Source organism: Nicotiana tabacum, chromosome 3, assembly GCF_000715075.1.
Source record: "Nicotiana tabacum cultivar K326 chromosome 3, ASM71507v2, whole genome shotgun sequence".
Lineage (NCBI taxonomy): Eukaryota > Viridiplantae > Streptophyta > Magnoliopsida > Solanales > Solanaceae > Nicotiana > Nicotiana tabacum.
The window spans coordinates 204,280,917-204,353,005 of NC_134082.1; the positions used below are offsets into that span (position 1 = coordinate 204,280,917).

Genomic DNA, 72,089 nt, shown 5'->3' on the forward strand with positions numbered 1-72,089 from the left:
TAACCTCATAAGATGTGAACTTCTTGCTGAGATAGTAGATAGCCTGCTCCTTTCTGCCCGTAACATCGTGATGCCCCAATACACAGCCGAATGAACTATCTACAACTGTCAGATATAGAATCAAAGGCCTCCCTGGTTCTGGCGGGACCAACACGGGTGGGTTCGACAAATACCCCTTTATTTTATCAAAAGCCTCCTGACATTCATCAGTCCATTTGACCGCGGCGTCTTTCTTTAACAATTGGAAAATTGGCTCACAAGTTGTCGTGAGCTGAGCAATGAACCTGCTGATATAGTTCAATCTTCCCAACAAACTCATCACCTCGGTTTTGTTTCTTGGAGGTGGCAATTCCTGAATAGCTTTGATCTTCGATGGGTCTAATTCAATACCCCGCCGGCTGACTATAAACCCCAAGAACTGACTACAATACCTGCGAAGCCTTTGAAAGAACTTTCTCAAATCTTTGACATGGTCGGATTGCTGTCTAGACTACACGATCACATCATCCACGTACACCTCGATTTCCTTATGTATCATATCATGGAATATGGTTGTCATGGCCCTCATATAAGTTGCCCCAGCATTTTTCAAACCAAATAGCATGACCCGATAACAATACGTTCCCCACGGCGTGATGAATGCCGTCTTTTCTGCATCTTCCTCGTCCATTAAAATCTGATGATAACCCGCATAACAATCCACAAAAGAGCCAATATCATGTTTGGCACAATTGTCGATCAATATATGGATGTTGGGCAATGGGAAATTATCTTTTGGACTTGCCTTGTTAAGGTCTCGATAATCGACGCACACCCTGGTCTTGCCATCTTTCTTCGGCACAGGCACGACATTAGCTAACCAAGTTGGGTACCGTGTAACCTGAATTGCCTCAAACTGCTTGGTAATCTCTTCTTTGATCTTCACACTTATGTCCGTTTTGAACTTTTTCAGCTTCTGCTTGACAGGGGAAGTGCCGGATCAGTGGGTAATTTATGAACCACCAAATCGGTGCTTAGACCTGGCATATCATCATATGACCATGCAAAAACATCTTTGTACTCATGCAATACTTTAATTATCTCTTCCTTGAGTTGTGGCTCCAGATGAACACTTACTTTAGTTTCCCGCACATTGTCTTGGTCCCCTAGATTAACTGCTTCTGTGTCATTTAGGTTAGGTTTGGGTTTTTCTTCAAAATGACTTAACTCTTTACTAATTTCCTCATAAGTTTCATCGTTGTTACAATCCGCCTCATCATCACACTCGATTTCTTGTATTATTACTTCCGAGCTAGATTGGCTTTTAAAACTGGGCCGAAGATTCCTCATGCATGTCATATCATTGATATCAGCATAAAAAGAACTGTACAAAAGAAAACAAAACAAATGGAAACAAAATTAGGAACGAAAAAAATTGCATTTCATTGAATGTAAAGATAACAAGGTTTTAACTCATCCAAACGGACGGAACATAGCAACTGGATTACAAACCCTGGAATAATCCAGGTGACAAAAGGAAAACAAAACCCACTACCACGACTCCCTCCGAATTGGAAGAGGAGTAGCTTCCCAATTGTTGATGTTAGCATGTGGTCCGATGTACTGTATATCTGCTCCGCTTGACCCTTCCCCGGCCTCAACCATGTTTACTTCAGCAAATACTCTCTCGAACACCTTATCCAAATTCCCCTCTGCCCCAATCAATGAACCTGACACCTTTGCCAATGACTGTTTCTTGCTACCCGGTCTGACGAAGGACCTGGACAAACGTGGAATAGGTTTAGGAAGAACCCAAGCTTTCTTTTTCAATTTACGGGCCCTTCTAACATCTGTCGTTGTTGGTTTGAACCCTAATCCGAAGGTGTCCATATTTTTGGGCAGGGAAACAGGATGAATAATGCCCTGAAGTTCAGCCCCCATACCTTTCCCTGGCACGAACCCATTATTCAGCATTTCTGATACTACCATAACGGTCGTAACTGCCACCCTGGAAAACGTCATGTTTTTACCCTCGGGCACTCTGCTCACCGGGACCGTGTCGAAGATTTGATAAACCCATGGTCCCTTATCATCTTCAGTTTCTATAAAGGGCACAATGGCATCACTTATGGCGCATGTGGGATCTTCCCCATATAACACAATTTCTTGCCTGTCCCACTCGAATTTGACCATTTGGTGCAGCATGGAAGGCATGGCTTTGGCCGCGTGAATCCATGGTCGACCCAACAGAAGATTGTAGGATACTGCAGCATCCGACACCTGAAATTCCATAGTGAACTCGACTGGGCCAATAGTCAATTCGAGTACAATATCCCCTACTGTGTTTGTTCCCCCTCCGTCGAACCCTCGAACACAAATGCTATTTTTGCGAATTCTATCCTCATCAATCTTCAACTTGTTCAATATGGACAACGTGCAAATATTAGCACTCGACTTGTTATCGATCAGTGCCCGAGTAACCATTGCACTTTCACATTTGACCGTCAAATAGAGAACTTTGTTGTGTTCTGTGCCTTCCACAGGCAATTCATCATCAGAAAATGCTACCCTGTTCACTTCAAAGATCTTGTTGGCAATTGTCTCCAAATGGTTCACTAAAATTTTGTCAGGCACATGAGCTTCATTCAATATCTTCATCAAAGCTCGGCAATGCTCGTCAGAGTGAATCAATAACGACAACAACGAGATTTGGGCCGGTGTTTTTCTCAGTTGTTCAACAATGGAATAATCTTGCACTTTTATCTTTTTCAGAAATTCTTCTGCCTCTTCTTCCGTTACAGCCTTTTTAACTAGCACTGGATTGTCTTTAGCGCCCTTAGCCTTTCTCAACTCTTCGGGAGCAAAACAACGTCCCGACCGAGTTAGTCCTTGTGCTTCAAAACTCTCTTTTTCAATTTCCTTTCCTTTGTATGTCACTACTACCTTGTCGTATCTCCACGGTACGGCTTTGCTATCAACCATGGGTAACTGGACTACCGGTTTTATGACAACCGGTTCTACGTAGGCCCCTTTCACAACCACCGCGGGTGCAGATGATGACCCTGGTACCACTAACTTGACTGGCTCCAGCTTTTTTGCGCCACAAATAGTCCCTTTCCCATTACCAACACTGACTTGTCTTTTATTGCTTTTAACTAAACCACTGGCCTTGCACTCACTATCTTTTCTTTGGCTTCCGTAGAACGAATCACCATAACTACCTGCGAAGGTTTTTTAGGCTCTGCCCCCTTATGTATCAGTTCGATCATATTGGCCTCATAATGTGCTGGCAACGGATTTTGGTTGATGTTTGGGGCCTCTGGAGCCTGTACTTCAATACGGCGATTATCAATGAGCTCTTGTATCGCATTTTTCAACTTCCAACATTTTTCAGTATCATGTCTCGGCATCCCTGAGCAAGACTTGCAGCTAACAGAATGGTCCAGGTTTCTGGGAAGGGGGTTTGGTGCTTTGGATTCAATCGGGGTCAACATTCCCAACTGTTTCAATCTATGGAAGAGAGCAGTGTAAGATTCTCCCAGCGGAGTAAATGTTTTTCTGTTTGGGGCTTTCTCACTTCTAAAAGCTTGGTTTGGGCGGAAGTTGGTTCCTGGTCTGTTTGCCCTGGGAGGGGGATAGGTGTTTTGTAGGGGTGGTTGTGTGTTTTGGGGATTCGGTGCACGCCATTGCGAGTGCACCGGGGGCTGAGTGTATGTCTGTGCGTGGTGGATAGAAAAGTGTGGTTCCAGTGGTGGATAGTAGTGTTGTGGTGGGCCATATAGGGTATATTGGTAGTTTGAGTGGTGGTGTTTGGGTTGATTGTAGTAAAGTGGAGGGTTATTGGGCCTGGACCAAGCACTAGCTTCAACCACAGTAACTTCTTCCTTCTTCTTCTTTCCAAGCACACCACCAGTACCGCTTTGGATGGCCTGGGTGGTTGCTTTCAATGCCGAGTAGCTCAAGATCTTTTTAGATTTCAATCTTTCTTCAATCATGGCTCCCATCTTTACCACCTCATTAAACGATTTTCCGATGGATGTCACCAGATGACCAAAATAGGTAGGCTCCAATATTTGCAAGAAGTAATCCACCATCTCACTCTCCCTCATCGGAGGATCAACCTCGCTGCTTGTTCCCTCCAGCGGAAACCAAACTCTCTAAAACTTTCCCCAGACTTCTTTTCCAGCTTCAACAATGACAGACGATCGGGGACTATCTCAAGGTTATATTGAAAATGACCAATGAATGCTTGTGCCAAATCATCCCATGTATACCATCGGCCGGGGTCTTGTCTCGTGTACCATTCTAGGACTGACCCGCTCAGGCTTTGACCGAAATATGCTATTAACAATTCATCCTTTCCCCCAGCACCTCTCATTTTGCTACAAAAGCCACGCAAATGGGCTACTGGGTCACCGTGCCCCTCATACAAGTCAAACTTCGGCATTTTAAACCCCGCAGGCAACTGAACATCAGGGAAAGGGCACAAATCTTTGTATGCGACGCTGACTTGGTTACCTAAACCATGCATGTTCCTGAAGGATTGCTCCAGGCTTTTGACTTTACGAATCACTTCCTCCTGTTCTGTATTCTTAACCGGTTTCTCAACCTCTCCAGGGATTTCAAAATAGGGAGAATAGGTATATGGCTCAGGCGCTTTGAAAGTGGGTTCGGGAGGGTAATATTGGGTGTCATGAGCTTGGAATAGCGGCTCACTGGACGATCTATGTAGTGGGGCTGGGGGAGGTGCCACAAAGACGGGAACCATGGGTGGTGGAGGGTTCTATTTAGGGGGTGGAGTTGGGGGAGCGTATGAAGTGGTACCATAACCCTGGGCATGATAGGGGAAATCTAAAGATGCATGGGGAGTGGTGGGCTCCTGAGCTTGGGCCAAGGGTGGGATGTAAGATGGATTAGCGGGATATAGTGATGCCGGATGTCCCTGAGACCATGCTCGATGCATTTCAGCTATTTGTGCTTTTAACTTCCTCATTTCTTCTTTCATAGCACCCACATCTATTACCTCAACCTCATTTGAAGGGTCTACAATGCTGATTTCCGAATCCTGCCCTGTCATTTTTACTTGATGCTTTGATCGGGTGTTGTACGGGTGAGTTGCCAGAATTGCCAATCAACTAACCACCTGCCTGGACTCACACATTTGGACAACCACTTTGTTAGCGATTAAGTTTTAACAGATTTAGCAACTGCACGTTGGCATGAATGCACTTATACAATTAATCATTTTTATTATGCATTTGCTCGATCGCATGCATCATCCCGGCACTTCGTTCCTCGTTTCTTTTTACCCTTCTTTCAAATATCCTCACCTCATCCCTTTCTTGTGCTCTTCTCTTTCTTTTGTTTCTTTCTCTTTTGTTTTCCCGCTCATTTCTCTTTTATTTTTCCGCTCTTTTCTCTTTTTCTCTCTTTTCCTTGTTTTTTCTTTTTTTCTTACGATTATGGTCAAATCCTATAGGGATTGCCTACGTATTGTGACCCCACACGAATCAGACCAAGAGTAGTTCATGAAAATAAATGCAAAAATAAAGGGTGGAAATAAAAATTTCAACTTTCATTACCAAAACAAACTCTTACAAACTCAACACTTTTTGGAAAGAAACTAACAGACGCAACTTAAAAGCAAACCACAGACTCTAAGACTGCAAACATACTTGACCCGGAAATATAACGGACATACGAAAGACTGACTCAAAATGGTAGAAAATTACAGACACGGACTATGCATATTCTAGCGCTTCAAACTTAGGTGTCCGCGGGGCGTCGTTCGGCCTCGCCGCGGGCCTAGGATCCAAATCCCTTTCAAGCTGCTCTAACTCATTCATGATTCGTTTCACATAGATCATCACTGCTGAGACAAAAGTAGTATGGGTCATGTCTTCACAAACCCGGCATCTCCTGAAAATGCCATGAGAAATGGCTCTAATCCTGTCTTTTGTTTGCTTCTTTTCTATGAGCAAGCGTCTTATCTGATCGCTGCACGTCTTTAAAGCTCGAGAGTCCTGCAGGTGTTGGTCTTGCAGCCGCTGCACTTCTACCTCCATTTGGGCCAACAAGTCGTAACAATGTCCACTTTCAACTTCAAAATCTCTAGCCTGCCTAACCGCTTTACCCTCAAGGGTAACCACTTTTCTCTTTAAATTGGCAACAATTTTCTCATGGTCCCTTTTCAACTTATTCAAGTACTGGCGACGCTCCTCTGTTCTTGTAGCCCAATGTGCTTTAAGTTCTGCCATGACATTCTTAGATTTTTCTAATTCATCCCGCCATTCCCTGACTTCCTTTTCCAATCTTTTTATCAATTGCTCATCGTATCGGCTCCTCGGTTGCTAATCGACGGTTATCTTCCATTGTTGGATTTGGGCCCTAAGTGCTTCATTTTCTCGAACCAGTCTATTCTTTTCCCCTTGATCCGCGGCAACCTGTACATTGTTTTCGAATTTTAAACTCTCAACTTGCTGCTTTAGTTTACCAATCTCGACTCGATAGCCTTCTTCCTTTGCTAACCAATCCCACTGCTCTTGGGACGACTTGGCAAAATCTTCGAGATGAGGTCTTTTAGCCGGTCTCCCACATGCCACGTCACCTCTGAACCAATCGTGATACCCTGGGGCAACTTCCCCTTTGACCCTATCTGACACACAAGTGTTTGCCATCAGATGTTGACACTCACTCCAGATTTGGCGAACCTCTTCCTTGGGGAACCGACCGTCAGGACTAATTTCGACTACCTGGGTACTCAAATCTTCATCTCTCGGTACTACTTGATACCTCCCGAGTTGCCTCAGAACCCGATATGGTGCATAGGGCTGGATGCTTTTGAGTCCCATCAACAGAAAATGCGGCCGGGCTGCTGGCATATATATGACTTCTTCGACAGGCAACCATCCAAGCACCCACTGTATATGGCTGGTAGTGAGGGTTCCGAAATAATGATGTCCAGGCCGTGACTCCTTCAGGTAGACTAGCCCCTTTGATTCTTGTGTAAAATTCAGCTATACAAGTTTTCTCAACCGAACCATAACTCAATAACTGAGAGCGAGGGCACAAATGCTCAGTCATCCACATTTGTAACAGCAAGTTACATCCCTCAAAAAATTTGCCCCCAGCTTTGCACACAGTGAGAGCTCGGAAGATATCAGCCACGATCATAGATGCTAAAGTGCTTTTCCCCATGGTTTGCAAGGTACTGACGATCCCTGCTATTTTCAAATCAATATTACCATCTTTCTTTGGGAATATTATGAGGCCCAAGAAGGCTATCATAAAAGCCACCCGTCTGTGTTCCTCCCATTTTTGTCGGTTATTTCTACTGCATAGCTTAAAGTCTGGATTGTTAAACCCGCCCACGTGGCCATACCTATCATATATGAAGCGGAAACTGCAGAAACCCTTTGCAAAATCTGGATGATGAACTGTTCGGAGTATTTTCAAGGAATCCGAGAATCGATGTATGGTAATGGCCCTAGGAGCAATCAAGTATTTAAACCTCAATGGAGCTTGATCACTTCCAATATACCCCGCTATTTCTTCCAATGTCGGGGTGAGCTCAAAGTCTGAGAAATGAAATATATTATGTGTCGAATCCCAATGGGCGACCAATGCCCTGATAATATCCCCCCGAGGCTGAATGTTTCATAAATTCGGAAGGTCTTTCAAATATTTTTTCACTTCGTCTTGCACTTCTTTGCCTAAATCATTCCACCATAATTGCAGCTCAAAAGGGATGTTGGACATTATTGAAAAGGGCTCATTAATCATCGTGCTCATCCTGCACATTTATTAAAGCGTTTAAGCAAAAAGAAAACTTTTATTTGACTCAAAAAAAAACTATCTATATTTTGACTCAAAATTACCGATATATTTTCAAGCGAAGCACTTCTCTCAAACATGGCCCTCCAGCATTTTGGGAACAAAGATTTTAAGGCTATTTATGACAAGACGGATCTGCTTAGCTTATTCACAATTCTTACTTTTTTTTTTAATTTAAGACAAAAATACCCAGTATTGCAACACGGCCTTTCGACGCCTCGAGGACGAAAACTTAAGGCTGTGTGGATCGAGAGAAAAAAAAAGCATGACCACAGGTGGCTATTTATGCAAGGTCAGCCTTCCGGCGTTCCGTTTGGGAACATTTGGCTATTTTTGACAAAATGACATCACTTGGTTTATTTATAACAAAATTAAAATTTTGATATTTTTTGGGCTATTTTTTTTTTTTGCAAAGGGGAGGTTGGACCCGATGAGGGTTGCCTACGTATCTCACGCCCTGTGAGAATCAAACCTGCGTAGTTCGGGCAAATTAACCGAACTGTTTTAAAACATGACTCTTTTCCATTTTTATTTTTAGCATAAGCGAATAAAAACTATTTTTAGAAACAAGACTCTTTTTTCTTTTTTTTTTTCAATAAATAAAACAGCCTATTTTTCCAAGCTAAAAATAACAGACTCTTTTTCTTTTTCATTTTCCACAGACAATAAAACAACCTATTTTTCCAAACTAAAAATAAAAAACTCTTTTTTCCTTTCTTTTTTCAACAAATAATGAAACAACTTATGTTTTTCAAACTAAAACAAAGACTCTTTTTATCCTTTTCTTTTTCAACAACCAACTTTCCAAAAACAAAAGACTCTTTTTCTATTTTTTCTTTGCTTTTTTTTTTTAGTGAAATAAAATAAAACATTTCCCTGTTTTTTTTTTCTCAAAATTTCGGCAGAGTTTCGCTAGTAATTGGTCATTGATTTTTATTTTTAACATAATCAATTAACTCCCTAACTGATATTTCTTCTCTTTTTTTTCTTCCTCTTTTCTCTTTTTTTTCCTCAATTTTCCAGCATTCCCGAGATGCAGAAACCGGTCAACATACAGGTTCGAAACAAATATATGTACAGCACAAGAGAATGCATCAGGATGGTCTTTTCATTTCAGGTTGCTAGTCCTAGACGGACCCAACCCCTGTGTTGAGTCCCCTAAGTCAAATGCAACGTGATGCGAATAAGCGTTCCTACTAAGGAAACCGGCATGAAGTCACGTTATTTTATGTTCAAAACCTGAGTCGGTGTTCTAGACTGTGTACCCGAGCGGACAACTCGAGTCGAGGAGGGGGCAACTTATCGGGAACCAAAAGGCCATCCGGCTTCGTAACTTGTTCGGCCTCTTTCTTATTTCAAGGTATGACACTAACAAAATAGGGAGTCTCAACCAGTAAGCACATCCCCAGAGATGAAGGGAGAAGGGTGTCGGCACAATTTATATATAGTTCAGATAATATCAAAGCGGTAACATTTAGCACATTCAGCACAAAACATGTAGGAAAATCAGATACAATTAAATACAACAATTTATCTAAGCTTGAATTCTGAACCCTGAACCAGAGATTCTGGGTTCGGTCCCCAGCAGAGTCGCCAGAGCTGTCACACCTCCTTTTTCTGCCTACACCCGTAAGGGCGTAAAAGAGTTTTTCCAATTAAAGGACAATCGGAACGGGATTTAATTATTAATATTCAGAGTCGCCACTTGAGAGATTAATGGTGTCCTAAGTCACCGGTTGAATCCCGAACCGAGGAAATTTATGACTCTATTAACAGTCCGCGAACCAGAAATCCGAGTAAGGAATTTTGTTAACCCGGGAGAAGGTGTTAGGCATTCCCGAGTTTCGTGGTTCTAGCACGGTCGCTTAACCGTTGTATTTGATTTTATCTGATTTTAATACATGCTAGCTTATGTGCCTTTTATTCGTAAACCGCTTTCTATCATTATTTATTTTAAAAGAATTGTAACGTCGTGAAAACGCGTTTCGAACCACGTTGCAGTCAATGCACCCATGGTTGTCAACACGTTTCGACTTCGTCGAGATTTGGATTTGGGTCGCATCAATGCGCACCCGAGTTTAAGAAAGTAATTTAATTAAATTGTGCCTAAAGATGCTAACGTAGTATTATTTTGGGGAAAAGCCATGAAGTTCGCTGAACGGCCATTCCAAATTCTAATTATTTCGATAATCATTTATTGAGGACCCCACATTTATTAATTTTTGTACGGTGAGGCTAGTAGTAATCCCGAAGTAACTATGATTTCCTACTTATTATGTGTCTCTAAAAGACTAATTAATTTAGAATTGTATCACACCGAAGTAAACTAGAACCAAATTCAAATAAAGAATGGGCCTGTCTCATGACTTTGATACAGTCCAATTGGCCCAACGAATATGAGTACGATTCCAACTGCAACAATTTATACAACATCAACGAGTCACCACAATGACAATGCATACCCTTATTTTAGCTGATAGCCGTGAACTCCAAAATTACTTAAATCGATTTGTCCTACCTACCAAGACCCGCTGCTTTTAATGAACTAAATCAATTGTGAATGAGTTTTGTTTCATGATTTTTAACTGGTTTCAATACCAATCTACCAACAATAAATCAGGTTTGCCTATCAATCGATTTCAGAACCTTTAATCAAAAGTAGACATTCTATCACACTAGCATGATAAATGACAAAAGTATTAGTAACTAGGCTCAATGTCACCAAACCTGCTCCTGAATTCACATGTCATTTACATAGATCCAGTTGCTACTGATGATTATTGAATTCACACAAACCTTCAAATTAGACCAAGCCTATGCTCAATGCTATTTCAAATGCCCAATTCAACAGTTCAACGTTATGCAACATTCAACATGTAATCAACCTTACTGAACAATCTTAATTATACATATAACTGCCAGTTATATAACAGAAAACTACACTATTAATATCAGTTAAAATACATACTGCCTTTAGTTGAACAATAGACCCTTTGAATATTTCATTTCAACTTCAACGAGCAGACATCAGTGAGGTTCAAAGAAATGTACCTGGAAATTGGAATGTAAATAGAGAAAAGGGAAAGGAGTCAGCCACTTTGAACAGCAACAACAACAAACTCAACAATATACACCACAGAACATGCCAAGAACTGCTTTTGAAAACCAGAAATATAAGCAGACTCCACAGATCAATTCAACATATACTTGAAATACACTCCTAGCCCTCACAGCTGAATCGAAATACCTCTGCAATCCTGCCAGACCCCAAACCCAACTGAAATCCAAAACTAGTAATGGAACTGTAAAATTGTTTTTGATTTCTTCATTTTTGATGTTTTATCTTCTGAGTAAACTGGAATTGAAATGCTAGCTGAAATTAAAAGCAGGGAGGAGAGTTTTTGGTGGGGATTTTTGAGCTTAGACTGAAGGCAGAAGAAGAACCCCCTTTCCCAAGGCATTTCATGCCCTTATATAGGCAACAAGAGAGAGTAGATCAGATTTTAGGCCTTCTTTTTTAGTCCCTCCCTTATTTTAATTTAGTCCCTCTATTCTTGACTTGCTAAACAAGTAAGCACTCCTATTGTGCTGAAATGTGCACTAAAATCCTATTCTAGAAGGCCCTAAGGTATTCTTCTACCCATACAATACCTATACTGCCCTTTCATATACTTTGAAATTACTATTCCTATCAGAACTACCCTTTTTCATACCCAAACTACCCCTGAAGGCTTCTCAAAGTTACTGATCCTACCCTCATCCTTAACAGCTATAACCAATCCCCTAAGTTAATCCAAAACTAACTGAAATTGATTAATTAGCACTCAGAAATCAACTAATCAAACTGACCAATCCCAATTGCTCAAATACCAACTCAATCAAACTAAGAGAAACCAAAAATACAGGATCGATCAAAGCAAAGCTTAAGCTAACATGATCAATATTAAATGAAATTAAACTAATTCTTAACCAATAAACTCACAATCGACCATTCAAAACTCAGAACTAACAGCAATTGACAGAATTATACTAATACACAAAAAGATAAACCATAAAATTAACAAAACACTTAATGAAACCAAGACTGTAACTAAAACTTCAACCATGCGAGTAAAAGAAACAGGAAAGACTCACAGAAGCACGAGGAACTCCGGTCAGTCACTGACGCCCGAATCCTTTCAGATTTTTGATATGCAACATCCCTAACCATGTGTTCTTACAAGAGAACACATGGTTAAGGATACTACGGTTCGAAATCACAAAGATTTTGGTTTAGGGTTTTGGCCAGAAATTCTTAGATCTGAAATTCGAGCCGTTTCACAGGGATTTGAAGGAAGATAATCATGGATTAGTGTTGAGGGAAGACCGGGGATTGTGTGGTGTGACTTTGGGCTGGTTTGGGTAAACTTGCGATCTGACCGGAAACTTCAATCGAAGATTCGACGAGCTCCGGCCCTATTCGAGGGGAACCAGTGGGTGCAATGGAAAGAGGAGAGTGAGGAGGACGAGTGGTGTAATTTTGGGCTTTAACGGTGCAGGTGACGTTCACTGTCGGTAAGGGATTTGATGGCGGCGTGGATTAGGGTTCGTGAGGATAGGTGGGGTGAGGAAGATGAGGCAAATGGGGTAGGGGGGAGGTTTTCAGACATTTATATACCAAACATCCTAGTTAGATCCGTACCGTTGGATTGTTGAGATCCAACGGTCGTGATTGAAAGCTGGGGAAACGACGTCGTTTGGACTTACTAGGGACCGGACCGGGTTGGGGATTTAGGCTGGACTGGTTTGCAACGGGTTTAGGGCGTTTGGGCTTGAAAATTTCCAACAAATTGGCCCAAATTTCGGGTCTTTATTAAGACCAAATTTCCTACTCTTATTTTCTTTTTATTTTCTTTTCTTACTTTTACAATTTTTATAATTTTTCTAATTTTTATAAAGATGTAAAACTAACATGAAATCCTAGTTATTTCAAAACAAAGACTAATTAATTTCTAAACTTGTTTGAAATCTATTTCATGACAAATTCACAATAAAAATCATTAAAATGCAAAAGTGAACTAATTTTTTGTGATTTTTCATGCTTTGTTCTAAACAAATTGATACTAAATATACAAATTAAAACCTAAATGCAAATGCATATTCTTTGTATTTTATAAGAATTAACATGCGCAAATAGAATGCAACAATTATCATAAAATGACAGCAAAATGCACAAAAAATTGTAAAATAAAGAAAAATTATTTTGTTTGGGATTTTGGGAATAATCGTATTTAGGGCAAAAATCACGTGCTCACACCTGGGCCGGGCCTAACCGGCCCACTTGCCACCCTTAGCTACAAGTAATAGTCAATTTGAAACAAAAAGGTTTTCACATATTCTGCCTTAAACAATGTTCAACCCTTGTGTAATTGCGTGTGTATCAGTGGCGGAGGCCGGACTTTTGGTAAGGGGGTTCAAAAAAGAAATAAGTTAAAAAATTAATGAGATTGTAGCTAGTGTGAATTGAACCAATGACCTCATAATGATTTTGAACCCCCTTGATCATTAAGTCATGCTTTTGGAATGTGTCAAGGGGATTTAAAATATAATATATAAAGGTAAAAATTAAATTTTATCTTATATATATGGTGTACTTTTTCGGCGAAGGCGGTTCGGGTGAACACCGCCCCTAAATCCGCCACTGGTGCGTGTAGTAAATAACATGCCAAATTGGATTTTGTGTTCACGTTTAAAGGGTTCACATTGCGTCTAACGATTTTCTTCTTTCGGCCTGACACACGATGTAAAGTGTAAGAAGTATTAACTTCTCGCGGACTTTCTTATTACTCACATTATTATTATGGCAGGTGTACTAACTGCAGTATCAAATATCGCTGTGTCTGACAAATATCTAAGTGAATGGTCCGATTTGAAATGCGAAGGTTGTCATTGTTGAGGCAATCTTGCTTTGCCTTAGCTTCTGAAAAAGAAACGAGAGAAAATAATACGATAAGGAAAGATCAAGAAGCTAAGCTTCCACATTAGTAGTTTTTAATCTTGTACTCTAGTTATTCTCCAGGATTTTGTGTATTTTTAATAAAGTAAACAAATTGTTGTGTATACCATAAAAATTACTCCGAAGAAAGAACGAAGAAATAAATATAATTCGTTCAATTTAGTTCTGCTGTTTTTTTCCACGTTAAGTGCTAGATTGATATAAGATAATTTGTTCCAAACATTCCGGAAACACTTAGGGGTCGTTTGGTAGGGTGTATAAGAATAGTGCGGATTAAAGTGTATTAATAATGCATGACTTAGTAATGCAATCATTAGTTATGCAGATATTATTTCTTATCTACTGTTTGGTGTGGTGTATTAAAAATTATAATGCATTACATAGTTTTTAAGAAAAATAATTGTATAAAAAAATGCCCTTAATATTCTCTAGTTTTAAGGGACTTTAAGGATAATTTTGTCTTTAACCATACTAATGTAATTATTTCATGATTTACAGAGTTATCTAGACTTACAGGTTGAGTCATTTACTCTATATTTCTTCCATATCTATTATGTACTTATTTATGTGCCTTACATACTCGGTACATTATTCGTACTAACGTCCCTTTTGCTTGGGGACGCTGCGTTTCATGCCCGCAGGTCCCGATAGACAGGTCGAGAGTCCTCCAAGTAGGCTATCAGCTCGACGAAAGATGTTGGTGTGCTCCATTTGCTCAGGAGTTGCTTGTTTGGTCTGTATGATTTAGATGCGTATTGTTTGGTATGGCGGGGCCCTGCTCCAGCCTTTATGTTAAGCGTGCACTCTTAGAGGCTTATAGACAGATATCATGTATATGAATGCTTGCATGACCTTGCCGGCCTATGTTTTGAGTTTACAAATGATCATGTTGGCCTTATAGGTCCGTATGTCACATGTATAAATTTTTATGCCAGGTTAGGTCATTCTCTACTGAGTATTCCCTTGTGTTTATTCTGGTTAGCTCATGACGACCCGTTTGGCCCATTTGCCAACAAAAGTACAATAAGAAAGAAATGTTATGTTAGTACTCGGTTGAGTAAGGTACCTAGTGCTCGTTGTGGCCCATAGGTTTGGGTCGTGACATAGAGTGTATAAGAATAATGTTGAATTTAGTATTAGTATTGCTGGTATTAGTTATGCTGACATTAGTTATGCTTACATAGTTCTTATCCATTGTTAGATTTGATGTATTACAGCATTGCATAATTTCTAAAAAAAATTATTTGTTTTCAGAAATACCTTCATAACCAGTCCATCACTTTATATTTTTAAAAGATACATATGTTGAAGAATGTTTTATATGAAAAAGGTTTTAAAAAAATATTTAATTTGTCTACCTATATTGTATTATAGAACTTAATCTTTATTATAAAAAAATATGCTAAGTATTTATTTATTTACTAGGGATATAATTTTATTTCTCACGTTCTTGGATTATTTCAAAGTTGCATTAATATAATAGCATATTTTAATCGAGCATAAATTTTAAAGGATAATTTTATCTTTAACTAAGCTAATGCATGCATTAAAACACATTGCATTCTTAATACCATGATTTCTTATGTATTAGTTATGCATATGATAATACCAAATAAGGTGTATAACTAATGCTTGCATAACTAATATACATATTCAAAAAGTGTACCAAATAAAGTATTACTGATACACAAAGCTAATGCATGTATTATTTAACCCAATGAATCCTACCAAACGACCCTTAGGAACTGCGGGAGACTTCTATGGTATAAGAAATTTCATAAAACCCACACTTAAGACACGCAGATGAAAAGCAACAAATAACATAGATTAAAAAAAATGAAGTAATTAAATTATATGGTAGATTTAGGCCCTGTTTATCCATAATTTTTTTCTTTCAAAAATATATTTATCCATAAAATTTTTGTAAGTTTTTGAAATTTTTTCGAAAATGGGGTTTTCAAAAAATTGCAATATCTTTTTAAGTGAAATACATGTCCAAACATAATTTTAAATTTTAAATACTATTTTTCAACTTAACTATTGTTTTTTAAAATATTATATTTTTATGTCCAAACACCTACTTAGATCTATGCATCGGATAAAGTTCATATATATACAGTCAAACCTCCTTATATCAGTTTCGTTTGTTCGGATATTTTTTGGCTGCTATAGTGCGGTGCTGCTAAAAAGAACGTATATTCATAACATAAAATCGATTTCGGAAAAAATTGATTTTTATAGTAAACTATTGTTATATAAAAATACCATCATAGAGAGGTCTGAGAGTATAAAATACCTCTAATTGATGCTGTCAAGAATCAAGGTTACTAATAGCCCGTTTGGCCAAGCTGCAAAAATCAGCTTATTTTGAGAAGTGGTTTTTTTCAAAAGTGTTTTTCTCAAAAGTACTTTCGGTGAGAAGCAGTTTGTGTTTGGCTAATTAATTTGAAAAACACTTCTGAGCAGCAATTAATGTTTGACCAAGCTTTAAAAAACTGCTTCTAAGTGTATTTTTCTCAAAAACACTTCTCAAAAGAGTGCTTTTGGAGAGAAACTACTTTTTTCTGCTTCTCCAAAAATGCTTCTGCTTCTCCTCAAAATCACATTTTTTCCTTCAAAAAGCTTGACCAAATACCTCAATTTTTGGCTAAAAGTGCTTTTCGTAAAAAAAAAAAAAAAAAAACACTTGGCCAAAAAGCTATAAAATCAATATCCATATCTCTTTGCACGTGATGATTGCTTATGACATGACGTATTGGTGTCAACTTTACGCAGTGTCTTTTTGGCGATCTAATCCAAGTAGGGATGTGCACGGATCGAATCGGATCGAATTTAATACATTTCGGATTCGAATTTCGGATACTAAAAAATGCAATCCGAATCCGATCCTGAATTATATCGGATTGGATCGGATTTTAAAGTTTGGATCGGATCAGATCGGATTTTCGGATCGTATTATTATGCCTCAAATTTAAACTAATATGTATATTTTCTTTGTAAAAGAGTCAATACATTAATAAAAATTCATGCTTATGCATTTATAAGAGTACTATGGTGCCAATATAGCTAAATCTAGCAATTGTAAATGTAATAACTTGGAGGTTGATATAAAGGAAGTACTGACTATCCGAAATTAAAGTATAGTATTTATATATGCCCTAATAATTTCGAATTTCGGATCGGATCGAATTAAAATATACCAATCCTAATCCGATCCGAAATCCGAAATTTTAATAAACACAATCCGAAATCCAAAATCCGAAATTGAATGGATCGGTTCGGATTTCGGATATCCGATCCGAATGAACAGCGATTTAGGCAGGAAATTGGTGTTTTGACAAGGATTGCGGACTACAAATATTACAAACAAAATCGACCTTAGTGCTAGCCTATTACGAGTATATATTACTCTCCGACAGCGATAAATGTAGTGCATAATATATGCTACATGCCAGTGGGTTCGCACTTTTTTTTTTCTGTGTATAGCTGAGTAAAACAAAAGGAATAATGCAGACATTTATACAGATTTTGCATGCATTGCTACAAAATGTCGTAATTCAAGTTGTAATGAATTAATTCCTATTAACTCTAAACATCTCATCTGCCTCTATTTCTTTTTGGTAGCAAAAGATAGTTTATTAATAACTAGTTAGGAGAGTAACAGTACATCTCATCTGCCTCTATTTCAATAGTCTAACTGTCTAACAAAGTAAATGCAAGTCTTATAGAACAATCATGAGATCAATAATTCTACACGGAAGTGATTGTTGGTTTTTCAATTCTGAATACATCGAATGAGTGTTAAATATATTAATATGTAGTAATATAACATTAGGCAATACTAGAAATGATCGCATTCAATATTAAGTTCAAATGCACGGCACCTGGAAGATAGAATAAGGATATGCATTTTGATATAATTTGGGGCGAGGTGATCAAACATGATATGACGCAAATTTAGATTTCTGAGGACATGACCTTTGATAGAAAGGTGTGGAGGTCTAGCATTAGGGTTGTAGGTTACAAGTAGTCGAGCGTTTCTCCTCGTTGTGCCGGCTAGTCTGATAGTGTTTTGTCTATGAATGCTAGCGGTTTTTGTTGTGTTTCACGCGATTTCCATTTTCAAAATATTTTAATTTTTTTTTACGAAACTGATCAACTTTGGTTGGTTTTCTTTGGCGCAAAAATGCGGGAAACTATTTTTGAGTCCTGCGTAATTTATTTTTCAAGAAACCGACTAATTTTGGTCGGTTTTGCAATTAAAATAAATAAAAATTAATATTAGAAAAACCGACCAACTTTGGTCGATAAATTCAGCCGGTCATTAAAAAACCGACCAACTTTGGTCGGTCATTTTATTTTTAAATAAAATCAACCAACTTTGGTCGGTTATTTTCGTGCAAAAATACAATTAAAAAATATAAATAAAAAATAAGACAATCTTAAAACAAAATGCACCAATGGTTTAGCGGTAGAATAGTATCCTTGCCAAAGTACACACCCCAGTTTGATTCCCAGATGGTAAATTTTTTGATTACATAATTAAAATAACGACCAACTTTGATCGCTAATTACCGGATTTCTAGCAGTGTAACTCCAAGATTTAGCCACATTAATACCCTTTCGTTATGTCTGATGTTTGTTAGGAATCTTTTTCTTATTGTTCTAGAGATTTGTTAGGGCAAAAAATATGGAAACCTCCATTTGTGTCCTTTTTTCTAAATCTAACTCCATTAGATTTAGATTAATATATTAAGGCATCGTGATTATGTAGCAGCGGTGTAAACTATGAATAATATTATATCACATAAATTTATCATTGGCGAGTGTGGAGTGTAAGAGTGGGAAAAGAAAACGCATGTGTCTTAACCGCACCATTACGTTTGGGACAAACTCTGCATCTCCCTCTTCAGCCCCTTTAGTAGCTTCACTCTCAGTCACTTTGCTTGATCTTGCTACGGGGTAAATAAACATTATTACGAATTTAGAATTGTATTATTAGGGCAACGGATTCGAGAATCGAGACGATTCAACTAACCATTCCAGATCGAGCGGGCGAGCATTGATCGCATCTCGTTGTCTCTCTACCTCGCTTGCCTCAGATCTGTGCTTTCGCCTCTCGAGTTTGTTCTATTGGTAAGGACTTCACTTCCATTTTTCATTCCTCGCACTTGATTCGTCGTTTTCCACCTGATTCAGTTTTTCCTCTTTAGCTCTCACTTAATTTTTGATTTCTCATTTTTTGTCTTATTGTTTTTGTTATACTCTACGTGCTGCAGATGCTTGCATTGTTAGTATTAGTAGTATTGTTTTTATCTTTGTTTTTTTTTTCTTTTCTGAATTATGTTTTGGCGTGATTCACATGCTTCCTCTAGCGATGAGTTATTTATCATTCATTTATAGTTCATTTGCTCTGTTTTAATCTCTTCACAAACTCTTAATTAAATGCCATTGCCTTTATGTTTTTAGAATTTACTTATATGCTTACCTGTGTGGATTATATTCACTATTCAGCATTCGGAAAATGCTGCTGGTTGAAAGCTGGAGACTGCTAATTTCCGGCTTAGTGAGCTGCTTGATATCATTAGTTGTGTGAAATATATGCCGAGTTTCTAAGTTTAGTTACAGAAAGTGGAAAAAAAAAGTTTCAAGTTGAAGTTAAGTTTGCTACCAATTTTGGTTCGTAAATTTCTACATTTCATACTAATGTGCACCATGCTCAAGAATGACTGCAGCTAATATTCATTGAAGTTATAAAAAAAGCTGTATTATGTGTTTACTATTTTGTGCATACTAATAGACTCAATCCTTCTTAACCCTGACTAGCCTGTATGCCATTATCTTGTATTATCTTGTCTCCAAATCTTCTTGAGGTAACTTGTTATATTGCATTTCATGGACCGACAAGTTGACATTGTTCATTTTACATCTGATCTTCATATCTAACTAATATGTATCTCTGGACACACACACACACAGAGGCAGAGTCATATATATTGCATTTGCAGTCTTTTTTTGCAGTTATCATGGTTTTTCTTTTTCATGTCATACATGTGATGCCAGTAAATTTTTGCTCTTCATCACGAAGTTGTCCATTTCTAGTGAAAGTCGATAAAATTTCAACAATATTTGTGTGATTCCATGTTTATCTGATGAGAATGTTTTAATTGCCTTGTTAAAATGAGGTGTTCTTATAATATATTTTTTATTATAAATAGTATTCCTTACTTTATCATTTATTTCCAGATTCTATCAAAACCTTCTACAATAACAGCATATTCGGAAACAGACTTGGCACATCATGTATCATCTTTTAATGAATAAACAGCAGCTGAGCTGATGGTGTACCTCTTATCTGCAAAAGTATCGTGGACTTAAGTTTCTTGATCTTCAGATTGGCATCTGTTAGATTTTTCACCAGATTGGAGGCCTTCTAGCCAAATCGCAAAGTGTCATAGAAGAAAAGATGAAGATCAGCAAACAACTTGTGTTGACGTATATATATCTCTTTGTCTATATAACACTTTCATCAGGAGTTATTTTGTATAACAAGGTATCTCGTTTTCTCTAGTGTCGTGTGACTTTCTTTCACTTCATTTGTTGTATGGATCACTGTTCGTTGGCAACCTATGAGAAGGACAACCAAAAGTAACAAGCTGTTATAATATTGTGCCTCTGGGCTCTGGCTTCCAGAAGTAATTAAATTAAGTTTTCATGTTGTTGGCTTCTTCATTGAGGAAGAAAAGTATGGGAAGTTTTGATCAAGCCGGTGGCAATCCATAATCAATTTGTAAAATTAGTCTGAACTGAACGAAAATTGGAAAATAGTTTCTTGCGTTGCATCCAAGCACACCAAACAACATGAAGGGAAGAGAAAATATTTTGGTGGGGAACCAACCATTGTGTGAGTAATAATCTAAGTGGCTGTTGATTTGAAAACCAACGATGTTGTCAGATGCTTGTACACACACACACTTCTATATTGTACATCTTTGGTCTATGATCATTAAAAGATACTAGTAATTTACTTAAAATCATGGTTATTGAAGGTATTAAAAGAGCATGAAATAGATTCAAATCACATGGAACGAAAATGTCTAAAAAGCTGACAATCTCTTGGTGTTTCATGTATATTTGACTAAAAAGAAAACACAATAGAAGCAGAAGATCCATTAGACAATAACAACTACTTAGCTTGTTTCAAGCTTAATCATATTGTACACTTACATCTGAACAATGTTTGCTCGGAGTCTTTTTAGTTTGTTTAGAAATTTGTATGTGAGAAAATGCAGATAACTTTTAGTACTAAAGAGCTCCAAATTATTGAGTATTGGAATGAGACGTCCAAATGGAGCGGCATGGAAAATGAGGATTGATGTAGTTGTCCCCACTAGCTGGGTTTGAGACGTAGTACTAGTTGTTATTGTTAACATTAAAATATAGAGGATAGATTTCCTCTAACCTTTAGTTTGTAGCTTTTCCCCCTAATTAAAGATGGTTCCCTTTATCTTCTGTCATAAGATATTTGTTGCATCTCAAAATTTCGAAACTGTAGAAAGTTCTTCCATCTATAACATCAAGGTTAGAATTGAATGCACCTAGATATTTACTCCTTTCTAAGTTTTCCTTTTTATTTTTTTCTCTTATTCTCGTTTTCCCTCCCTCCACCATTCACCCTTTTGCAGTTTCTTAGGTTTGGGTCCAATTATGTCTCCGCTTTCACTGAGTAAGCTGCAGGGAAAGATTTTAATCAGGGGAAAAAGGAATGGACTAACATTTAATTGCTTGTTTGGAAGGAGGACATGGAAAGGGAGACGTAGAAAAGATAGATGGTATTTGGATAAGCCATGCTCCAGGATAAGCGACATGTTACTAACTGACACTTTCTCACTCTCATTGTTCTCTTGCTGTATGATGTTTTCATTTCCGCCCTGAACTAGTGCAACATCGTCTTAAGAAAAAAGACACTAATTCTGCTCAGTATATTTTTCTGTATCATTCAGGTCTAATTCTTTATCTTGCCAGTGCCATCAGTAAGAGCTAATGATTCTTATTTTTGTTTCCTGGTTTCTGTTTTTGCAGTGGGTTCTTTCACCAAAATATTTCAATTTCCCATTACCAATTACACTTACAATGATTCATATGGGCTTTTCAGGCTTGGTAGCTTTCCTTCTTATCCGTGTCTTCAAGGTATTGTATTGTAATTGGTAATAATCAGTCTTATCTTTCTTGCAACATTTTGCACTCTGCTCTTTGATGAAACTTCTTACTTATCTATTAGTTATTGACCTTGTTGTAGAAATGTTTTCTTTGCTTGTTGTTATGCATCATTCACGTTTCACCAGTCTCAAATTTTGTCATGGATTTTGAAGAGAATCATCACATGTTACTTTTCAGCCTTTATCACACTTCACAAAGGTTTTTTGTGCTTTTGATGCGATCCTTTCCCGGGGGCTTACTTCTGAGAAAAGCACTTGCTATTTGATGATTGATCATATTCTTTTACCCCCCCCCCCTGACCCGACGCCCGAGGAGAGGTTTTTGCGGTGATTCTGATGAACCACTTATAGAATTCCTCATGTAGATCCCTCTGGGCTCCGGTGGAGGGTTTGCAACGATAAATATTTTCGTAAATTTATTAATGTTTTGGATACCTAACTTGGCATTTGGATGTCTTTAGCTTCGCTTTTCGTCTACTCGAGGGGAAATTAGTTTATCGTGCACGATTTTTCATTCCATTTGACGCATAAGACTAGGGCTCAGCTGATTTCCTTCCATTCATGTTTATGTTTTGTGCAGGTTGTATCGCCTGTCAAAATGACGTTTGAAATGTAAGAATTTGCTCCTTTACGTCCACTTTGTCTTCAGATATATTGCTGTCTTATTTCACTATTTATTACTGAATCTGCAGATATGCGACGTGTGTCATTCCCATTAGTGCTTTCTTTGCTTCAAGTCTTTGGTAAGATTCTACTTTGAGGATCTGAATGTTTTGTTTGCATTTGGTTAAAATGTTCACGTGACAGGTGCTGTGCAATCTCATAAATAGTAAATGGGTCATTGATGGTTGGCTCAAACTATGTGATAAATGGATTAGCTATGAATGCATATTGGTGATATATGAGAATTGACCTTTAACTTATTCCGGATATCTGCTATCTACTTCTCATGCACTAACAACGAAGCCGTTTATACCCTTGAAGCTAACCTAAAAGGAGTACTTTTACTGTTTTACAAGATATTTTTGTCATCTGCTCTTATTTAAAAAGGACGTGTTAGATTGGCATAAAATTTGCCCATTGGACCTATGTCCAGCTAACCAGTCACCTTGTTGGAAGTCAATACTGGAAAGCGTAAAGAAAAAAGAATCCTGCTTCTCTTGTTCTGTTTCTGATGATGCAGGAAACCTCGACCTTTTGGGTTATCTGGCAAATTGCGTTTAAACTGTCCTAAGCAATTGGGACGTTTAAGGTTAATCAACTACTAGTATTGAGCTGAATTGAGAAGTTATTTCAACCTTTTTGATGAGGAAGTATTTATTTTAACCTTGTACCTCACCTGTTACATGGGTTTATTGATTGGTTTTAAGTATATAGCAAAATGCCTTTCCTCTATTTGACTTACTCTCTCATAGAATTAGTTGTGCTACAACAGAGGAAGATTTTTGGCTGGTTAGATTTCCTTGTTCTTCCTTGACACTTTTTACTTGTCTAGGAAAGGAGAGGTGGAATATAGTAAAGCTATGAGAACTGGGGCGATAAGAAAATCAGACATTTTTGTGCATCATTGCCAAATGTGTGAATTATTGTCTCATAGAATAAATTGATGTTTTCCACTTTGTTTGTTTGTTTGCGAAAAGAATATTTTCTTTGGGGAGAGTTCCACTGATTGTTTCAGTACTGAGTTGCTATATGTTTCATTACCCACATGAATTGAAGTTCTAATAATTGTGTTTCTAAAAGCAGCATATGTTATTTTCTTGCAGGTTTGGGAACACAGCTTATCTGTTCATTTCTGTAGCCTTTATCCAGATGCTGAAAGCTCTAAGTATGCCTGGGTAACACTTTTTTAGTTCTCTGTCCCAATGTTTGCGAATGTACTAATTGGCTGTAGCTTTGTGTTGAAATGACAGTGCCAGTGGCCACCTTTGTCATGGCTGTTATTTGTGGAACTGACAAGTTAAGATGCGACATATTCATGAACATGGTGTTGGTCAGTGTTGGCGTTGTAGTATCCTCCTATGGAGAAATTCACTTCAATGTAGTTGGTACAGTGTATCAGGTCACTGGAATATTTGCTGAGGCTCTTAGGCTGGTCTTAACTCAAGTTCTGCTTCAGAAGAAGGGATTAACTCTCAATCCCATCACCAGCCTATATTACATAGCTCCTTGCAGGTATTCATCTTCTATCTCGTTCGGTGAGTTATTTGCTCTCATGTTGTGCAGATGAATAGGTGATCCTGTGTTGAGGTCTATATGATTCCAGCTAGATCTTACTTCTTTAAGAGAGAGAGAGAGATTTCCGTTAGATCTTGGCATTTAATGATTCCAAACCTCCCACCTTGCTCATTACGCATTTGAGGAAAAGTAAAAAATAGTGTAAATGATGAACTCATACAATAGGAAACCTTTTCCATACATTTGATTCCTTTCATACATCTACCTTTCTGGTTGGGCTTGGAGCTAATTTTTCATATTTTTGTCCTTTAGCATCAATAAATGCTCATATTTTATGACATTATGACTGCACTGTAACCTCAAATCAGTCAATTTCTGATATTGAAAGAGGCACTTCCATATGGCACTTCTATTAAAGCTGTTAGTTTCAAACTGCATGAGAGTATGTGCTTCCAAGTGTTATAGCTCAAGTTGGAAGGTGTAACCACATATCTTATGCAATTCTGACTATAAAATATACCTTTTCGAAAGCAAGTGACCTTTATATTTCTGTTAGCACGTTGTCAAGTGTTTAGCTGTGTCCTGCATCTGGCATGATTGATTACTGTGTCCTGGCTGGTCTTATGAAGTCGAAAGAGGTAGAAATGATGCTAGAGAGATTGGTATTTACTTGCAAGTCCTTTTAAAGTAAATTTGTTCTCTGTACATAGATAGACGCAATCCATAGTTATGTTCTATGTTGCTCGAACTCTCTGAAAATGTTTCCAGGTGCGTGTCGGATCCTTCAAAATAGTGTATTTTTGAAGGATCCGACACGGGTGTGGCAACATTTTGGAGAGTCCGCGCAACATAGGTTATGTTTACCTCACTTAGTGAGAGATCTATGACAAGGTAATTGCTGCTATGTGGCACCTGATAATAAGCAAGTATGAGAATGATCTCTGTATTTTATGTCTCTCTTTATTCTGTTTTGGAGCCTCATGCAAGTGCTGTACTGTTTCTTCTAGTTACTTATGATTATATGTTTCAATATGCAGCTTTGTCTTTCTTTTTGTCCCGTGGTATCTTCTGGAGAAGCCTGAGATGGAAGTCTCACAAATTCAATTCAACTTCTGGATTTTCTTTTCAAATGCACTTTGTGCTCTTGCTCTGAATTTCTCAATATTCTTAGTGATTGGTAGAACTGGTGCTGTAACCATCCGAGTTGCCGGTGTCTTGAAAGATTGGATACTTATTGCCCTCTCAACTCTAATTTTTCCAGAGTCAACAATAACCACTCTTAATATTACAGGCTATGCCATTGGTAAGCTTGGTTCCTTCTATTTGTGGGAGCTTTATGCGATCAAACATCTTAATGAACTTTTTCTGTTTTCTATAGCATTATGCGGTGTTGTGATGTATAACTACTTGAAGATGAAGGACGTTCGAGCTGTTCAACTTCCTGTAGATAGTGTTACTGATCGAACAGCTAAGGTCTGATTTAATGACTTTCGAGTTTGAATGTCAGACTTCACTGTCTCTTCTATTTAAGTTTTTGTATATATCTATATTGCCCAAAATATCACCAGCATGTGATCCATTTTCTTTTGTTTCTTTGGAATCCTGGTTCGCAATATCAATTTCCAAATATAAAATTCATCCTAGCGTGTCTAGAGAGGGGTTTCTATACGAAGAGAAAAAGAAACAAGCTAGAGAATAAACACTTCATCCGTAAACTAATAATCAACAGTTAACACATACTTTCTATGAGCTTATAATTATATCTTCTGACAATTTTTTTCTTAATTGCTTTAAAACTTATTTTGAGCTTTCATGTTTATTAATTATGCATGTCTCTATCCGTCGTGGAATATTCTGTTTGTATGCAATTCTTTGTTCTAGTTAAGGTGGTTTTTATTGCAAGCAGGCCAAATTATTTACTTTCTGCACCTTGCCTCTGATAGGAACTTAAAATGGAGAAGAAATCATTCGATCTGTATGTGCCAGATGATATTGCTAAGAACAGTGGAGGAAAAGGTACAAGGAATGGTTCTCCGGATTCAACAGTGGATGAGGAAGCACCCTTTATTCCTTCAACTAGGGTCTCTCATCTTGGGCGAAGCCCACTTAGCAGCCACTCTGCATGAGAACTGTTAGTCCTTTAAATGCCATTTTGAGTTCATTTCTTAGAATCAGAGTATCAAGCAGATTGATGAGAGCGGGTCTTGTGCATACGCCCTCCACCATTTTGGTAAGAGTTGCATTTCTTTGCAAAGTACTACCGCCATTAACCTTGATATTAGTTATTTATTGTAATATTGTTTTAGGGTTTATGATGCTCAATGAAATATTGATTTTTTTAACCTCATATAATACTCTTCTCAATCCCACATACGTAGAGATAGGCCTATGCGCAACATCCATTGTTGAGTTATTTGATTATGCCTTGGGAAAGAAAATCTTAGCCGTAAATTTTTAGCCGAAATTTTCATTGTACCATGGAGCAACTTTATTGGACTTCGGTGTAGAACATGACAGTACTTGAAGGCTCTTTGTATGGGTCTCTTACATTAAACTGAGTTATGTATCCAGTTGTTTTCTTTCTTTATGCAGAAACTTAAGTAACTGCTAGTGTGGGTTAACATGAAAGGTTCAATTTTATCTTGTTAGTCATATTCTATTTATTTTTCTATCCGCTATAATTGCAACGGTGGGGACAAAATCCTGAGTGTCAAATGGACAGATATACTGCTACTGGTTCTTTTGGCATATTTGGAAGTGCTGTTAGTACTTTGTCACCATGAACAAAGTAGATGGTATTGAAGTGTGAAGCAAATATTCCCTTGCATAACAATTAACAATATTGTATGATTGTAGAGGCTACGATCGTGATAGATAGCTGAATAATTTTCACAAGGTTTTCAAACAAAATAAAGAATAACATATTTTTTTTTGATAATGGGCTAAAAAGTGGTAAAATGGACTGGTCGGTAGGGAGATAAGTAGAAATGACACCAGGTAGTTGCTTGTAGTACCCCTATTTAAAATATATTCAGTTAAAAACTATTAGCACAAATATTGCCAAGTTTTGGATCGAACCTCTTGTTGCTTTTGCTTTCTTAGACCTTCGGGCTTGAAGTTGGCTTTGCTAAAGACTATCTTCAAACCTGGTTTGAACTTGAACTTCATTCTTACGCTTTGGTAAAGCTCAATTTTAGACTCGTAGGTCTGAACATGGAAGTTGATTTTGAGGTGGCTAAAGACTCTTCGTGTCAGGGGCGGCTCAAGCCGGGGCCTAAAGCCAAAGTTTAAGTATAAGACCTAAATTTTTAAAAGAAAGTTATAAGATATATTTTTATTTGATGTATATTCTTTTAACTTTTTAAGATATAAAGTTGTTAATAATTTCTTTTATAATCGATTTTCTCTAATAATTCTTACTCGGTTGATAATATAGCCAACCTATCTAATCTTTTTTGAGATATTGTTGATCTTAGATAAGATTTTACGAAGCAATAGAAGTATAGAACTATAGGAAGCTTAAAACTTAAAAGTAGTGTTGACAACTTAGAACTAATGAAATCTAGGAGAAAGAATGTGAGTAATGCAATCTTGGAGAGAGAAGTGAGTAAGAATATCGTAGAGAAACACAAAAATTATGTAGGGTTTTTTGAAATATGAAGAGATTGGAAAAATAAAAAGATTGACTTGGACAAATTAAGGAAGAGAGAGCAAATTTTTTAATGAAGGATTCATTTACACATTTTTAAGTAAGTCAAATTATTATTTTATTTATATATTTAAAAAGTTTTCTTTCCTTTATATTAAAAACTTCAATTTTGTATTAAAATTTTTAAATATTATTTTTAAATACCTATGAACCTATTATTTTTAAAAAATGGGACCCTTAAATTTGGAGGCATAAGGCAGACGCCTTACTCCACGTAAGGTTGGAGCCGGCCCTGATTTGTGTACTTCACCCGAGATTAAACACGTCGCCTTAGGTGCGTTGTGTTGCACCTTCAAATGATGGATCAATATATACGTACTATAGTCTATAGTTATCTACTTTTAGATTGCCAAAAGTTAAAAGTCCTTGCGAAAACGAGCAAAAGAAACAAAAAGAGGAGAAAATGGATCCAAAATTAGAATTATCGTGCGACATGGCAGTTTTCTAAGTGCTTGACCTTTCGTTTTTTTTTCTTCAAAAATTCCGTTTGTTATTGACTTTAAATATATAGATCGATAAGAATTCAAGTGTAGAAATAGTCTAGTTACAGTTATGAAGTAATATAAAAGTGGTAAAAAGAAGAGATACTGTGCTAAACTTTGGAAAAATTGGATAGGCCACAGTAGTTAATCTAAAATCTTGAGATTTTACTGGTAATAATATATTTTGAAGAGACTTGGTAATTCAGTAGCAATGCGCTCATCCCTATTTTTTAACGATGGAAAGATGGTATTCGTAGTGCAATAATTCTTAATCCACCATCTAGAACACTCTGAGATGCACATGCAGGCGCGGATTTAGGATTTGAAAATTGCAGGTGCCATATTATTTTGTACGTAGATGTATTATTATTTATACAGTCCAAAAAGGGTAAATGTTCAGTTTGATCAACTTTGGGTTTTGATTCGGGTTATTCATCGTTTCAGTTTATACAGATAATTATATCGAACCAAAAAAAAAAATTTATGACAACTTAGCACACATCATAAAATTTCCAGCAGTATTACCAATATCATAAAGTTTTTTCTACACGAAAAAATAAAAGACAGCCACTTTTTTCATCTACGGACACTTGAAAATATCTTGCAATTAACAAAATACTACCCTAATCAATTTGGGCAGCAACACCGTAGCTGGAGAGGGTTTTGGGTGGGAAACGATTTTGGAAAAATAAGGGAGCTTTGTTATTTTAATGTACTCAAAGAAAATTACAATAAATAAGTCAAACAACATTAAATAGAAAAAAAGGTAAAAAAAAAATTAATAAAGTAAAACAAAGAATAAATAAAAACAAAATAAGTGAGTTGGGCCAGAGTCGAACTCCCATTTCCTGGAGAAATTTTCAAACCTTTACCATTGGCACCCAATGGCAGTTTATTCATTAGGGTACCATTTTATTATATCTAATATATTTCATCCACATATATAGATATATACACAGAGTTTCGACCGAGGACTGCGGGTGGCGGCGCACCCCCTCGGCTCTATGTAGATCCGCCCCTGATTGTCATCCATTCACTTATTTAAACATCTATATAACAACCTCGTTTGTTTCGAATATTTTGAATGTTATAGTGAAATACTGTTATAGAATATATATTATAACATAATATGAAATTTGATTTCGGAAAAATTTGATTTTTATAGTAAAGTATTATTATGTAGGAATGCTATTATGGAGAGGTCCAACTGTATTTCAAACAAGCGGCAATGTAAAATGAGAGGCAAATGAAATGAGTTTGTTCAGGCTATCAAGAATTCAAGATAACGTTTTATTGCTCCTTCCGAATAAAAAACTCGTATAAATGCCTCAATTACGAATTATAACACACTGTGATTTATACTTGTCAATGAGGTAAAATCTAAAATTTCTACCGTTTGGTTGGCAGGAAAAGAAGTGGAAGTATAAAAAAGTTACCTTTTTGCTTTTTATTTGTGAGAAAAATTATACTTTAGTAGAAGACTTTCAATAGAAGGGCTTAGCTCCAAACTAAGTCCAGCTAAAAATGCATAATTGTGAGTAGGTGTGTACATAGATCGGGTTAGTTCGGTTTTTATCAAAATCGAACCAAACCAAATTTCAACTATATCGGTTTGAATTGGTTCAGTTTTATCGGGTTTTTCGAATTTTTTATTGCTTAAATATTATTTCAATCTTACTTTATTAAATTTTTGATAAGTAAATATATGTTTAGTAAAAATACAAAAAATTAACAAACATATTATCTATTAAAATATTCTTATGGGAGAATCTTCTTAGTAACACATAATAGTTATTTGTTTAGTCGTCTGACAATAACACTTTCAAGGTTAACCGAATTTAGTAATTAAACATAAAAATTTATATAATACCTAAATAATAATAATCACTTCACATTCGAAAAAGATATACTAAGAATTTAATAGATCTTAACATATGATATGAATATGAAAGAACAGAGAAATTGACGCATTTCATTAACACTTGATAAGAAATTGATCATACAACCCATTATTTAGGTTAATAAATATGGAACATTTCATATTCTATTAAATATTATATCCCGCAAGAGAATCTCCAATATTTCTAGATATTTTTTAAAGAAAACTCTATATAAAATCTTAAAAGTATATATAAAAATTATAAATTTATATGTCGGTTTGGTTCTAATTTTTTTTACTCAATACCAAATCAAATCAAACCAAGTCTAGTTGAGTTTTTTAATCGATTTTGTTTGATTTTCGGTTTGGTGCGGATTTTTAGTTCGGTTTATATTATGAGAGAAAATAGTTTCTTATTATTATTATTATTATAAACCTTTCTTTTCAGAATAATCCTTTTTTTTTTCTTTTTTGTTGCAAATTTACTGCCATTTTCTTTTAGAAAACATTTTTACCACCTTTCTCGACATCCACACAATGACTCGAATATCAAAACTCGGCTCTTGACTTCCCTTTAATCAAATTTTGGGTGGAAATTGGTCGTAATTCCTATCCAACTGATATCATATGCTGACTGAACTTGAATTTATCTTAAATATAGAATATTATATTCCAAACTTATGCTTAAGTGGGGCCTTGATGTTCAAAAAGTTATCTTTTAGGACTACTTTACTTTCTAGTTGTAGGATATCCCCTTATTTTAATGATCAAAGCAGCCTCAAATGCTCCACCACTTGAGTATAACGTTACATTAACTTATGAATGTAGGACCACCATTCTAAATACTGAGTGCACGAGCAGCTCAATATTGTTGGTGGCCTAAAGACAAATCTCGACGGGCCTAATTTATTAACAAAATAAATTTGTATATTTTTATTTGAAATCTATTTATTTAACTTTTTTAAGTGATAATATAACTAATCCGATCCATTTAGATTCTCCTAATACATTATTGATCCTAATGCAAAATTGTTATAGGATAGATATTTAACAAAAAATTATTCTTGTTATCCTATTGAGTATATGGATCAGAGTATTATCTTCTACTTGTTATATTTCCTTTAACGTCGGCTCCCATCCTCCAAGAACTCCCCACCTTTCTCTTGGGGTAACTCGAACTCACAACCTGGTTGGAAGTGGAGGGTGCTCACCACTAAAACAACCCACTCTTGTCAAAATTAATGGATATCTTTATACCCTTTAAATAAAAATTAAATTTTACCCATTAAATAAAAAAATCAAAGATATCTTTATACCCTTTAAATTATTAAAATCTCAACTATCAGCGCTAGTCACAAATTAAAATTTTCTTTTCCTTTTTGTATTAAGTTATTTACTTTTTAACATTAAGATACTCAATTTATATATAAAAAAATTAAAATTACTACCAAGGGAAAGTGGGGCCCCAAAATTTGGGGGCCCTAAGCCATTGCTTGTGCTGCCTTACCCTTGAGCCGCCTATGACTGAGTGTACGTAGGCCGGGTCGGTTCGAATTTTTCAATTACCAAATCAAAAATTGTTTTGGATTTTTAAATCTATAAACTAAACCAAACCAACAACAATTCGGGTTTTTCAATTGCGATTTTTCTCGAATTTTTCGATTTTCTCGAGTTTTTCGGGTTTTTTTCCCCGACAAAATCTTCATTACATAAAATTTATAATTTGTGCTCTAATATTTCTTAGGTCCTAATAGGATAAAACTATATAAGATGTTACCCAATAAAATAACACAAAATAATGTAAGATGAGTCATGATTATACTAAAATACTCAAGAAATCGCATAAGATAAATATAGCTAATTAATAAGCCATAATAAAAATAAATATAATCTAAAAGTATAAAGTCATGTTAAAATAAGTACGACTAATAAGTACTAAGTATTAATTACATGACTAAATAATATTTAATAGTGGGATATTACTAGGTTGATGTTGTTGTTGTTATTGACTAAATAATATTAAAAGTAAGTTATGCATTTTCACTATCTAAACCAATGCAAAACTAAAAAAAATATCCATTACTATTGTCATTCCTAGTATTGAATTGATTTTTTTTTAACATTAGTATTAATTTGATTTTGATTTGTTTTGAGTTACTAACTTTTACGGGCTATAAAATATATTTGACTATACAAAAGTTCTAAGTCCAAACTTGAAATATTACATTAAAAGAGAGAACTATTAAAGAGTTTAAAAATATTTATAAATTACATTACAATAATTATTTTTATGCACAAAATATTTTTAAAACTTCTATACATATAATGTCGGATTGGTTTGGTTTCGGTTTGACTTATTTTAGTTAAAACCAAACCAAACCAATTATGGTCGGATTTTGTTTTCTAACATTAAACCAAATCAAACCAACCCATAGTCGGATTTTTTTTTCTTGGCTTGACTCGGATTATCGGTTTGGTGCCATTTATCGGTTTCCTTTATACACCCCTACTAAACACAGTAAAGGGGGACATCTTATAAAATTGAAATATGACCCCTGCTCAAAAATGACATGCGCAAATCGAGAAATGGTTCTAAATTGCTCCATTTAAGTAATATAAGGTAATTGAAATAAAATCATCAATTCTCCTCCAAAATTTTTATTTGGTTATTTTCTAAGAATGTTGAGTTAGGTATGTTGAATGCATATAGTTAAATATCCATTGCAAAAACCAAGTGACATGGAAAGACTATTATATTGCAGTAAGAAAGCTACTAAAATTTCAATTTCTAAGTAAAATAAAAGATTGAAAGGTTGAGTAAAAATTGCATATGTACATATTCAACAGTTAATGATGGAAACACAATCTGATTGCAAGAGAATAGAGTTGGTTTAATCAGATTAAGATTACATGAATCAAAAGTGATACTAGTTTAACTAGTCATCAACGCCGAAGCTAGAAATTTTTGCAAAGGTATTCAAATTTGAAAGAAGTTAAAAAAAAATTCCGACAAAGGGTGTTCAGTATGTGAAATGCACCTCTAAAACTTAATGCTTTATCTATATACACAGTATAATTTTTTGACGAATGAACCGACCTTCGAATAATGTAGGTTCGCCCCTATTAGTCATGGTGTTTAATGTTAGCTTAACTTGTATATTAAATATATAGCGGTAAAAGAAAATAGTAAAAGATTAATTTGAAAGAGCAAAAACATTATATTAAGTTAGAAGACTTCAAATAAAAATAGTACGTAAAAATTATGTATAGTATAATATGGCATTTGTTGAGACATTTTAAAATGAATAGTGTAATATGCGTGTTATTTGTGCATACCTTTTACAATTTATAATTTAAGAAAATGACCATTTTAAATTTATTATATATAAAAGACAGATTATGCCCGGAATAAAGTAAATTTATTTTTTTCAAAAAAAAGAAAAAAAACTCTGTAGTCGATTTTTCCCTTTTTTTTCTCTCTATTTCGCTTCCTTTTCTTCTCTCTTAATTAGTTAGAAATCGCGCCTATTTTTGAAGAGTTATCATATGAACGGCAAACCAAATTCCCATAAATACCCACACCATTACTTTCAAGAGAGGAGAGGGGGGGTTATTTTGGTAAATGCACAAATGATAGTGGGACAGTGAGGAACTGAATATTGAGGAAGTGCGAAGTGAGAGAGGTATAACAATATAGTAGAGTAAAAAAGATAATCAGAAGGATGAGGGTTAAATGGTAGCAGAGTCAGAGAGAATCGTTGTATAGGCGATGGCCGGAGACGGATTGACGGCGGCGGCGGATTTTCCCGGCGGAGCAGCGGTGGAACCGCAATACGCGGGGGCAAAGACGTCGGTGTGGTGGGATATAGAGAACTGTCAGGTGCCAAGGGGATGCGACCCTTACTCAATCGCTCAGAATATAAGCGCGGCATTGATGAAGATGAACTATCTCGGACCGGTCACCATCTCTGCCTATGGAGACACCACTCGCATCCCCTGGCCCATTCAAAATGCTCTCTCTAGTACTGGAATCGCTCTCAATCACGTCCCGGCGGGTACACTGACAAACCCTCGCTTCATCTTGCTACATGTATCGAAATAGATATAATAAATAAATAGATAAATTTATGTCTATCTAAAAGACGAAATGGTTTACACCTTATTTGATAGGATATGTTGCAACAACTAAGCCTCAATTCAAAGATTGGCTATATGAATCCTCACCGTCCTTTTTGCTACATTTGTCATTTCATCCAAATAAATGAATAAATAAAGGTGTCATTCTCTCACAACTTAAGATTTAAGATGAAGTGGTTACATCAACATTTTCTGATGTTATTGTGTTAATTGACGAAGCGAGCCTGGCGTCAACCAAAAAAGTTGAACAATGGAGAAGCACGGTAGAGAGTAAGGCTTTTAGAATAGGTAGAAGTAAGAGTGAAGATATGAACAACAAGTTTAGCTAGTATACGAAGATTGAAGTTGAGGTGAGATTAGACGGGATTGCAGTACTTAAATATAAACAATTTAGATATCTAGGCTCGATGCTCTAGGAGAATGATATGATAGATGGAGATGTTACATATACAACCAAAGTAGGATGGTTAAAATGGATAAGTGCTACCAAAGTGTTATTGGAGTGAATGTTGCACAACCTGCACTGTCTTAATGCATAAATTTATAATATCTTTAGTTACTTATCAAAAAAAAGAAAGATAGGTGTCACAGTGATGCAGATGCTAAGATGGATGTACTATCATACAAGTAGCATACACTGAGAATAAAATGAGAGCAATTCAATGGAAATGGTCAAATCATGTCCTACGTTGACTTTAGATGCACCGGTCCATAGGTGTAAAGACCTAGCTAGTGAACACTTTAAAAGAGGACGAGGTAGAACTGAAATCATTTGGGAGGAATTTGTCTCGAAAGACCTACAGTCTTTTGGAATCCATGCGGACTTAGTGAAAAATAGGTTAAATGGAAGAAAAAGATCTTCATAGGATATACCAATTAGTGGGATTAAGTTTTAGTCGTGTTAGTTCGTTTCCTTTAGGTACAATATTTTTAGGAGTTTGTTAGCCCTTCCAGAGATTTAACTTATATATATCAAATTGAAAGGAGTTTAGATGTAGTATATGGACAATAAAGATTCATATAGCTGGCCCTAACAACCCAGCTTGCTTGGGATTGGTAGCTGTTGTTGTTAGTTACATCCTTCTAACATTTTAGTGTTTTCAAGCTAAGTATAAATGCATATTACCAATTGAATTTTGGCTTCTTAGAAAAAAAAAATTGAATTTTGTTTCATGTAACAGGGGTTAAGGATGCAAGTGACAAGAAAATTTTGGTGGATATGCTATTTTGGGCAGTAGACAATCCTGCACCAGCGAATTATCTGCTCATTTCAGGAGATAGGGATTTCTCCAATGCCATTCATCAGTTACGCATGAGGAGATATAATATTCTTCTAGCACAGCCTTTACAAGCTTCTGCTGTTCTTGCTGCTGCTGCCAAGAATGTGTGGCAGTGGACAAGCCTTGCTGCTGGAGGATCTCCACGAGAGCTTGCTTATGGCATTAAGACATTACGCCAAGAATCAACATTGACTCCAATTACTAAACCTATATCTGTGAACCAACCTGCTTATTCCGAAGCCAATGGCAATACTAATGCTTCTGGGCCCCAAAGGTTATCTAATCCTGGACGCACTGCAGATACTAAAACTAAAGCTATTTACATACCTAAGAACTCGAATCAACTGAATATGACAGGCATGTCAAGTATGCCAGCTAGAATTGAAGAAACAAGTAGCAGCCATTGCCCACAAGAACCAGATGTTGCACCAAAGCAGTTTGCACCGAAGCAGTTTGCACCACATCAGTTTTTCGCAAAGCCTGATAGTTCAGAGAACCATAGCAGTAAATTCATAGAAAATAAGCATGCTCAACGTACTCAATCTCAACCTCTTTTAGTCCCAGATAAAATTGTGAAATCGAACTCTTGCCAGAACAATTTGCAGCCTGCACCTCCACCGCCTGAAAGTTCTGCAGTTTTTTCTACACCATTTGTATGTCATCCTGATGCTGTTAGGGGTAATTTATCTGATAGCTCCATAAATTTGCATTATGCTTCTCATTTTAAATTGACAAAATAAGGAAGTATTCTGACCGAAACTGAATTTTATTAGGCCAGATAGTTTTCTTGAGGCTGCTAATGGTGGTAATTTGCTTGCAGATGGGGGTGATATCGGCGGTTCTCTTAACAAGGGTCCTGCACGTCCTGATTTTTCCTTCCCTTCATCCTCATTGGGGGTTTCTAAATCTGTCCCATGTAATTCAGATTTGGGTCTCCAGCTTCCTGAACACATTCAAGGTCTTATAGGGGTCATCTTGCTTGCCTTGAGTATTTTGAAGCTTGAGAAGATTGCGCCGACAGAAGAAAACATTACTTATTGTGTACGCTATGGTAACTCAAAAGATCGTCATGCAGATGTTACAGCAGCCTTAAATTCTGCACTAGAGCAACAGATGATATTAAAGATAAAAGTAGGAAATTTGGAGCTATATGTTGGTAGGACTGAGAGGATCTGGAATTGCGTGAATCCACTTGGTGGAAATCTTAACCAGTATCGAGATGCAACTTGGAATGCGATTGAGAAATTTCTCGGTTCAGCTGCTGGACGTTCAGCAATAGCAGCATCTGAATGCAGGTAAACAATTTCTGTTGCATGTTTTTTTAGTAATTTCCAGAGTTCTTTCTGATGTCCATTTTCCATCCAGGTATGAAGCAGCTCTAGTTCTTAAAAATTCATGCTTAGAAGACCTTACATTGGGTGAAGTAATTCAAATCCTGGATATGATTATCACGCTGAAGCGTTGGATTAAAACTTCGCACTCTGGTTGGCAACCAGTTGTTATCACTCTTCCAGAAACTAATAATAATAGTGGTACCAGAGTAGATACCTAGTTGAGAGAGCTCTTTCAATATTTTAACATGTCCTCGTCAGAAATGGATCAAATATCTTGGATTTATGGAATTTAAAAAAAGCTCAGTTAGACGGTATGTTCAGTGGATCGATAACACTGGCACACGAGCAACATCTTTTTTCCTTTTGTGGAATGCTTTTCCACATGCTATTGCAGCTGATATAGCGGGCAGCTTTCTTCACCATGGTCGACCTTACGTTAAACGGATGGAATTGTTATCATGCTTCTATCCACCTAACAATGCTGATGGATCTCGTAATCTTTCATTCCAGCTTCATGGTTGCCAACAATCCTGCATTTCTTTATCTTAAAATTTCCCTCTCTCGAAATTTTGTTACCATTAAAGAATCTACTATTGCTTTCACCTTACTAGAATTTGGAGCATCCATGAAGAATGTAGCATGGTTACTGGGTGAGTAGAAAAGAAGCACAGATGTTTGGATGGCAGGTTGACAGGAATATTTTGTAATCTCTGCTGTTGTTCTAGCTAGAATATAAATCTAGAAGAGTCTGTTTAGAATACCGATCAGTTACCTTGGTTTTTGGAGCTTAAGACCACAAAGTGCTCTGTCAAACGGAGTATGTAGATTTACTTGGGAGGCATTTTCATTTGTTTCCATAACCTCATCCTTTCGCCTCTTCTTTTTGTTTATTGGAGGTTATGACTACAAAGTACTTTGTCAAATATTGTATCTATAGATTTACTTGGCAGGCACTTGCATTTGTTTTCATTTCATACTTTTCCCTCCTATATTTCTCTCATTTGATTGGTATTATGCTTGTTACATAGTTTGTTGGGAGATCATATCTGTTGTATGTATTTGTTTTCAGCATTTCCTGAATAAACAACTTTGTTAAAAAAATTCTGCAAGTTTCTGACAGGTTTTTGATGTTGTCCATATGTGCGTGGGGCATATGGTGAGGTAAAATTCAACGTTCAATTTGTTACTTCACATTGGACGAAGTAACTTGTCTTTTCAGGGTTTCGTTTTGCTACAATCCTCGACCAATAATCGATACTAATCGATACTCCTATTAATTAATCTCGACATGCGAACCTTTTCTACTTAGTTTTCACTCTAATAGTAACTAATGCTTCCATTAGAATAACTTGCTACAAATATTATGCCTAATAAAATTTAGAAATGGCTCAAAGCCTCAAACACAAAATGTTTGTTGTCCAACCCTTCAACATCACGTATTTTGAAGGAGAAAATTACCGTAACAGAACCCGTGACCAGGGGCAGATTTAGGAGACACAAAATCTGTTTTTGACCTCTGCATATCATATTTTGAATCCCTTGACACTGCTCAAAAGCATAGCCCAGTGGGTCAAGGAGGTTCAAAATTTATATGAGGTCACCAATTCAATTTCCACTAGCTTGCCTCCGCCACTGCCCGTGACATGTAGGTAATGACATCACGTGTTGCGCTATTACCCCTAGACCAAAGCACGGGGGCGTCAAAACTCAACCCATATAGCTTATCATGCATTCCCAATATTAGTTGTGATAAACTTCTTTAAAGACTGAACTATTTCGTAAAATACTATTGACCTCTGTGGATTAAACGTAACACCAGATGCCCTCACATTTATCTCACATGCCAAAAGAAAATTTACAATTTACCATGAAAACACTTCTACTTCTAATTTCCCTTAACCCAACCAGGAGTCCTCCTTGATCAAGTACAAATTAATCAGCCTTCTTGTGTACAAAGGGCAAGGATAAAGCCAATATCAACAACATCGTGGCCAGCAAGAGAAACAAGAAAACCAAGTGGTCGCTGCCAATTTAGGCTGTGACTCTGGTTGTTTTGACTGTGTTTGTGATTGTGGCCATGATCGTGGTGGTGATTGTGGCTGCACTTCTGGTTGTGAATCTGGTTGAGGTTGAGGTTGAGGTCTATCCATTTTAGCAGAAGGTGCTTTGAGTGAGCCAGTTTTCCCAGCATCATTAAGTAGTCTGCAATGAACCAAAAGTAATTATAAACAGTTCAAATATATTTCATGCACGGAACAATGGCAGAGCACATTTCACCCAAACTTGAAAATAAAAAAACTAACAAGATCATCTTAAATGTGAAACTTTAGCAGAATGAGAAGCGAGCACACTATCAGAGAGAGAGAGAGAGAGACAGAGAGACAGTAGACAACGGAAGAACAAAACAAGTAGAGGTTATACTCGACCACACATTTAGCAAAACGATAACATGGTTAAGTCCAGATCCAAAGACGAATAGAAGGTAAAAGCCACCAGAGAAGTTCTTGCTGTTTTATCCCTTTTCTCAATAAAGCCATCAGTTGCACTTCTATATATGTTTCTTTAAGTTCAAAACGCATAGAAAAAAAGACGTATCTGTCAAAGTAAAATGCCTTAAAATGTCACGAGACTATTTTTCTTTTAAGCAAAATTTTATAACTGAACATAGACCAAAAAGTTACACAATAAACTTTCTACAAGTTTGCAATGCTTATTTAAAGAAAGCTTGCATGTGTAAACTGAGCACCAAAAGATCTATGAATCATGAAGCAAGTAAACATATGGCCCATGAAAGAGAAAACTTGTCGATATTTGTGCTTAGAATCAAAACATACAAAATTGATATGTAGGATAGTTTTAGATGCAATCTGCTAACAAGATACCTCCACACGAACAGAAGCAGAAAAGAAAACCATAGTGCAGTGCATTCCCTCAAACTTGACGAAGGGGAAAAAGTATGTATTTTTGAGAATATTTTAGCGACATATGGAAGTCGTGAAAAGGAGATCTTACACTGGAAAAGCAAAGGAACTGCTGCTGTTTCCGCTCTCATTGGAGAGGCGGGGTGAAGAAGCATGACTTGCCTCAGTCGGGGGAACAACATTACCATCTGACTTGTGGGGCGCTGAGGCCGTATGCTGAACTTCATCGACATTAGATGTCTTTTCTTTGATGTTATTTTCATGGTTTTCCACAGAGACTATTTTGGGGGATTCGACAATCTTTTCTTGCATAGCGGGAACCTCCACCACACTTGCACTCTTTACCTCTTTATCCGTTGCCACTTCTACAAGAGGCAGGGGAAGGTTTGGAGGTAGGCTCTTCTTTTCATTGGATTTAACTTCAGGTTGTGCATTATATGGATTGGCCGGAGAATTACTCCATTCTTCTGGCTTAGTTAGTTCTCCAGATCTATACATCATGTTGAACTGATCTCTAGAGAAGCTGTTATTTCCCATATGAATACTAAACAATGACTCATTTGAAGCAGTACTCCATTCCATAGGATTATTAGGCTTGCTTGAGAAGACAGACGATGGAATACGATTGGGGTCATAACCCGGAGGATGACCCATGGTATGTATTGGAGGAGACTTCATCGGCGAAGGGTTAGCTCCATTCCATTCATCAGGAAATGGCGGAGCCTCCATTTCACCACGTGGAGATGCACTTATCATGCTCCACTGTGGTGTCTGATTAGGAACATCAGGAGAAGACGAAGATGCTGGACTAGGTGATAAAGAAGAATCTTTTTCAGATTTTGTGTATAAATCCCCGAGAGGGTCCTTTCGACTAGTATTTAGTTCCAATGAATCCTCAGATGAAGAAGGCGATGACAGAGAAGATGAGGAAGGATATAAACCAGTTGTTTTCACTTCCATAAGTGGTTTTCTATCCTCATGTTTAGTCTCAGGGTGTTGCATTAAAGGCTTATTACCACTACTCCAATTCTCCATTTCTTATTTTTCTTGTCCAATCAATAGAAATCTTCAGCACTTAACGTAGTTCGAGTAATAGTTCTCCTGCACAACATGAACAAATTCAACAAAATGCATATTGGTTTGCTATGGGATCATACTTTTTGAAACAGAAATGCCGGATATTAAAACAGAATTTGATAGATTATGAAGTTTAGCACAAATACTTGTTCAGCAAAAAACATTGAAAGGTAAGTAAGGAGTAAAACATTGCTTTGGAATAACCTACTGATATTTCTGGACAAATGTGATAAGAAACTACTGTAACTTAATGCCTGTGCTTATAAAGTTTGTCTATAATTTATTTCTTCCAGTTTTATAATTTTCTTTCAGAGAACTAAATACATTTTAATTACCAGATTTGTTTCACTTAATAAAGTGGGAATGTAAGGGCCATTTTGACATTCTTGGAAATTGGAAAAGCCTGAAACCAAAAAAAGCTTACACATTTTATCTCTAAAATTCTTGGATGAGATAGCAACACAATTAATTTCCTTACCTGGAATCTGCTAAACAGAATGAACATCATAAATCCTTTAATCTGGATTTTAATCAACATAAAGCATCATATCGTGAGCAATTTAAACAATAACCTGACTAATTCTTGTTAATCGTGCTCGTTAATAACAGCACCTCTTCAGGAAATATCATTCAATTCAATTTCACCTATTTGGACTTGTTTTATTCCAACGCTCAATCATATACATGATTCAAATTTAATTTCACCTAGCCAAAAAAATAAAAGAAATCGTTCAGTTTCTTTTTACAGGCTCTAATTTTTTTTTACAGAAATTCGTGTTTTTTTAATGAGCTTTAATGCTAAAGAAAAAGAGCAAAAAACAATTGAATTTACCTATAATCCCACCAATCCTCAAAACCAAATCTTGATTATTAGCTGTATCTTCTTTGCTAATGATAATCCAAAGATAAAAAAAGATACAGCTACTTACCCCTCAATATTGTGAGGTAAGAGATTGAAAAATTCAATGAATTCGAATTTGAATAAAAGATGAAATTCTATAATTTTCCTAAGAGGATAAACTTCAATAGAAAATACAAAGGATTTAGGGCTCAGAAAAAAAGTAATAGAAACCAGAGGGGAAAAAAAAAAGAATCAGTTTTAAGGGTTTTATTTTAGGTAAATTTATTGCTTCAAAAAAGGAAGGCCCAGCAGCCATTTCGGTGATGTCTGATCTGTTTTTCCGTATAACTGTATAACCAACCGTTGGCGCCAACTCTATATACCCGAAGAATATACTCAGTATTCGGGTCGGGTATAAATGCTTGGTCCAATTGGTGCCTACCCGGCCCACGTTTTCTAAGCCATGTTCCCCAATCCTATCCATATTTTCATTATTTAGAGAATAATATGCGCTCAATTACTCAACTTGGTTTGATTTTCCAATTATCCAATTGGGTTTAAGTTTTATGTATTGACAACATAAAAAATATTTACGCAATCATATTATTTGATAGACAATTAATGCAGGTATTGAGACCATTAGAATTAGACTGTAGACGTTCTGCATTGTATTATTTATATTTGTTCAGGGTAGTTGTATATATAGCATTACGAGTAGTGCCAAGCAGTTAGTTGAGTTAGTTAGCCTTCCTAAAATTAGTTAGTCAGTTAGCAGTTAGTTTGGGTTTGTGCTCCGTTAGTTTTTCTTCTGGTTTGCATTACACACACACACACTCTTTAGTTGAGCTAATGAGATTGAGACTTTCATTTTCAAATTCATTCTTCCTTCCTCTTGCAAATGCTTTCACTTCTGGTCTTCTCCTCTAAGTCTCCACTTACGCCATTGGAGCTCTTCTCGAGCTCAATTGCACATTTGCTTTGCTGATTTGATATGGTATCAGAGTGCAGTTGATCCTACGCGCATAAGATTGGTATAGATCATCATTAGCTCGATCTACATTTCTCAATCGCAGGTAATTTCCGTCTTTGCGAAAAACTAAGGTTCTTAGATCTCTGTTTCTCTTTTCCTTTTCGCATCTCAGATATTGTTGATTAAGTAATCCTCATGGCTAATGATAAAGAAATCAAACACATCGATGTGGACTCAAGCAAGGAGTCCACTATTGACTCAAGTAGTCCATTATACATGCATCCATCGGATAATCCTGGTGTAATGTTGGTACCAGTCCCTTTTAATGGGATTGGATACAGATCTTGGAGACGGGGTGTGCTTCGAGCAATGTTAGTTAAAAATAAACTAGGTTTCATTAATGGTGATTGTAAGAAACCAGATTCAGAATCTCCAAAGTATAGACTATGGGAGAGATGCGATTTAGGGAAGGAAATTGCTGATAGTGTGGAATGCGTTAATGATTCTGTCGAGTTGTGAAAAGAACTGGAGGATCGTTATGATCAGACGAATAGTGCAAAGCTGTATCAAATTCAGAAAGAGATAAATGATTTGTCGCAGGGAACACTGGATATCATTGGGTACGATACTAGGATGAAGAAACTATGGGAAGAATTTAGCACTTTAAGTGCAAAAACACAATGCAGTTGTAATTGTACTTATGGAGCCAAGGAGAACATGTACAAAGCTGAACAAGATAGACGATTGATCCAGTTCCTTATGGGACTTAACGAAGTGTACATTGTGGTATGGGGAAGAATTCTCATGATGAATCCCGTGCCATCTTTAGCCCAAGCCTTCTCCTTGCTGATTCAAGAGGAGAAACAAAGAGAGATCAAACCTAGCAACCAATTGATGTTCGAGTCTACCTCTTTGAATGTCAATACCTCTAAGAAGCCCACTTTCAAGACCAATTATAACCTAGGAAATAACTACACATCCAATAGTAGACCTCGTCCTGTGTGTGAGCATTGTAGAAAGCCAGGACATACCAAAGATAAATGCTATAAACTCCATGGATACCCTCAAGGCTTCCAGAACTCTAACCAGCCTTTCCAAAATAACAATCAAAGGTTTCAAGGAGCTAATCAGAATTTTCAAAATCCCAATCAAGGTTTCAGGTTCAATAAAGGAAAAAGAGCAGTAGCAAATGTCCATGGTCCTCTAACTGACATGATGACTAACAATGGAGGTGAGGGTGAGCACCACAGTGAGAGTCAGGGAATGAGTTTCACCAAAGAATAATAGGGTCAACTCATGAGCTTGCTGTAACACTTCAAAACCAGTAGTGGAGGGGAGGATCCCAACAGTTTGAACCTGAGTTCTGGAGCTGCCAACTTTGCAGGTATTGTAGTCTGTACCTCTTCAGTTGACTTTGGTAAATTGTCATGTAGGTGCTTTAAATCTAAGACTGATACATGGATACTAGATTCAGGGGCCTCAAACCACATGACCTTTAATAAATCTTCAATGTGTGATATTACTGTCTTACCTTATCCCCTATTAGTCATATTACCAAATGGTTACAAAGTTAAAGTAATAGAAGTTGGAAGTGTGAAAATTGTACCTAGGATTGTGTTACACAAAGTCCTCTTTGTCCCTTCTTTTAAATACAATCTCATTTCTATTCATTTGTTGACTTTACACCTCAGAGGAATTGCATTCTTCACTGATAGTATTTGTATGTTGCAGGCCCCTTCTCTGAAGAGGCCTCTGGAGATTGGTAAAGTCAAGGATGAACTTTACCTCTTGTGCTCTCAATGCTTGAAACACAGAGATACTAGTTCTTCCTCAACTACAACCAAGTTTTCTGTTCCTTGCTTGTCTGTTCACCCATGTGATGTCCAAGATGCTTACTTTCCATGTGTATATAGTCCCCTTTTGAATAAAATAGCATCTGCTAGTAGTAACACTGATGTAAATGTTCCATCATCTGTAAATAAAGCCAGAAATTGTGTTTCTCTGAATTCCCATACATCCCATGAGAATGATATTTTGTGGCACAATAGACTTGGGTATGTGCCCTTTGTGAAAATGAAGGGAATAACATCTATACCTGTAACCGTTTCTTTTAAACATCCTTTTGTGTGCTTAATATGTCCTATGGCCAGACAAAGCAGACTACCCTTTCCTCAAAGAACCAATAATTCTAGTAGTATTTTTGAACTGTTGCATGTCGACCTTTGGGGACCTTATCACACTACCACTCATGATAACTACAAGTATTTCATCACTATGGTTGTTGACTTCAGCAGAACTACATGGACACACCTTTTGGCATGCAAGAGCAATACAATTCAAGTCATTAAAGCCTTCATTTCAATGATAGAGAACCAGTTCAAGACTACTATAAAAACCATAAGAACAAACAACGGCGTAGAGTTTACCAATACAGAAAGTAACACCTTTTTTCAGTCAAAAGGGATCATTCACCAAAAATCCTGCCCATACATACCATAACAGAATAGTGTGGTGGAGAGAAAACATAAGTATTTGCTTGAAACGGCTAGGACACTCTTATTCCAGTCAAAACTGCCTTTGAAATACTCGGGAGAATGTGTACTAACAACAACTTACATCATAAACAGACTACCTACTACATACCTTAGAAACAAATGTCCCTTTGAAATCCTATACAAAAAGAAACCACCATACTCTCAAATGAGAAGTTTTGGCTGCTTATGTTACCCAACAGTACCTAGAGTCCATAGGGACAAGTTTGAACCTAGAGCTATTCCACATGTTTTTATAGGCTATCCCTTTGGAGTCAAAGGGTATAAAATCCTGAGTCTTGCTACCAAGAAGATTCAAGTCTCAAGAGATGTATCTTTCCATGAAAATATTTTTCCCTTTGCAATTGTTCTAGATGTTTCTTCTTTTCCTTCTGTGCTAAAATGTGTTCCTTTTATTGACTTTGTGGATGACACTGATAACAATGTTCAAACTAATATAGAAAGCAATATAGATGGTGCAAGTCACATGGACAATTAACTGTCACCTGTTAGTAACAATGAAATATCACCTGCTAGTATCACATCCACATCATCTCCTAACAATCACATTATTGATAGTCTTCCATTTCTAGAGTCATCTCCAGTATCAAACCTTAATGAACCAGTGTTGAGTAATCATTCTCCTCAAGAAGTAACCAGAATAATCCCTGTCTTAGAAGAACCCAAAGAGAAATCAAAACACCTGCATACTTGGATGATTATATTTATAATGTACCTAAACTACACTCGAACAGTTGTATACCATCTTTAAATGCACCATTGTCAAACCATCATTCTGTTTCCCCTGAGGTTCTAATCCATGATAGTCAGTCTTTGATGCAAAGTGTCTGTCAAGATAATGAACCTTCTTCATATGAAGAAGCAACTATTAATCCTGCTTGGCAGGTGGCTATGACACAAGAGTTTGAGGCATTTCATGCCAATAACACATGGGATTTAGTCCCACTACCAGCAGGGAAGAAAGCCATAGGCTACAGGTGGGTGTATAAAGTGAAGCTGATGGAAATATTGAAAGGTTTAAGGCTCGTTTGGTAGTAAAATGATACACACAACAAGAGGGAATTGATTACATAGAAACCTTTTCACCAGTGGTAAATATGACCACTGTGAGAGGACTCATAGCTGTAGCAGTCAAAAGAGGGTGGAACATGTTTCAGCTAGATGTAAACAATGCTTTTCTTCATGGAGATTTGAATAAAGAAGTATTTATGGAGGTCCCTCCTGGAGTAGTAGTATCTGAACCAGGATTAATCTGTAGGCTAAACAAATTTCTATATGGCTTGAAACAAGCTAGCAGACAATGGTATGCAAAGTTGACAGAAGCACTATGCTCCAGAGGTTATGAACATTCCATGCATGATTATTCATTGTTCTACAAAAAGAATGGGGCATACTTGGTATATGTAGTAGTATATGTTGATGATGTGATACTCACAGGAACAGATCTTGAAGAAATAAGGCTTTTGAAGAATTTGTTACATGATAGCTTCAAAATCAAAGATCTAGGGAGACTTCAGTACTTCCTTGGCCTTGAAATTATTTATAAAGATGATGAAGTCATCATTTCCCAAAGAAATTTGTCATTGACCTTTTAAAAGAGTATAACTGTCTCAGCTGTAGTTCCTTATCATCTCCCCTTGATCCAAGTGTGAAGTTAAAAGCAAAAGAAGGTGCTCCCTTGTCAGATCCTAGCTGCTATAGGAAGTTGGTTGGGAAATTAAATTTTCTAACTAACACAAGACTGTATATTGTTTTAGTGTTCAACATCTAAGACAGTTCATGCAAGATCCAAGGGAACCACACTTGAAGGCATCATATCACATATTGAGGTACTTGAAAGCTGATCCCAGCCTAGGAGTCTTCTTCTCCAAGAATGCTGATTATACAGTAAGAACATACTGTGATTCTGATTGGGCATCATGCCCAGACTCTAGGAAGTCAGTTACTGGGTATGTTGTCCTACTGGGAGATAGCCCTATCATCTGGAAATCAAAGAAACATGAAACTATTTCCTTGTCGTCAGCTGAAGCAGAGTACATGTCCATTAGAAAGGTGGTTGGTGAACTAGTGTGGTTACAAAGGCTACTTGAAAAGCTCACACTCCCCTTCTCCAGTCCTATTAAAGTCTTCTGTGGCAGTTAATCAGCACTTCACATAGCAAGGAACCCAGTATTCCATGAACGAACGAATCATATTGAGGTAGACTGCCATTTTGTTCGAAACAAACTATAGGATGGGCTCATTTCTCTACATCATATTAGGACTGATCATTAACTTGCCGACATTCTTACTAAAACATTAACTGGGATCAAACATTCCAACATTCTCGGCAAGTTGGCAGTGACGACTTCACCTCCAACTTGGGGGGGGGGGGTATTGAGATCATTAGAATTAGAATGCAGACATTCTGCATTGTATTATTTATATTTGGTCAGGGTAGTTGTACATATAGCATTACGAGTAGTACCAAGCAGTTAGTTGAGTTAGTTAGCCTTCCTAAAGTTAGTTAGTCAGTTAGCAGTTAGTTTGGGTTTGTGCTCCGTTAGTTTTTCTTTTGCTTTGCATTGTATATATGTATACACTTTAGTTGAGCTAATGAGATTGAGACTTTCATTTCCAAATCCATTCTTCCTTCCTCTTGCAAATGCTTTCACTTCCAGTCTTCTCCTCTAAGTCACCACTCACGCCATTGGAGCTCTTCTCGAGCTCAATTGCACATTTGCTTTGCTGATTTGATAGCAGGTAACTTTATATGACACAGATTTAGGGGCGAATGTAGCCCTTTACTTTAACATTCGATACGAAATATGATTATATATGTAAAAACTTACTAAAATTTTAACAAATATTACAAGTGAACTCATAATTTTAACAATATAATAAGTTAAAAATACAATAAGTTGAACCTATTAAATTTAAATTTTGAATCCGCATCTGCACGCATTGATTGATATCATCATTCAACAAATAGTAAGTAAGCTGCTATAACAAATTAAATGCAAGTGCACGAAATTGTGATCACCGTCGTGCAAACTACGCCAACCAAAAGTCAGGTTTGGTAGAGTCTGTATTTAATTATACTCATAGGATTATTTTAGTTAATGTGTTGTAATTATAAGATATCTAGAAAGCTTGTGTACTGATTTTATGGAAAAGCAATTGTTGCGCAATAGAATATGGAACTGTGTATAGTAACTCTCCCTCAAACACTATCTCTCATCCCTCTTCTTGTTAAATTCTCTCTTTTAGTTTAGTAACTTTAATTCCTAGCTAGGATCAACTGAGTTTGTTGTTGTTGTTGTTGTAGCATGGACGACGACAAGGAAACTTTATATTCAATTAACGGCGAAGCCAAAATTTTTAGAAAGGGTACACAAAGTTTACATATTTATCATATACTTTTCGCGTTACAGGAGGATTTGTAAAGGTTGAATCTGCAAGATGCCACCAACAATGTATTCCAATTCCCTAGAAGACTTAGTAGATCAAGTCTGGTGAATATGATAATGTACCCGTTTACATTTGAAGGCTGAGAATTGAGAGGAAAAACATACATAAACCCCCAACTAGAATAATGAAAGTCATAATAAAAATGAATAATCCCAATTATCAGCAATTCAAGCTTTGACAAAGACCAGACTCCTGAAGCTGTAAACCTTGAACCTGCAGGGGTAAAAGTTACACAAAATTCACATTTTGTCATCTTAGATATAATGAAGGAAAAGAAACAGAAAAAATTACGATCGCATATAATATATACGTACCATAGGTTGATGATGAGGTCGATTTTTGGAAGGTGGCAATGGCAATAGTGTGCTGGCCTTTCTATTTCTACCAATCAAAAGCCTCTTCGAAACAGGGGACATCATTTGATCAGTTGGACTTGTGTACCTGCACTAACCCAGTTTTGGTTATTCGTCAAACAGTGAAGCGAATTCAAGATTTAAATTTGACGGACTTGACCTTTACTGAACCTATTTTAAATGTATGTTTTCAAAATTTAATATTTATTGAAATTATAATAAAATTTTCTCTCCTTTGATTCGACAATCTGTAGAGAATTTAATTTGTAACAGAAGAAAAGTTATACCTTTCAGGGTATTTGAATGGCTTAGGGAGCTTAAGGCAATGAGGGGTATTCCCACTTTTGATTGGAGAATTTTGAAGAACAATTGTTGGTCGAATTAGTAGCATAGTAAAGTGAGTGCAACCTTGGATATTAAGGAAAAAATATTATGTGATTTTTTTGCTTAAGCTTTGACGGACAAAATTATGCTTTATGCTGATACGAGGTAGCAAGTATTCAATGAAATAGTCGAGATAAGCATAAGTTTGCCGGACACTACGGTCTACTTGTACTATTCTTGGTAAGGCCAATAGCAGAAATATTAATGAATCAATCTTTTCTTTTCCTTCTACTTGTGTGAGTAAAAATTGAATTTAAAAGAAGAAAAGAAGAAGAAGAAGAAGAAGAACAGATAACCTTTTTATAGCACACCATAGTTTGACTGGCAATGCAATAGGTATTGTGCACTTTTAAAAGTGAAGTTTATCTGTTTTTCCTTTTAATAACAAGTCAATGCATAATGGGCATTGCATAATGTGCAGCATTAATCGGTTGCCCACAGGACCGTAAGGTCTTAGTCTTACAAAACAAGACAATTGTTTTAAAAAAATAAAAAATCACCAAGGTTTCTTGTTTTCCATCCAAATACAGATTATGTAGTAGCTCCCTGCTCGGGATCCATGTTAAAACGTGACAATTTACCCCCCCCCCCAAAAAAAATAATTCTAGAATTGCAATAACTAAAGGTAGTGGTGGCAAAATGATTAAAAGAAAATAATTATCCACTCATATTATCCGTTAAAAAATTTAAAAAATGGGCCGGACAATGAGCTTTTAAAAAATGGGTCAAATATGGATAAAACCATATTATCCACTTAGAAATGAATAACTAATGAATTTAACTTTTACATTTGTAAAACTTCAAATTAGGGGTTCTTAATGTTTGGGAGACTAGGAATTCTCCCATGAGTGATTATATTCAATAAGTCATGGATAATATGGATATCCATATTATCCGCCGGTTAATCCATTTTTTATCCGTATTAAATATGGGTCGGGTCGGATAATTTATCTATTTTTTGCATTACCCATTTTCGACCTGCCCGTTAGCTACCTCTAACTATAGGGGCATCAAGCTGTTAAACCATACTTTGGGAAAGAGTGGTAGAAGAGATGGTGACGAGAAGTGTGTCTATTTTCGAGAACCAGCTCGGGTGAGGAGAGAAGTGTGTCTATTTTCGAGAACCAGTTCAATTTCATGCAAGGTCTTTTGACTACAGAAGCCATTCATTTGGTGAGGAGATTGGTGGAGCAGTATAGGGCAACGAAGAAGGACTTGCATATGGTGTTTATTGATTTAGAGAAAGCATACGATAAAGTCCCGAGAGAAGTTCTATGGAGGTGTCTGGAGGCTATAGGTGTGCTTGTAGCTTACATTAGGGTGATTAAAGACATGTATGATGGAGCTAAGATACGGGTAAGGGCAACGGGAGGAGAATCATAACACTTCTCGGTTGTGATGGGGCTGTATCAAGGACCAACCTTTAGCCCGTTTTTATTTTTCTTGGCAATGGATGCATTGATGCAACACATTCAAGCGGAGGTGTCATGGTGTATGTTAGTTGCAGATGATATAGTTCTGATTGACGAGAGCCGGGTTGATGTTAACGAGAGATTAGAGATTTGCAAACAGACTCTTGAGTCAAAAGGTTTCAAGTTGAGCATCCCTTAGACGTAGTACTTGGAGTGCATGTTTAGCAACGTTACCTAGGAAGAAGACACAAATGTGAGGCTGGATACACAAGTCATTCCCAGGAGAGAAAGTTTTAAGTATCTTGGGTCAATAATACAAGGTGATGGAGAGATTGATAGGAATGTTATAAATCGTATCAGAGTAGGATGGATGAAGTAAAAGCTCACTTGCGGTGTTTCGTGTGATAAGAATGTTCCACTGAAGCTCAAAGGTAAGTTCTACAAAGTAGTGGTTGACTGCCTATATTGTATGTCCGGTCAAGAACTTTCATGTCCATACGATGAAAGTCTATGAGATGGATATTGAGATAGGTGTGCGAGAATACCAGGTTAGATAGGATTAAGAATGAAGTTATTCGGAATAAGGTGGGTGTGGCTTCCGTAGAGGATAAGATGCGGGAGGCGAGGTTGAGATGGTTCATGCATGTTATGAGGAGAAGCACAGAAGCCCATGTTAAAAGATGTGAGAGGTTGCCTTGGTGGGTATGAGGAGGGGATGAGGTTGGTCAAAGAAGTCTCGAGGAGAAGTGATTAGGTTGGGACATGGCGCAACTGGAGCTTATTGTGGGACATGACCCTTGATAGGAGGGCATGACGGTCGAGGATTAGGGTAGTTGTGTATGGGTCAAAATCTGACCGAAGTAATCTGGTGTAAGAGATGATAACTAATAGCTGATTAGGCCGAGATCACACTTAAGGAATAACATATTGGCAAGCTGAGCAGTTAAGGTCGAGGTCGAGCACTCAGATCGGCCCAAACGGCTAGTTTAGTAATAAGATATTTTAAAAAAAATATTCCAAAGAATATTCTCTGCACTTGTACTTTCAGTTAGGTAGGGGAAATGTCCCATATAAGTAGGAATAGAGAGAGAAGAGAGGGACATCTAATATTCTCTATAATAAGCTCTCTCTAGAAAAGTTGACTCTCAAGTAACTACAAACATTGTATTTACAAAAGATTCGATTTGTTGTTGGTCCCAAACTTTCTCACATCAGATCCAAGAAAGCTTTCTATATTTCCACGTTTGATTGCCTTACATCATTGTCAGAGAGAGAATCATCCACCTCATTGAATATTTGGGTAAATACTTCTCTCTATTTATATTTATTGCCATTTATCATATTTATTGCTTGTCATTATTCCCTCATTCATTCATAACAACATTATTAAATACCCCCTTGGTATTTAATAGCCTTGAATGCAGTTTTACATTATTGACGTCCACTAATTTCAGATCTAAGATTTATTATATTAAACTAAGATTTGCTCATTATCATCTTTTTAATTAGTTTAACAAAAAGTCTTAATACTTTTTGGTCAAACAATTTGGCGCCGTCTGTGGGAATTTTCTAGTTAAAATTTTAGTTTCTTCTAGATCTAAAAAAATGCACAAAACTTTGCAAAATCCCGTATTTCCTTGTTTGCACAAATCTAACAAGGCAGGCAACAAAGAGGAAAAGATAAAGGCGATAGCCAACCTCACCGCCAATCTTCTCAACACCATTAATGAAGTGGACGAAGCGGAGGGTGAAGACATAACACCAAACAACTCTCCCAGGCGAAACAACTCGCCTCCACCTATCGGCAACGTCATGACCTCGCACGGCAAGTGCACCTATACATCCACGACATAAGAGGCACCACTAGCAGTGAAAAAGTTACTTGAGACATGGTTAACAAATAAGCTAACCGGCTTCCTCGACAAGCCTGCTCGGAGGTCGAATAGGGAAGAAACAAAAGCTAGTGTTGCATCAGTAGCTGACGAACAACACGCTCCCCCCGCATCAGGTATTACTCATAATGTTAGTGATGCAGGTAATGACACCCTCACAACTATTTTGAGGAAAATGGAGGAGATGGAGATAGCCAAATGAAAGAGCACCAAAAAAGGGTAGACAAAATACCGGGTGCCCCAAAACTTCTGCAAAAAACAGATGCCGGTCGATTCGTTGAGCAACAATATAGCGACGAGGCTGCATCACATGCCATACCAAAGATCTTCAAAATACTTGAAAATATATGACGGCATGACAAACCCGGAGGATCATGTTGTCACGACCCAAACCGATGGGCCACGATAGGCACCCAGTAGAGTAAGGTAACGGGTGCCTATCGTGGCCTATTTGTTTGGGTCGTGACACATGCAACCCACTATGTCGTTGCAGTAAAAGGCAATGACCTAGCAAAAGAACAAGTATCATCCATATTGCTAAAAAAGTTTGGAGAAACCCTAATTGGAGGAGCCCTGACTTGGTACTCATAGTTACCTGCCCGTTCCATAGAAACATTCAAGGAAATAGAAGACAAGTTCGTCACCGCCCATGCCGGGGCCAAAAAAGAGAAAGCGAGGGTGAACAACATATTCTCCACTAAGCAATATCCTAGCTAAGGGCTCAGGGACTTCCTCGCCCGGTTCAACCGTGTAAGAATGACCCTTCTAAATGTATTTGAAGGATTGGCGGTAGCTGCTTTCCAGAACGGGCTAAGCAAAAGTGGGTCGTGGGAGACCAAAAAGTTGCTGAGCCGATTCATGAAATACCCTCCAACCACTTAGGATGAGATACACAACGCCTACTATGTCGAGGTAAAAGCCGACATGGGTGATCTCAATGGACCTACCCAACGTCTGACCTCGGTCCAAATGGAGTCTAGAAAAGATCGGAGAATGACAACAGGAGGGACCTAGCGGGATCCTGACCTAATCGAGATAGACATCAGCCTTATGTCAAAGGCACCCTCATGCCACCTCCACGCCACGATGAAGGCCCATCCAGGCCGCAAACAGGAATTCACCGAAATGAGAGAGGTATGCCCCCTTTATTATCAGCTTACAATTTTTCTGTTTCCCTATCAAAATTAGTCTACGCACTAGAGAATCTCGGCCTAAAAGTGAAATGGCCACAGAAGATGAGATCCAACCCAAGCACCAAAAAGTCAAATACCTTCTGCGAATTCCACAAGGAATGGGGTCATAAAACTGAGGACAGCATCGTCCTAAGATAGGAGGTCGTGAACATGATTCACCAAGGGCACTTGAAAGAGCTGATGAGTGATCGTGGGAGGGCCAACTTCGCCCGAGGGCGGGAACAACACCAGGGACCGCCCAAACTACCCTCCCCAGTTCGGACCATTCAAATGATCATCGGAGAAGGCGACGACGCATATACCAACAACGTGAAGTTCACCACCACCCATAAACTCAAACGGTCTATCACCCACGAACGGTATGATGAACTCAAAGAAAGTATCATCTTCGATAAGTTAGATACCCACAGTTTGGTCTTTCCTCACTATGATGCTTGTTTCATTACTTTACGTGTCTTTGATACTGATGTAAAACGTATTATGGTCGATGATGGAAGCGGAGCGTGCATCATCCATCCTTGAGTTCTCACCCAAATGAAGCTCGAGGACAAAATAGTGCCATGTTGCATCACACTAACATGCTTTAACAATGTAGTTGAGCAGACATCTAGAGAAATCACACTGCCCCTCCTAGCCGGCGGCGCCACTTTGGAGATCACGTTCCACATCATGGCCCAGAATACATCGTACAATGCCATCATAGGCCGACCGTGGATACACTCCATGAAAGTTGTCCCCTCCAGCTTATACCAAGTCATTAAATTTCTCATTCCTAGGGAGTATCCTTCATCCGAGGAGAGCAACGCACGGCCCGAGAATGCTACCGCATCGCCAAAGACTACACATACACCCGACAATTAAAAGGAAAGGCCGATGAGGCATAGCAATTAACAAAGTCGGGGTCAGATGGCGATGAAAGGAAAGACATCATTAGAGACCTTGAAATCATATAAGCCACAAGGTCAACCGTAGAGGACCTTGACCCCATCCAACTAGATGACGCCGACTACAACAAGAAAGCTTTCATCGGCCATAAGCTCCAAGATCCAGGTAAATTTTGCCAATTCTTAAAAAGTAACGTAGACCTATTTGCTTTTTCCCATGAAGACATGCCAGGTATCCCAAAAGATAGCAACTCACTTGTTGAATGTCGACACTTTTTACCCCCCAGTGAGGCAAATTAGACGAAAGTTCAACTCTGCAATAAATGATGCGGTTTGCGAAGAGGTCAAAAAATTGTTAGTGAACGATTCTATCAGAGAATCAAAGTACCCTCAGTGGGTCGCCAATGTAGTCATGGTGAAAAAAAAGAACAGAAAGTGGTGGATGTGCGTAGACTTCAAAGATCTGAACAAAGCATGCCCAAAAGATTCATTCCTGCTACCTCATATCGACCAGCTCATTGACGCAACGGCCGGGCATGAACTGCTGAGCTTCTTGGATGCCTACTCAGGCTACAACCAAATCCACTTGGAAGAGGAAGACCAGGAAAAAATCATCTTCATCACCCACTAGGGGACATACTGCTACAGGGTGATGCCTTTCGAGTTGAAAAATGCAGTGGGCAACATACCAGAGGTTAGTGACCAAAATGTTCAAAGATCAACTCGGCAAAACCATGAAAGTATATATAGACGGCATGTTGGCCAAGTCAAAAAGGAAGGAAGACCATATCGACCATTTGAGGGAAGCCTTCAACATACTCAGAAGGTACGACATGAAATTAAACCCCCAAAAATGTGCTTTTGGCGTAACATCAGGAAAATTCCTCGGCTTCTTGGTATCACAATGAGGCATCGAGGTCAATACTTACCAAATCAAGGCCATAGAAGGAATCCCATAAAATCTAACCAGCAAAATATAAGTGCAAAAGCTGACCGGCCGGATAACCGCTCTGTTAAGATTCATCTCGCAGTCCTCCGATAGGTGCTACAAATTTTTTTGCATACTCAAAAGGATAACAGACTTCAATGGAATTCTGAGTGCATCAATGCCTTAAAAGAACTAATGGACTACCTGTCTTCGCTACCGTTGCTCGCTAAGGCAGAACCCGGAGAGCGCCTCCTTTTCTACCTGGTCGTGTCCAATGTCGCAGTAAGTGCACTCCTGGTACGAGAAAATAAAGGTACGCAATCTCCGATCTATTACATTAGCAAAACTTTGGTCGATGCTGAAACGAGGATACCCCCACCTTAAGAAGTTAGCTCTGGCCTTGGTCGTAGCTTTACGAAAGCTTAGACCTTATTTCCAGTGCCATCCCATCTCAGTAGTCACGACTTTTACTTTAAGGAGTATCCTGAACAAACCCGAATTGTCGGGCAGATTGGCCAAGTGGGCCATAGAGCTGAGCGAGCACGACATAACCTATCAGCAGCGAACGGCGATAATTCGCAAGTTCTTGCCAACTTTGTCACCGACTTCAGTGTGAAGATAATGCCCGAAGTCGAGAGGGAAACCTCCAGTATTTCCGCCAAAATACGTGACCAATGGGTTTTGTATACCGATGGCGCTTCTAACACATCAGGATCGGGACTGGGACTCATGCTCGAGGTCCCAACATGCAAAATAGTTCGCCAGTACATATGATGCCCTGATATGACTAACAATGAGGCCAAGTATGAGGCCGTGATTGCAGGGTTAAAGTTGTCACTCAAGTACGGAGCACGGCGAGTAATCCTTCGACACGACTCACAACTCGTCATCAACCAAGTTACAAGGACTTTCCAAATTAAGGAGCAACGACTATAGAAATACCAGGTCGAAATTAGCAAACTATTACCTGAGTTTGACGAATTCCAGCTCGATCAAACACCCCGAGCGTAGAACATCGAAGCGGACGGCCTTGCTAAACTGGTAGCGGCCACCAAAAGCATAACCGGAGAAGGGGATGTGGTCACTCTCCTCCATTCATCAATAGATCAAATTGAGATACAAATTGTAAACCTGACTGGGACTGACACAATCGTATTGTCTCATACTTGCAGGATAGAGTGCTCCCACCCGATAAAAAAGAAGCCAAGAAGCTTCGAATGCAGCCGGCCAGGTACAACATCGTCAATATCGACTTGTACAAAAGAACATTTGGCGGCCCCCTAACAAAGTGCTTAGGACCGAATCAAATGTGGAGTGTCCTCGAAGAAGTACACGAAGGCCACTGCGGAGCTCATACCAGCAATCGAGCTCTCGTCAGATGCCGCATACGAGCAGGCTACTATTGGCCCACGACGAAAAAGAAGGCAGCCGACTTCATCAGAAGATACGAGCAATGCCAAAAATACGCCCCCATGATTCACCAAGCAGGCAAGCACCTCCACTCAGTCATCTCGCCCTGGCCTTTCATCAAATGGGGAATGGACATCGTCGGTTGCTACGGGACGAGGTAATGTATGATTTCTTTTAGTTTTAACTGACTATTTTTCCAAGTGGGTAGAAGTAGGTGCATTTGCCCAAATACGCGATCAAGAAGTAATCACATTCATATGGAGAAACATCATATGCCACTTCGGCATCCTCAAAGAAATCAGTTGCGACAATAGACTCTAGTTCACTAGGAAAAAGACTGCCGAGTTCTTCAAAAATTGGCACATCAAAAGAATACTCTCCACGCCATATCATCCCGCGGGCAACGGTCAGACAGAGTCCTCCAACAAAACAATATTGAGCATCATGAAAAAAAAGCTCGAGAACGCCAAGGGACTGTGGCCGAAATTACTGTCGGAAGTGCTATGGGCATACCGCACTACACCGAAAATAAGCACAGGAGAAAAACCATATTCACTAGTCTATGGGACTGATGCAGTAATACCGGTCGAAGTAGGTGAACCAAGTCTGAGGTATTCAAATGAGAGCGAGCCAAGTGTGAGCTCGTGATTTTTGCCCTATGTGAATTACTCCCATAAAATACAAGAAGAATAATTTTTTCCTTTTTTTTACAATTTTATAGGATTTTGTGAGAATTTGCGCCAATTGTTTGCATTTCTGTGCATGTTTATTTCTGTTAAAAATCATGAAAATGTCAAAAATACCATGCATGACATTTAGGATTTATTTCTATATTTTTAAGGTAATTAGTAAATTAGTTGCTTTATTAAAAAATAAAAATCACAAAATTGGCTTACTTTTGCATTTTAACCTTTTAATTTTAGATTAGTAATTTCCTCGTTTACTCTAGGAGTAATTAATTTTGTAAATATTATAGTAGATAATTAGCTTAATTTTGTAAATTATTTCAATTTTGGAGTTTAATTTTGTTTTTATTTAATTGAAAAGGAAAAGAAAACAATTGAAAAAAAGAAAACAAAAGAGAAGGAAAATCTGAAAAGGCTATTAGGGCCAAAGTGTTAAGGCCCATAACGAATCTCCCATTCCACCTGTTCCAGATCTGGGCCCAATTCTCCCTAACCCGGTCCAGTCCCCTTCACCACTAAAACGATGTCACTTTGTCATACTCAGTCTCGACCCTTCATTTGATTTCATCCAATGGATAGGAAAGCCTCATCATATTTGTTTAAAAATGTCCAATTGTCTCAGAGACAACCTAGGACCTTTGATTTCCTTCCCCTGTATCTCACCACCGTCCGCCACCCCACCGGAAATCGCCAGCCGCGGCGGCAGATCTCCAAACTTCACCAAAAATTAACTCCACAACCTCCGTTGTGCCCCATTCCTAATCCACCACCATATTCCCCAAAATCCCCATCAAACTCTCTCAAAGCTGGATCTAACAAAAAAACAGAACGATCGAGTTTGTCTTTTTTTAGCCGTTCGTTGGATTTATAAGGCTCATGGTGGCTTGCGATCCATGCTAGTCGATTGTTATTGGCAAGAACAACCGATTAGCATTTATTTTGGATCATCCCGGAGTTATTTGAACCCCTTTTGGTCAGTCAGTGTCTGCCAAAGCTTTCTTCCTCATTTGTCTAGGTAATAACCAACACCCTTTTTATTTTTTGTGCTTTAGCATATCTAGGTTTTGATTTTCTGCTTTGCATGATTCCAGCTTTAAATTTGTTCTGTTAAATTTCATTATTTAATTAAGTTTGTTTGAATCGCTATCTCAGTAGCTTAATAATTGGTCCAAGTGCATTTGTTGATGAATTATTGTCTCTTTTAAAAAGTCCACTTTTTCATTTAAATTCGGAGTTTGGTTTTTTAAGTTTTCGATTGAATTCATTACTTTATGGTTTGAGGTTTAGTTTGGGTTGTTAGTACACAAGCACATGGGTTGGGCTTAGGTTTTGGGTTAATTTGACCCATGGTTGACTTCCTGAAGGTAAATACAAGGGTGTCAAGGGCTGGTTTGGTTATTTTAACTTGAGGGAATCTTGCCTAACTAACTAAGAAGTTTCCAGGAAGGTGGGATTGGGGTGGTTTAACAAACATGCTTTAATTTCAGGGTCTGAAATGAAAAAAGAAAAGTTGGGGAAGGGGTAAATGGTAAAGTTTTACAGTCAATTCTGCTGCCCTAAGGTCTTTCTATATAAGGCTTGTTTCATTCATGTTGGGGCAGAGATTAGAGACCCAAAATGTTAGCAAGCAGCTGAAGAATACACATTGATAGAGTTTGAAAATTAGCAAGAAAATCACAAAAAGAGAGTTGAAATACTGTTGCATTAGCTGATTTTCTGGGTTTGAAAAAAAGTCTAATATTTTGCTGGGATTTGGACTCTAAGCATGGATAAGATTGGGTTGTTTTGCTGCTAACTACTGCTGCTAAAATACTGTTGATCTCACTCTCTTCTTTTGAAGTTCTGTAGCTATTTTTGATTGTATCCAGGCACATTTTCGAACCCTTGGGGTGGGAATATGAATGCTGAATGAAAGTTGATGCTCCCATGTTTAAACTACAACCTCATTTCAAAGTCTGATCCCAGTAGTTTTTGTCGTGACCTAATGTTTATCACCTTGTTATTTTCAGCTTTAATCGAACTTGTTATAACTTTTAGTGGATATGATGTAGTGTTTGTAATCATAACTTTGGACTTTCAGTCTATTTCAGTGGATTCAAGTGTATTTGAATGATTTTCTGGTTCATTATTAGGGGTCTGATGACATGAACATATTACTACTTGATTCACTAGCTTCATATGCTGAAACCAGTGTTATAATTCGCGTTGATGTGCTTGTATGATATCTATTCTTATGGAATCAATGATCTTGCTCAAAGTGATGTCTGTTGAGGGTTACTGAAGGTTGTTGCCCTTGAGTGTTGGCTGTAATTGTGGATTTGACTACTGGTTGGTTGAGTCAGCAAGTATTAAGCCCAAATAAGTCTGTTGCTAATGTGGTGTAGAAATTTATAACTCTATTGCTATGGTTAAATCTTGGGTGAATAGAGCATATTCATTTTAGCAAGTATTTCACAAGTATATCACTTTCATGAGACATTGTAATAGAAGTAGTTAGTATTATTTGTTGAAGTTTGGGTTTGGCTCTATTTTGGACTTCAAAGCTACTCTTTTATTGATTACCCCCTCTTGTTCTGCATGATTGGTCTCTCTCTAGTTTAGCTTAAAACCCATTCTTATTGGTTGGGGAATGGTAATTAGCTTCTGTCACTCAATGCATATTTTCATGAATCATGTATTAACCGTTGATCACTTTGTCCAGATTTTTATATATTAGGATCACGATTTGGGTAATTATGTTTCAATGTGATAAAATTGTTAATCTGATCCTATGCCTAATGAAATTTTGTTTTCGCGATTGATGTTGATTTGGGTATATAGGGTGAATTGGGACAAGCTTACGAGTAGCCCAAACAAGGCCACAATTATGAACTTGAGCACTTTAGGCCTTGAGTCCGGAAACTCTAGTCAAGCAAACCACGTGAGTTAAATTGGAATCCCCCTGCGAGCAAATGTGTTGGGCTCATCAGGAAGCTTGGCATCGAAATAATTGGGTTTATCGTTGGACCAAACCCTTTTAATTGATTAAAATATTTAGTATTATCCGATACGGGTTATAACTAGCAAGGATATTTTGAACCTTAATCTAGAGTAAGCCCAGACACCTCGGCCCTTTTTAATTAAGTGTTGTCCTTTACCAAAGTGAGGCGTGCCATATCAAACAAGACCTATAATCTATGGCCCTCATAAGACTAAATCTAGAAATCACTTAAAGAAAGAGGTTTGAAGTGTGCCATAAGAAAATTAAATCATCTATGGCCCTCACAAATATTATAATTTAGATCTTAAAAAATGAACTTTGTAGTTTGCTTTAGGCGCATTACTTATATAATTGTCATGGCTACTATTAAAATCCGGGAGTACATTTCATGTGATCCGATTCTAATTTCCAACAAGGTTAAATAGAACGTGTTGTGAACCACGGGTGCATTTCATGTAGCGTGGCTTGCGATATGTTTTAAATAACCTTGAATTAATTATTTAAATAGTTAAAAGTGGCTAAAAGTGGCTAAAAGGTTAAAAAATGCACATAAGTTTAAAAGTGTTTCAAAATCAAATAAATAGGCTAATAATAATAGTTGAGGAACCGTGCTAGAACCACAGAACCCAAGAATGCCTAACACCTTCTCCCGGGTTAACAAAATTCCTTACCCGGATTTCTGTGTTCACGGACTGTAAACAGAGTCAATATTTCCTCGATTCGGGATTTTAAACCGTTGACTTGGGACATCATAAATTATCCCAAGTGGAGACTCTAATTTTAAATAAATAATCCCGTTTCGATCATCACTTTGATTAGACAAACTCCCATATATCCCTTCCGGGGATAGTAAAAAGGAGGTGTGACAGCTCTAGCGACTCTGCTGAGGACAAGAACTTAGAATCTTTGGTTTAGGGTTCAAGAATTAGAGCTTAGAATAATTGTTATATTTGGCTTTATTTATTATCTGGTTTTATTCACATGTTTGGGCCTAATATGCTAAATGTTGCTAGTTACTGCTTTGGTATTGTTGAATTGTGTATAAATTGTTACGAATCCCTCCTCTCTCTAAGTCTTCTAAATCATTTGAGAAGGGTGCACTTCGTGTAGCTTCTCTTCTGTTAGAGTCATATCCCAATTTTAGAACGAGGTTCAGACAAGTTGCAAAGCCGGTGAAGCTTCTGTATTCTCGGTACGCTGTTGTCCACTCGGGTAAGCCAAGTCTAGAACAAATAAACCCAGATTTTCAAACCTAGTATAACATAGCCTCATGCCGGATCCCTAGTAGGAACGCTTGTTTGCATCACGTGCATTTGACTTTGGGGACTCAATACAGGGGTTGGGTCCGTCTAGGACAGGTGTACCCAAAATCAAAAGACTATCCTGATGCATTTCACTTGCTACTTGTACATTTATTTGACTTGGATTGCCTGCTGATCGGCTTTTAGAATAGGGGGAAAATTGAGAAAAACCAAATTGAGGTGAGAGAGGAAATTACCCGTCTGTGAAAAAAACTTGGTGTCCAAAAAAATACCCCGAAACTCTGTCGAATTTTTTATAAAAAAAAGAGAAAAAAAGCTATTTCAAATGTTTATGTTTTCTGTTACGTCAAAATTGACCGAACTACGCAAGTTTGATTCTCACCGGATGTGGGATACGTAGGCAACCCTCATCGAGTCTAACTCCGATTTTGCAAAAATAACCCAAAAATATGAAGTGTCGCTGTTTTGTCATAAATAAGCCAGGTAATGTTGTTCTTGTCCGAAATAGCCAAAATGCCCAAAAAAGGGCACCGAAAGGCTGCTTTTGCAAGAATAGCCACCTAAGGTCCTTTTTCAAATTTTGGTTCATTAGCAAACACAGCCCTAAAATTTTCTTTCTTGAGGTGTTGAAGGTCTCTGTTCATAAAAGTGTTTTGCTTTAAATTGTAATTTTTGAAAATTGGTGTAAGCACGTGATTTTTGCCCTATATGAGAATTACTCCCAAAAAATTTAAAAATAAAATAATTTTCCTTGGGGTGCAATTTTGTGATATTTTGTGATATTTTTGAATAATTATTTGTATTTGTCTGTGCATGTTTATTTGTTAAATTAATAAAAATACAAAAATATGTCGCATTTTGCATGTAGGATTTAATTCTACAATTGTTAGTAATTAAGTTTGTTTTACAAAAAAATAAAAATTACAAAAATAGGCATCGTTTGCATTTTTAGCATTTAATGTCCAAATATACAATTTTATGCTTAATTATTACTTAATTGTGCGTTAATTGTTATTGGGAGTTAATTTGCGCTTTTATAACTTAATTTAGTTCTTAAATAATAGTTTAAGTATTTTTATAATTTAGTTTTAAAAAATAAAAGAAGAAAAGAGAGCGAAAATATAAAGAAAGTCGGAATTGAGCCTCTTCTTCAATTTCAAGCCACATGCCCAAAAAATGGCCCAATCTTCCCAAACGACCCATTCCATTTCGAACTGGGTCGACCCAGTGCATAACCCAACATCCTATTATCTTACATTTTACAAAAAAAAAAAAAAAGAAGAAGAAGAAGAAGAAAACCCTAAGAGCTAAGCCATCCGCCCCCCTCTCTTACCTTCTTCTTCTACAAACCTCACACAACCTCCCCATCAATAGCTACCTTCCCTTCCATGGCTGCCCGGCAACCATCCTCCAAATGACCACTCCAATCGCCGGAAAACTAGACCCCTCCACTGTCCGCTATTGACGAGCAACGTTGTTGCTGCGTTTTGCTCATCGACCAGCTGCTTTTGCTTTCTCCTTCCTCAACCTTACATCCAAACACGCCTGTCACTGCTGCTTCACTTCACCATGCCGGGGCTGCATCGAGCTACTTCAGTTGCCGCTGCTGCGCCGCTGCGCGACTGCTGTCTTCTTCCTCAGCTCTGCGCCACTGCTGCTGCCATGGCCAGCTGCTCATGCTTCCGCTTCAGCTTCCTCGTCTGCTTCATGCTGCTTCTCGATGGACTGCTGCTGCTGCTCGTTGCAGCAACTGCTTCTGTTTTGCCGTTGCTTCATCTTCTTCGAATCGTCAAAGTTCGAAGGTCTTTCGTTGAGTCGAGGCCCGGACAAATTTGTTTACAATCGTTGTTCGTCGTTTCATTTCCGGTTAGTTGGTTTTTGAATCTCATTTATCGTCCATATTTTTTGTTTGGTATTTTTCGGATCCAAAATCGATAAATGATTCAATTCTTGTTTGGTTTGTTCGTCGTTGAAATAATTTTCTAGTTTGTTTATATGTTTTGTTGATTAAATTTTCAAATTCAAATGGAACTTTGATTGATTAATTTTTCAGTTTGTTTCATGTTTGTTTTATCGTTCTTGTTTATTGTTTAGGTAAAAATTTGCTAGTTTAATGTTTGTTAGATTCAAATTGAAATTTAATTGATTATTTCTTCAATTTGTTTCATGTTGTTATGTATTTTCCAGAAATTATTAATGTTGTTTGAGTCATTTAATCCGTCATGTTTGTTGTTTTAAAAAAATAGATTCATTCATGTTCATACTTTGTTTGTTTGATCTTGAATCCGAAATTTGTATAGTTTGAGTTCTTGTTTATCATTTATGATTATTTCTTGAATTTGTCTCATAATCTTGTTTAAGTTTAATATAGAAATTGTTGGTTGTAATGTCGTTAGAGTTAATTTTAAGTTCAATATGATTGAATTTAGAAATCTAAATATACTTGTTTGTTGTTGTTGTTGAATCTGAAAATAGGATTGTTTGTTGCTAAAAATATTGTTCAATCAAATTTTAGTTGTTCTTTGTTGTTCAATTTGTGTTCATGTGATTTGTTGTTGAAATGTTGAAGAAATCATGTTCATGTGATTTGTTGTGTGAATTTGTGTAAAAATTGGTCATATTGGCTATATTTTGGTTGAGTTTGATTAATTGATTTGTTATAGCTGATGGGGGTAGTTTGGTAATTTGCAGTACGTTCAGGGGGTAGTTTGGTAATTTCAGTAAGGTCGGAGGGGTAGTTTAGGAATTGTACATTTTTGTAATTTTTTATGTGAAGCATGGGGGACAAAATGTAATGGGGTGAGTTGTGATATAATTGTTTAATATAAAGGGGGAACACGACAAAATTTAGTGGGGAAAAATCTTGTATTTGTTTATGTTAGGCATGGGGGACAAAATGTAATGGGGTGGGGTTGATATATTTATTTAATGTAATGGGGGTGAGTGGGAAGATAATGGGTTTGGTAGGAGAAAGTGATTGATTTTAATTGATTTTGGGAATGTGTTATATATAGAGAGGTCTTGATACAAGAGAAAAGAAAAAACACAAAAAAATACAGATAGAGGAACTAATCTGAATATAGAGAAGAACAGAAAGAAAATAAGAGAGAGAAAAAAGGGTTGAACATTTAGGAGAGAGAAAATTCCGAAAAATATTTAAACTTTTAAAAAAAAACTAAAAAAAATCTCCTGCTTTCTTTCATTGTTTGAAATCAGAATTAATTGTTGTTTCATCAAAGTTTGAAGCTTTTGTTTTTTGGGATTACTGCTCCACTGGTTTGCAAACTCTGTTCCTGGGTTGTTACTGCTGCTGGGCTGTTGTTGCTGTGCTGTATTATTATTACTGCTGCTGATTCTCATCTTCATCTTCTTTTGTTTCCAATATCAGGTACACGAATGTAATACTAGCTATTGCAAGCTAATAATGTGGAAGCATGAATACATATGAAGAATGAAATTTTGAAGTTTTAATTTCGCTTTTCTTTGTTCCTTTTGTTGATTGTATTTAAGCTATTTCATGTATTACTGAATAATAATTGGAATAAGAAAAAAATAACATAAGTTAGTCTTTAACCAGTTTGGCAAAATGGGTTAATTCACTAAGTTATGAAAGTTTCAAGATTATCAACAGTAGGTTAATCATGAATAAGTAGCTAAATTTAGCTAAGGCATGAATTTAAATTAAATTTCGTAAATTAGGCATTAAGGCATGATTTGAGTTCAAGCAAGATTAGAAGAACGTTAAGTCTAATAAACTTTCTAATAAGCTTTAGTAATTATAGTTAAATCTAGTTTCAAATGGTTGTGAATAATTAATATCAATAGTTTTTTTTATATAACAATGCTGAGTTGTATTTGATTCTTTTGGATATTAGTTGTTGAACTTTTATTTTATTTATAATTTCGAAATTAAGAGTAAAATTCCTTTTTCATCAATATTTGTATTAATCTAGCAATTAGCATGTCATGTTTTCTTAAAATAATAAAAAAGCTAGTAATTAATTAGGATTTTTTTTCTTTATTTTAGAGACTAATTTTTATAGAAAAATGTAGTTGCTTTAAGATTTGTCCATTTAAAATAAATGAGATGAGCCTCGCTTAATAAAATGTATAGATTGCGGGGTCCTCAATAAATGTACATTTAATTGCTTAGAATTAGGGAGGAGCCGTTTTAACAAATTTCACGGCCCTACCCAGAATAATGATACGCTAGTCGCTTTAGGCGCGTATTTAATAATGTTATTTTCTTAAATACGGGTGTGCATTTATGTAACCCAAATCTAAATCTCAACGGAGTCGAAATGTGTCGATAACCACGGGTGCATTGATTGCGACGTGGTTTGAAATACGTTTTCACAATGTTGCAATTCTTCGTAAAATAATAACAATAAATAAAAAATAATAAAAGCGGCTAAAGGATAAAATTTGCACATAAGTTTATAATACGTATTATATCAGATAATCAAGCCGAATATAACAGTTGAGCGACCGTGCTAGAACCACAGAACTCGGGAATGCCTAACACCTTCTCCCGGGTTAACAGAATTCCTTATCCGAATTTCTGGTATGCAGACTGTAATACAGAGTCATGCTTTTCCTCGATTTGGGATTAAAATTGGTGACTTGGGACACCCTAAATCTTCCAAGTGGCGACTCTGAAATAAATAAACAAATCCCATTTCGATTGTCCTTTAATTGGAAAAACTTTTTGTACCCTCGCGGGGGCGGAAAAAGGAGGTGTGACAATTGGTATTTTTCCCTTGAGTTAAAGTAAATCACAGTCTTTTAATCAATCACTTTAAATAAATGTGCAAGATGAACACGATTGAAAATGAACCCTTCACGGTCCTCGAGAAAATCCCGTTAGAACTCCATATGTGGTGGAATGTTTTAGGGGAAATCAGTAGAGAAATTGTGATAAAAGCTTTGGGCAGTCTTGTTGGTCTTCTGCAGATTAAGCCGAGCAAGGATATAATTGAGGCTTTGATACCCTTTTAGGACCCGGCGCATAATGTGTTCCATTTTGCCGATTTTGAGCTAACCCCTACGCTCGAGGAAATAGCGGGCAATGCTGGTTTTAGTGGGAATCTCAGAAATCAATACCCAGTGGCACCTAGAACAGTGGCTCCTCATAAGTTTCTGGATCTTCTAAGCATCAGCCGGGAAGTTCAAGACGGAAGTTTGGCTAAGGGATTCTGCACATTCTACTTCTTGTACCGACGTTACGGGAATTCCCGCGATTTTGAGATGCTAGATACCGGTCTTACTCATTCGGGGAACAAATATAAGTGGGAAGCTCGGCGGGGACTGGCTTTTATAGTGGCATTCTTGGGGGTTTTGATTTGCCCAATAAAGGATGGAAACATAGAATTGGGGCTTGTGGGAATAGCCAACTTCATGACTAAAAAGGCAAATGGCACCATTATACCGATGATCTTGGTGGATATTTACCAAGCTCTAACTGGTTTCCGAGAAGGAGGAAAGTTTTTTGAAGGATGCAATATGCTTCTACAACTCTGGATGGAGGAACACCTTTGCCACTGTCCGGGGTACATGAACTGTGGCATGACCGATCTTAAATGTATTGAAAAACATGAACAACGGGTGGAGGGCCATGAGTTTCCGGATGTTATGGAAGCATGGTTCGCACATTTGAGCTCCCTGACCGCAGACAAAATTGAGTGGACATTCGGGTGGCTCCTGGTCAATGAAGTCATTTACATGTCGGCCGAAGTATGTTTTCTTCTATTGATAGGTCTCCGGAGCATTCAGCCTTATGCCCCACACAGAGTTCTACGCCAGCTAGGCAGGTACCAGACTATCCCACATGATGAGAATTTAAGCCGACAGGTCATCGAACTGGGACCAAAAGCTACATTCCCGAAAGAAAGGGTGCGTCGGATTTGGCATCAATGTAGGTTCTTAGAGCCAAAGAATCAGGTATGAGATCTATCCAGAGGCGAGTTGTAGCCTAGTTACACAACTTGGTATGGTAAAAGGTCTCAAGTCCACCAAGAGCTTGAACGACCCGACAAAAGGCCCCATGTCTAATAATTCACTGATGGAGCGTAAGAGCAATGTGATTGGTTGGAAAAATAGGCAAGCTAAAGAGCCACAATAAGAAAATTGGAGGGATGGATCCGGGATCTTAAATTTGACAAAAGTGTGTAGGCCACCGCTGACGAAGGGGAGAAGAAGAAATTGGCCCAAGAAAATAAGGCCCTCCGAGTACAGATCCAAAAAATGAAAATAGCTGCTGAGAATCAAGAAAGGAGACGAAAGGATGAAAGACTCATATGTGGTCTTAGGAGAAAAATATCTGAATGTGAGGATGATTTGGAAAAATTCGAGGGTAATCTGGCGAGAGCCCAAGCACAGTTAGCGAAGAACGCAGAGGGACGAGCCGAGTTTGTCCGACAATTAAAAAGGAAATATGAGGGAGAAGCCACCAGTTTGAAGAAAAAACTAATTACCCTTGAAAACGAGATGACCAAACAAACAAAGATCTTCAAAGTAGAAAGAGAACATTGCTACGCCCTGATGTCGTAGTTAGAAAAAGACCTGCAGCAGTTTCAAGAGCAAAATCATACAGCTGAACAAGTTTTGGGGGTCAGATCTCAGCAGATCAGATGGTTGCTATAAGAGAGGGGTCTTATCAGAGAAAGGGTTAGTAGTATTGCGGATTACATTGTGATGAAGTGCAACGAGTGTGAAGACATGAACAAGTCCATGTTCTTCGCTTCCATTATGATTTTTGTCTGACAGATCATGGATGACCTATTCCGCCTTCAAGAAGATATGGCACATAGGCCCGCGGCAAGACCGACTGATGTCCCGCGGGCCTCTGGAGCAGTTGAGACACTTATGTATTCATGATTTTCATTCGAGTCTGTATTTTCATCTTTCTTGCAGAGCCTGTTAGTCCATTTTTGAGTCTGTATTCATTTTTCTGTCGGAGTCTATTAGTCCCCCTTTTCGAGTTTCTTAGTTTTTATGATCAAATTCTGTAGGAGAAGTCGTTGTAATCAAGTTGTTTTTATTTTATTTTATGAAAATTTGAAAACCCCAATTTTTTTTTAATTTTTTTTACACTTATCCCCAGAACTACGCTTGGTCTTATTCATGCAGCGTCATGATACGTAGGCAATTCCCATAGTATTCGATCATAGCCATGAAATAAAAAAAAAGAAAACAAGAAAAACTGTGGGAAAGAGATAATGGTAAAACAAGAGAGAAAAATGAGAGAATAAAGAAAAAAACAAGAACCAAGCAAAGAAAAACAGGAATGGAAAAGAGAGAGAAAGAAATTGCAATTGGAAATTAGTGAAAGTCGGGATGACGCAAACAGCCGTTCAAATGTATAATAGAAATGGTTAACTGCTTAGGTGCATTGCATCCCCAACGTGCGGTTGCCTATCGATTAATCCCTTAATCGCTAACAAGTTTGTTTGTTGTCATCAAGTCCAGGCATGTGGTTAGTTTGTTTGGCATTCTGGCAACTCACTCGTACAACACCAGGTCCAAAGACAAGTTGATCATGGCTGGCGAAGAACTGGATTCAAGTGTTATTGATCTGTCAAGGGATGGGGAAGAGTCTGATGTTAATCTGAAACAGGAGATACATAAGTTGAAACACCAGATGACAGAGATGTACCAGGCATGGGTGAAATGGCATCCACCACCATCATACCCCGCCAACTTTACTTTCTATTGGACACATGCCCATGTTGTCCAGCCAAAGGCCCAATGGCCTAATCCTATTCTCTTTTGGTTTCCATTCCTATTTGGAATTGGATTCGATTTATTCCTATTTTGAGTGGGTTTTGGCTTTAAGAGAAAGCACCACTCATGATCTATAAATAGGACAACCTTGGAGAATTATTCTATGCTCATTGATACAAGTCTTTGAAAGACTTAAGCACATAAGAGTGGTTTTTGAGAGAGCTTTCATCAAGAGAGAAGAGAGAAGAAAAATATTTGTTTTGCTGCATATTTTTATTCCGACCAGCCAACTTCAAATCACGTTGTCCGATTCGTTAACCGTTGGATCGGGCTGAAATTTTGACTGCATGTTCGTAACATCTTGGTTGATTTGAATAGTGGAGATCAGATTTGGAGACTCGTAACATCTGATTTTGAGCCTCGAACAACAGCTTCATTTTTGTGGATTATACTCTTTCTTCAATTGATTAGTTGTTGCTATTGTTGCTCCGTGTTTGGCACTTGTTGTGTAGCCAATTTGGAGAACTTTTGTAACCCTCTTATTGTTATAGTGGAGGTTTTTTTGGATCTTTGTGATCCCGTGGTTTTTACCTTCGATTTGAAGGGTTTTCCACGTTAAAATTTGGTGTTCTTTATCTCCTTTATTTTCGGGTTTGCCTCTTCCTCGACATAACAGTGGTATCAGAGCCTTGGTTATTTATCCGGATTGTTATGGAATGGAGGCGAATATGAGCAAAATGGTATGTTTAAATGGGAGAAATTATAATGTTTGGAGAAGCAAGATGAGAGACTTGTTGTTCGTGAAGAAGATGCATCTACCCATTTTTTCAGCTCATAAACCCGAGAGTATATCCGATGAAGATTGGGATTTCGAGCACCAACAAGTATGTGGATATATACGACAATGGGTTGAAGATAATGTTCACAATCATATTGTGAACGAGATACATACGAGATCATTGTGGGAAAAGCTAGAGACTCTTTATGCTTAAAAAATCGGGAACAACAAATTGTTTCTGCTAAAGCAATTGATGAACTTTAAATACAAGGAAGACATCCCTATCCTTGATCACATAAATTATTTTCAGGGCGTCCTTGATCAGCTATCTGGAATGGGAGTTAATTTTGATGATGAGATACAAAGACTTTGGCTTCTTAATACTCTGCCAGACTCTTGGGAAACTCTTTGTGTTTCTTTAACAAATTCAGCTCCTAGAGGTAAGGTGACCATGGAATATGCCAAGAGTGGTGTGTTGAACGAGGAAGTAAGGAAAAAATCTCAGGGTTCGTCCTCACAAGCAGATATCTTGGTTACTGAATACCGGGGGAGAGGCTCAAGGAATAGAGGTAAAAGTAGAAGTAAGTCAAGGTCCAAATACTATAATATTACATGCAACCACTATGGCAAAAAAAGACACATCAAAAGGTTTTGCCGCAAGTTGAATCAAGACACTAGAGAAGGAAAGAAAGCTGAAAATAAAGAGAACAATGTTACTGATATTGTTCGAGATGACCTTCTTTTTGCTTATGATGAAAATGTCATCAATTTGGTATCCCATGAGACGAGTTGGATAGTAGATTCTGGAGCTACCTCACATGTCACACCAAGAAAAGACTTTTTCTCATCTTATACTCCTGTTGATTCTGGAGTGTTAAAAATGGGCAATGCCAGTGAAGTTAAGGTTTTTGGTGTTGGAACAATTTGTTTGAAAACTAATAATGGTTCAACATTAGTTCTTCAAGATGTTAAGCATGCTCCAAACTTTCCTTTCAATTTGATCTCTGCAGGAAGATTAGACGATGAAGGTTACCATAATGCCCTCTTTAATGGACAATGGAAGCTCACCAAGGGTTCGTTAGTAGTGGCTCGAGGAGTCAAGTCTGGTTATTTATATGTGACATAGGGCTCTATTCTTAATGACTCAATAAATCTGGTGGAAAGTGATACTTTGTCAAAATTGTGGCATCGAAGATTAAGTCATATGAGTGAGAGGGGGATGTACATGTTTGGCTAAGAAAAGTTTGCTTTCTGGAGTGAAACAAGCAAAGCTGAAAATGTGTATACATTGTTTAGCTGGCAAACAGAAAAGGGTTTCCTTTCATAGCCATCCTCCCTCAAGAAAGCCCAATTTATTGGAGCTAGTACA

General features: G+C 37.4%; 3 protein-coding genes across 5 annotated transcripts; 2 read left to right on the forward strand and 1 right to left on the reverse strand.

Annotated features, from left to right (window-relative positions):
* The first annotated feature begins 18,450 nt into the window (after positions 1 to 18,450).
* Positions 18,451 to 26,805, forward strand: LOC142179583 (putative sugar phosphate/phosphate translocator At3g17430). Of its 2 annotated transcripts, XM_075250423.1 has the most exons (10): positions 18,451 to 18,943; positions 20,054 to 20,360; positions 21,890 to 21,997; positions 22,607 to 22,638; positions 22,719 to 22,769; positions 23,793 to 23,854; positions 23,940 to 24,201; positions 25,242 to 25,507; positions 25,583 to 25,677; positions 26,148 to 26,805. In XM_075250423.1, the coding sequence occupies exons 2-10, from the start codon at positions 20,274 to 20,276 to the stop codon at positions 26,328 to 26,330; spliced, it is 1,146 nt and encodes a 381-aa protein (XP_075106524.1). In that variant the 5' UTR covers positions 18,451 to 18,943; positions 20,054 to 20,273; the 3' UTR covers positions 26,331 to 26,805. The 2 variants fall into 2 exon arrangements, with proteins under 2 accessions (XP_075106524.1, XP_075106525.1); XM_075250424.1 differs by lacking the exon at positions 18,451 to 18,943 and having other exon boundaries at positions 20,224 to 20,360; positions 21,963 to 21,997.
* Positions 26,806 to 33,947: 7,142 nt separating this feature from the next.
* LOC142179584 (uncharacterized) lies at positions 33,948 to 37,999 on the forward strand. Its single transcript, XM_075250427.1, has 4 exons — positions 33,948 to 34,329; positions 35,593 to 36,369; positions 36,512 to 36,986; positions 37,057 to 37,999. The coding sequence occupies exons 1-4, from the start codon at positions 34,044 to 34,046 to the stop codon at positions 37,241 to 37,243; spliced, it is 1,725 nt and encodes a 574-aa protein (XP_075106528.1). The 5' UTR covers positions 33,948 to 34,043; the 3' UTR covers positions 37,244 to 37,999.
* An 830-nt stretch (positions 38,000 to 38,829) lies between these two features.
* On the reverse strand, positions 38,830 to 42,198 carry LOC142161779 (uncharacterized). Of its 2 annotated transcripts, XM_075250425.1 has the most exons (4): positions 41,856 to 42,192; positions 41,596 to 41,728; positions 40,038 to 41,047; positions 38,830 to 39,227 (listed from the first exon to the last, which is right to left on the reverse strand). In XM_075250425.1, the coding sequence occupies exons 3-4, from the start codon at positions 40,979 to 40,981 to the stop codon at positions 39,002 to 39,004; spliced, it is 1,170 nt and encodes a 389-aa protein (XP_075106526.1). In that variant the 5' UTR covers positions 40,982 to 41,047; positions 41,596 to 41,728; positions 41,856 to 42,192; the 3' UTR covers positions 38,830 to 39,001. The 2 variants fall into 2 exon arrangements, with proteins under 2 accessions (XP_075106526.1, XP_075106527.1); XM_075250426.1 differs by lacking the exon at positions 41,596 to 41,728 and having other exon boundaries at positions 41,856 to 42,198.
* Positions 42,199 to 72,089: the final 29,891 nt, after the last annotated feature.

What these genes read in the sequence shown, in the direction of transcription:
- LOC142179584 (XM_075250427.1), top strand. Translation starts at nt 34,044, where the DNA reads ATGGCCGGAGACGGATTGACGGCGGCGGCGGATTTTCCCGGCGGAGCA. An exon ending in TCTCAATCACGTCCCGGCGG is followed by an intron (nt 34,330 to 35,592) that starts GTACACTGACAA and finishes TTCATGTAACAG; the next exon opens with GGGTTAAGGATGCAAGTGAC. An exon ending in ATAGCAGCATCTGAATGCAG is followed by an intron (nt 36,987 to 37,056) that starts GTAAACAATTTC and finishes TTTTCCATCCAG; the next exon opens with GTATGAAGCAGCTCTAGTTC.
- LOC142179583 (XM_075250423.1), top strand. Translation starts at nt 20,274, where the DNA reads ATGAAGATCAGCAAACAACTTGTGTTGACGTATATATATCTCTTTGTC. An exon ending in CCAGATGCTGAAAGCTCTAA is followed by an intron (nt 23,855 to 23,939) that starts GTATGCCTGGGT and finishes TTGAAATGACAG; the next exon opens with TGCCAGTGGCCACCTTTGTC. An exon ending in TATTACAGGCTATGCCATTG is followed by an intron (nt 25,508 to 25,582) that starts GTAAGCTTGGTT and finishes TGTTTTCTATAG; the next exon opens with CATTATGCGGTGTTGTGATG.
- LOC142161779 (XM_075250426.1), bottom strand. Translation starts at nt 40,981, where the DNA reads ATGGAGAATTGGAGTAGTGGTAATAAGCCTTTAATGCAACACCCTGAG. An exon ending in AGTTCCTTTGCTTTTCCAGT is followed by an intron (nt 39,228 to 40,037) that starts GTAAGATCTCCT and finishes GGTTCATTGCAG; the next exon opens with ACTACTTAATGATGCTGGGA.